At 42.4% G+C, this 69236-nt stretch overlaps 6 protein-coding genes across 9 annotated transcripts in view; 1 reads left to right on the forward strand and 5 right to left on the reverse strand.

The window, feature by feature from the left end:
- The first annotated feature begins 501 nt into the window (after positions 1 to 501).
- ep300a (EP300 lysine acetyltransferase a) lies at positions 502 to 25755 on the forward strand. Of its 4 annotated transcripts, none has more exons than XM_084568143.1 (31): positions 502 to 1196; positions 3289 to 3959; positions 5190 to 5369; positions 5582 to 5912; positions 6032 to 6151; positions 6369 to 6602; positions 6718 to 6823; positions 6963 to 7088; positions 8193 to 8310; positions 8423 to 8564; positions 8995 to 9066; positions 9368 to 9453; positions 9559 to 9711; positions 9998 to 10486; positions 11901 to 12309; positions 12489 to 12607; positions 12696 to 12759; positions 12939 to 13114; positions 14814 to 14902; positions 15939 to 16049; positions 16617 to 16673; positions 16762 to 16839; positions 16939 to 17006; positions 17427 to 17577; positions 17927 to 18073; positions 18191 to 18304; positions 18419 to 18584; positions 18808 to 18975; positions 19121 to 19282; positions 19762 to 20043; positions 20132 to 25755. In XM_084568143.1, exons 1-31 carry the CDS (start codon positions 1103 to 1105, stop codon positions 23399 to 23401), a joined length of 8553 nt encoding a protein of 2850 aa, XP_084424269.1. In that variant the 5' UTR covers positions 502 to 1102; the 3' UTR covers positions 23402 to 25755. The 4 variants fall into 4 exon arrangements, with proteins under 4 accessions (XP_084424269.1, XP_084424271.1, XP_084424270.1 ...); XM_084568145.1 differs by having other exon boundaries at positions 15969 to 16049; XM_084568144.1 differs by having other exon boundaries at positions 6032 to 6145.
- A 984-nt stretch (positions 25756 to 26739) lies between these two features.
- On the reverse strand, positions 26740 to 38781 carry cbx7b (chromobox homolog 7b). Its single transcript, XM_084567365.1, has 6 exons — positions 38393 to 38781; positions 35273 to 35316; positions 34845 to 34910; positions 33019 to 33085; positions 32556 to 32904; positions 26740 to 32114 (listed from the first exon to the last, which is right to left on the reverse strand). The coding sequence occupies exons 1-6, from the start codon at positions 38459 to 38461 to the stop codon at positions 31918 to 31920; spliced, it is 792 nt and encodes a 263-aa protein (XP_084423491.1). The 5' UTR covers positions 38462 to 38781; the 3' UTR covers positions 26740 to 31917.
- Positions 38782 to 42215: 3434 nt separating this feature from the next.
- Positions 42216 to 46979, reverse strand: josd1 (Josephin domain containing 1). Its single transcript, XM_084567479.1, has 6 exons — positions 46722 to 46979; positions 46013 to 46209; positions 45323 to 45914; positions 44670 to 44798; positions 43467 to 43661; positions 42216 to 42624 (listed from the first exon to the last, which is right to left on the reverse strand). Exons 3-6 carry the CDS (start codon positions 45682 to 45684, stop codon positions 42525 to 42527), a joined length of 786 nt encoding a protein of 261 aa, XP_084423605.1. The 5' UTR covers positions 45685 to 45914; positions 46013 to 46209; positions 46722 to 46979; the 3' UTR covers positions 42216 to 42524.
- Positions 46980 to 49297: 2318 nt separating this feature from the next.
- Positions 49298 to 55390, reverse strand: LOC311504665 (GTPase IMAP family member 1-like). The gene is made up of 8 exons (XM_084567885.1): positions 55331 to 55390; positions 55037 to 55140; positions 54258 to 54335; positions 52522 to 52572; positions 52300 to 52350; positions 52149 to 52199; positions 51854 to 51904; positions 49298 to 50552 (listed from the first exon to the last, which is right to left on the reverse strand). Exons 2-8 carry the CDS (start codon positions 55080 to 55082, stop codon positions 49798 to 49800), a joined length of 1083 nt encoding a protein of 360 aa, XP_084424011.1. The 5' UTR covers positions 55083 to 55140; positions 55331 to 55390; the 3' UTR covers positions 49298 to 49797.
- An 882-nt stretch (positions 55391 to 56272) lies between these two features.
- Positions 56273 to 61420, reverse strand: LOC311504664 (X-ray repair cross-complementing protein 5-like). Its single transcript, XM_084567884.1, has 12 exons — positions 61117 to 61420; positions 60891 to 61003; positions 60376 to 60517; positions 59855 to 60106; positions 59470 to 59656; positions 59127 to 59313; positions 58851 to 59019; positions 58338 to 58499; positions 58084 to 58213; positions 56923 to 57023; positions 56681 to 56788; positions 56273 to 56479 (listed from the first exon to the last, which is right to left on the reverse strand). Exons 1-12 carry the CDS (start codon positions 61184 to 61186, stop codon positions 56280 to 56282), a joined length of 1821 nt encoding a protein of 606 aa, XP_084424010.1. The 5' UTR covers positions 61187 to 61420; the 3' UTR covers positions 56273 to 56279.
- Positions 61421 to 63340: 1920 nt separating this feature from the next.
- xrcc6 (X-ray repair complementing defective repair in Chinese hamster cells 6) overlaps positions 63341 to 69236 on the reverse strand; it is an 8280-nt gene continuing 2384 nt past the window's right edge. Inside the window, exons 7-13 of the mRNA XM_084568148.1 lie at positions 69121 to 69236; positions 68852 to 69020; positions 68324 to 68485; positions 68070 to 68199; positions 65553 to 65653; positions 65333 to 65449; positions 63341 to 64880 (exon numbers count right to left, since the gene is read on the reverse strand). The exon at positions 69121 to 69236 is cut by the window's right edge and continues 71 nt beyond it. Of these exons, the coding sequence (XP_084424274.1) occupies positions 64681 to 64880; positions 65333 to 65449; positions 65553 to 65653; positions 68070 to 68199; positions 68324 to 68485; positions 68852 to 69020; positions 69121 to 69236 (995 nt within the window). The 3' untranslated portion in view covers positions 63341 to 64680. The remainder of the gene's footprint in view (positions 64881 to 65332; positions 65450 to 65552; positions 65654 to 68069; positions 68200 to 68323; positions 68486 to 68851; positions 69021 to 69120) is intronic.

Genomic DNA, 69236 nt, shown 5'->3' on the forward strand with positions numbered 1-69236 from the left:
TACTTGTGGTTCTTTTAGGAAACCCTGCCATATCTAGTGCAGCACATGCCAAGAGTCAGATTTAGAAGAAAATGTTTCTTAGAGGGTGTTTCTGTCCAGTAAAAATCAGACGACACTGGCCATGGAGCGAGCATGCAAAGTCACCACTCAGAGAAAAGTGTGCTGCGTGACTGAGGGTTTATAAATGTATGCATGTAGCTTTCCTAAGGAAGACACTACTGGATATTCAATCTAGTAAACGTTTGAGGAGTTTCACCAAGCCTTTCCACAGAAGTTTGACATACAGTTTTCAGTGTTTGTGAATCCACCCTGGTCTGCAGCACTTGAAGTTCCTGGAACTGTCCTGGAACTCTTTTTTTTAAAACTGACTAATGATTATAAACTGATAATAAAAAAAATAGATTGATTGCATTTAACATGATCTAGAGCTAATTCTTTGCAGTTGAAGCTCAGGGACAGAAGATGCAAGTTCAGTCAGGCTGCTGCATAAATTAGTCATAAATAACTTTTCTTTTTCCTGTTAGGGGCAACACGCATTATATCTCGTTCAACATTGTAGCTGCACTATTGTGTTATTATTATTATTATTATTATTTTTTAAATATGCGTTCCCTCATCCTCACCCGCTGCCACCAGCAGCACCACCGTCACTTCGCAGGCAAACGAGCCCTCTCTGCCCGACATTATCTTCATCCAGGCTCCGCTGGAAAGGAGGCTGAAATGACGGATGCAGCCATGGGAGACATACCCGGGGACAGTTTATTGACATCCGAAGAGGCACTTTAAGTTTAGAGGGAAGCCGATGCGTGTGTCTCCCTCTTTACTTTCACCGACCCCCTCCTCCTCCGCTGGCAGAAATTTATAAAGAACAAAAAATCCGACGAGGGAGGGAGGGGAGGAGGGGGGTTGATATACGCCGAGGCTGAAATCGAGAGGCGAACCCAGGGAAAGAGGAGTAATTTGTACACGGGACTTTCCCCCTCTTAGTCCCCCAAAAGGAGGGGGAAAAGTCGCAATATTGGACACGAAAAGGAATGAGCTTCTAAGGGCGTGAAAGCGTCTGCAAGTGTGGATACTTTATATATTTTTATTTCGAAAAAATATGGCCGAGAACGTTCTGGACCCTGGCCCGCCTTCAGCCAAGAGGCCTAAACTCTCCTCTCCGGCACTTTCCGCCTCCGCCAGCGATGGAAATGGTAAGTATTGCTTTAGGATAACATTTGTTACGGTGTTATTCGTTAAGTTTGTTGTTTTTCGGCGGCTTGGGTTTACTTGAAAGCGGACGCAGACGCGGGATTACTCTTCTGTTTTTGTCGTAGCTTGCTAATGTTAGCGTGCTAGTAATGTGTGTCGGACGTGAAGAAGGGCTCCCCAGCTAGCTAGCTCGCATGCTAACTTCCATTTTAGCCGGAGGTAGCCGTGTTAGCCATTCGGCTAAGGCTAGGCTAGCTAACTGAATGCGGGTCCACAACTGACGGTCCCGTGTCTAATGGCCACTTCTGCCGGGCTGATTATAAACATAATGCCATGCCAACTCATGTTAAAGTTTTTGGTGTGTCGCAATAATGTCAAATTGACATTCGTCTTCATGTACTCTTATTCTGTGTTTGAGTTTTTAAAGCTTGTAATGTCTAAACCAATCTTGCATTGCCCCATCATAACTCGGACCGTTTACTAACTAGTGTTAGCCACCGTTAATAATGATAGCGAAAGCAGAGGTTGTCGATGGTGGCACTGCTAGCCTTATGGAAGAGCTAAATTTAGGCCCACGGCTCCGACTGATTGTTAAGTTCAAATTGCCATTGTCTGTCGGTATGTTTTTTGTGGATGTCGTGCGGCAGCAGCTGGAATAGTGGCCTGATAGCAAAACTGTGGAGCATGGACAGCGCCATGCCCAGCCACTGCGAGACTAACCAGGGAGTCAAGTTGGCGACCAGATAGTGCTCGTAGCACGAAATAGTCACCCACATTTCATCCCCTTAATCATTTACTTAATTGTTTTACCTCGCACAGCTGCATGTGAGGCTGTCTACCCAGCTTTAGGTTGGCACTGACAGAAAGGGACTTGCAGGCTAAATCATTCAGATGTTGCACACATTTTCGTTGCATTGCACGATATATATTTGAGGGTCAGTGCAGGGCTGTCAAGAAAATCATCTGTACATGAGGATTCAACTAATGCGGGTGACTCCAGTTTGTTGTCAGATTTTTGTACATTAAAGATTAGGCATGCAACTGTCATTTAGTTGACACATCATTTGGTCAATACATCACCAGGAAATTGTGAAAAACACGTGTTATTTGTCCAACCAACAGCCCAGAACCTCAAAATATACACTCACTTGCCAGTTCATTAGCACATCATTGAACAGTCCTGCACTAAATCTTAGCCGCATGAAGTTTATTCAGCTTTTGTTTAAAACAACTGGTGCGCTGTTTATTCAACTGCATTTTTATTGTGGAGGCTGTGATTTGTAGTACAGTTGAATTGTATTGTGTTGTACCAACACATGTTTCTGTTATTTAGGCAATAGCATTTTAGTCAGAGTGCTCGGCTACATCAGGGGAACATGCTTTTTCAACATAAACCGAACATGATAACAGTCATGAAGCTACGATTTAGTGCATGTCTGTGTGTATTAAAATGCATTTGTTTTCCTAATGAACTGGCAAGCGACTGGCAATTTACACTAAGACCAAGAAATGCCACAACTGCGTACGTGTGTGATTTTTTTTTTTGTTGCATGTTTTCTTCAAACATGACATTAAACAATTATGCGAATTTAAATTTCTGTTACTGATTTACTCAAGAGCTATTTTCTCTGTCACCAAAAAACTATTCAGTAACTTGAAAAATAACTAGCACAACTAATTGACTTTTTGGGGTTGTGCACTTTCATGTTAATGTCCAATCCATCATGCATCTTTCTTGTGTAAACCTGTCTTGGCAACTTTATTGGTCTAGAATTCTCTCTGGGAGTAGACCATGCTGGCATGTGTTTTGCATAAAAGTTATTTGAAAAATCACCTCTAGTTTTGTGCTCGGTGCCTGATGAACTGTTAGTAATTTCTGATGGGAGAAAACTGGTCATACGTCTCTAAACAGCTTTTATCGCTTTTTAATGTCAAGCGTGCGATTGCATTTTTCACTCAATCATGCTGAAAAATAAAGGATTATACCAGCTTAACACAGCTGTGGCCCTTTTTGTCCCCCTCTCGCCGTCTCCCTGCTTTGTCTCCCATCTCGTTTTCTCCCCTCTCCTAAACTTTGTTTCTTCTTCATTTCAGATTTCGGCTCACTGTTCGACTTGGAGCATGATCTCCCAGATGAGCTCATCAGCTCCAGTGAACCAGGTCTGGTCAATGGTGGGGACCTTAACCAGTTGCACACCACTCTGGGAGGAGGACCTGCAGGGTTGGGTCCTGGAGGGGCAGGAGGACTAGGCCTTGGGCTAGGCCCTGGGGGTGTTGGCGGAGGCCAGGATGCAGTGGCCAAGCACAAGCAGCTGTCGGAGCTTTTACGTTCAGGGGGAACAACCTCGACTCAACAAGGGCACCAAGCAGCTATGGGAAGCCCTGGAGGGCCTGCTGCCATGGGGCAACACTTGGCAAACATGAAGGCATCACCTGGTCAGGGTCCTCAGCAAATGATGGGACAAGGACAGCAGCAGCACCTTTCCCCTCAGCAGCAGGCCAACATGATGCAGCAGCAACAGAATGCAGCAGCTGGAATGATGGGTAGCATGAACAGGGCCATGATGGGAGCGCAGCAGAAAGGCAGTAATGGACAGCAGCAGCCAGGCATGATTGGGAACCAGGTGATGAATGGCTCCCCGAGGATGGGCTTTGGTAATCAGGGGATGGCCGGCAGCAGCAACCTGTTGGCTGAGACCCTACAGCAGCAGGGAGCTGGGGGGCAGGCTGGGATGAGAGGCCAGCAACCTGCAGCAATGAACAAGGTAAGGACTTCATAAACTAAGGAAGTTTTTCTTTTATTTCAGAGATGGTTTTAACATTTCTAGTATTTAATTCCTTGTTGAAAAAGGTTGAATTTATGTAAAACAAGGCTATAAATGCATTATTATCTAAGCGTCACTGCTACACAGATCATTAAGTTTGAAAATAAAAAATATTTGGAGCATTTTAAGCTTAAACATAATTATCAAATGTATAATTATTTCTTAGTTGATGACAGCTGTTGTTTGCGCATGCTTAATATAGGTCTATCGGTTAAATGCAAATTTAAATTTAAATTGGCGGTTTCTTATACTTTGAACTTACAAGACTTAATTGCAGCCTTGAGTTTGATTCTCCACCGTAAAGAATTGCTTTGCACGACTATGTCTCTTAACAACTAAGAGTGATGCAAAGCACGCTTGTATGTAGTTGAAATGGCGGAAAACGACTCTGTTGGTGTGATTGACAGTCCCACAGGAGTGACAGTAAAAGGTTGCAGTGCTGGGCTGCCGCCGCTGCTGCTGCTGCTGACTGAACGTGGTGGAGACAATGATGTTTGATTTAGCCAGAGATCAAAAGCAGTGAGAGGCTTTCCAGGTTAGATATCAGTGAGGGGGAAAAAGGAAAAGAAAAATGCAATGGAGCTTATAAATGCAATGAAAGGAATAGGGAGAAGATAGAAGAGACTGTACTGATGAGGAATACATCAATGATTTTAAGTGTACAGGCCCCACAGCGTGCAGGGAAAAATGGGGAACTAATGATGTCAGTTTGCTGTTACACACAGCTACTGGCTACTGTAAACCACTGTTGGTACTTGCATATGTTTTAAAAGTTTTTCTAATGATTAAATCAGAACAATTTCTCTCTTCAGTAATAGGAGACGTAAATATTCCTTAGCAATATCAAGTGTTTGCAGTGAAAAACAGACCTAATTTAATATTCTCTAGTCTTTGATAAAATGTGCGGAAGTATCCACAAGTCCTCATCCTATAATAGCTTATAGCAATAATAAAGATTTGAGATCTTGGATGTCCTGGAAGATTATGTTGTAAGTCACCAAGTACGTGTAGAGCTCAGGTGGTCTCACTTTAAAATGTGGTTGACAGACAGCAAACTTGCTTCTTATATCCTACATCATATTTTGCTTCTCATATCCCTTCATCGTTCTTATGCGCTTCTATTTTTCTCTGTTTTTATTTCTGTCTTATTTTCATTTTTTTTTGTGTTAGATGGGGATGATGGGAAGCCCAGGGGGCCCATTTGGAGGTCCATATGGAGGTCAGGGGAATCAAGGTCTGGGAGGCGCAGGGCTGGGCCCTCAGCTCCAGAACAAAGGTCCCATGCCCAACAGCCTGGCCCAGTTCAGTGTGGACAAGAAGAGCCAGCCCATGCAGGGAATGGGTGCCATGGTAAGAATAAACTAAGAACATGCTTCTGGCCAACAGGTTGTATTTGAATTGTTTTCTAAATAGGGAAATTTAAATTTTTTTAAACTTAAACTATTACTTCTCACCATAACACCAGTTTTTCAAATTCCTACCCTAATCGGTGCTTTCAGACATGGAACACTTAGGTACACTAAAGTGATTCTCTTGTCTCATACATCCGACTTTTCTTCCAGGGCACCCAGCAGTCACAGACAGGTGTAGGTGGTCCCTCAGGTGGACCTGTTGGAGGAGGCCCAGGGATGGGGCCCAGCACTCCGGCAGGTCTGGTGGTGCCAGGGACCCAGGTTTCCGCTGCATCTGCTGCAGCCGGAGCACCACCCACAGCTGACCCTGAGAAGCGCAAGCTAATCCAGCAGCAACTGGTACTCCTGCTTCACGCACACAAGTGCCAGCGGCGGGAACAGGCCAACGGTGAAGTCCGGCAGTGCAATCTGCCCCACTGCCGCACTATGAAGAATGTCCTGAACCACATGACTCACTGCCAGGCCGGCAAGTCCTGTCAAGGTGAGTAAAAGGGACGCTTCATGCTCCTGATGTATTCTTGCATTTATCAAGGACGCTCATTTGAACTTTACTTTACTGGTTCCCAACTCCTGATCTTTTTGGTGTTTTTTTATCCTTAGTTGCTCACTGTGCATCATCAAGGCAGATCATCTCCCATTGGAAGAACTGCACGCGACATGACTGTCCTGTCTGCCTGCCACTGAAGAATGCTGGGGACAAGAGGAACCCGCAGTGTGAGTGTCTGTATCCAACCAAAAACAATATACCTACATATTTATTTTATTTACACTGTCTATCTTAATAATATTAGATTGTTTATGAGCATTATTAATTTGACTTACTTTGCATTGAGTTTTGTCTAAATATTACAGGTTTTTGTCAACATTAGATTTTTTTTATATTATGTCAAACATGGCAGATGTATGATTCTCATCTTCTTTTGCTATGTCCTTACAGCTCTACTTGGCGGGGCTGGTCCAGGACTGGGAAGCTCTCTTGGAGCAGTCGCTGGTAGCCAACCAAGTACTCCCAACCTCAACCCGCCGAGCCAGATTGACCCTAGTTCTATAGAAAGAGCCTATGCTGCTCTAGGCCTCACCTACCAGGGCAACCAGATCCAGGGTCAGACTGGCCAGCCCAGCATGCCCAACCAAGGCCTACAGGCTGGCATGAGACCTCTGAATCCAATGGGTAAGTTGAGTTTCCTCATTTTGTATTTTCAGTCGAAAGATATATTATATTCACTATGTTACTATCTGTATCCATGCACAATGAATATAGATATTCCCCATCTTTCCATGTGTAGGTGTGAATCCTATGGGAGTCAATGGAGGTGTGGGTGCTCCCTCTCAGAGCCAACAAGCCAGTCTGCTGCAGGATACCATGATGCACCTCAATGTGAACAGCCAAAGGTAAGAAGGAACACAAACACCACATGACGAAATCATTAATCTGAAGCACCTATCGCACCTAAGGGGTTTTACCATTTTGGTCAACTCCACAATAGACCAGGAGAAGCCATTGAAATTTTGTCTTCACTCTCTGTTGCAGTCTGCTGAACGATGCTAGTGGGGTGGGATCCATGCCCACAGCAGCCCCTCCCTCTGCTACAGGCATGAGGAAAAGCTGGCATGAGGACATTACACAGGACCTACGAAACCATTTGGTACACAAGCTGTAAGTATTAAAGAGGAACTCCCTGTTAAATATACATTTTAAACTTTTCTGACCCTATAAAAATGAAATAAAAACAATGATTGATCCAAATAGCACTTGTGCACAGTTGTTAAACTTCTAGTCGTTTGTTCAGCAACTTGGAGCATTTGCCGTAGGTGTGTTAATCTCTTCACATAATCCCAGACTGCACCCTAATGTAGGAGCCTCCTCTATACCTTTTTTAACAAAAAGTTTCTGTCAGAAGATTTCTTTTGCTGTAATCTGTGCAAACAAGACATTGATTCCCTCCTTGTGTCAGTAAACACAGTAGGTTGCCAATGGTGGCATAAGGGCTTAACAAGAGTTCTACTAGAAATCAGAGTTTCACAGATTGCTCAGACAGCGCACAGGACATTGCAAAATGTCAGTGTCTAAAATCAATGCCCAAGACAAAAAAAAGTCTTATTTGCCCTTTTGGCAGTTTGAATTTTGCTAAAGTTTGAAAAGGATGAATCTTGTGAGCACATGCTTTCATCTAATAATTCCATGGTAAATTTGTTTGGCTCGGATGGGATCCAGCATGTACTTAGCCACGACTACCGCAGTATAAGCAAAGTCCTGCGATGAAGCATGGAAGTGGGCGTGTGGTGATATGGGGCCGTATGAGTGTGAAAGGTGTTGAAGATGATCTGTACAGATGGCACCATGAATGGCTGTGGATAAATAAAAAAATACTAGCTGACAAAATTACTCCCTGTCAGAAAAGGAATATTCTAGGATGAAACATATCACCACTAGCCTGGAAACCAGCCTGACTTCCCTTGCCCACAACATTTTGGTGGTGGAAAATTGGTCTGGTGTCACTCCGTTGGGAACTGATTATGCTCTAGTAAAGATCTGTCTGGCCAATTGCGGGCTTTATGTGGTGATGAACAGAACCTTATGACCGTGTACTGGCACTTCTCATAGACCCACACAAACAATGGGAGAGATCACAGTAGCAGCACTACCAGTCCAGAGTCATACAGTAATGAAAAGAGGCTGTAATTTGCCTGAGTCAGGAGTAAACAAATAGAACATTTTCTCATACTTTTGCTTTTCTTCTGTGTTTGCTTACCCTCCCAGTGTCCAGGCCATCTTTCCAACTCCAGATCCCGCTGCTCTCAAGGACCGTCGAATGGAGAACTTGGTGGCCTATGCCCGAAAAGTTGAGGGAGACATGTATGAGTCGGCCAACAGTAGAGTAAGCTCATTTCTGCTCCCTGCCTTACTCAGAAACGTCTTACTCAGTTTTTCTGACTCAAGTCCCTAAAAGTCCTCTAATTTTTCTTATTCCCTTACCCTACTTTTGGCAGGCTGAGTACTATCACCTATTGGCAGAGAAGATCTATAAGATCCAAAAGGAACTGGAGGAGAAGAGGAGGACCCGGCTCCAGAAGCAGGGTCTGGGCCTTGGGCCTGCTGGCATGGGTCAGCCCCCCACTGGACTGCCTCCAAGTGAGTGAACATGCAGACACGGATGAGCTCATGTTACATTGAGCTGCATACATATATGTGAATGATAATTGGACAGGCATTGCTGTGTTTGAATTCAGATTTGTATTATTTGTATCTTATTTCACTGAGTCATTTTTCCCGCATTGTAGATTCCTCCATCCAAGCATGACACCATGTTGGGTTATTCTGTTAATTTTGCCATACAAGGTTTTCAAAATGTGTTCTCATGTTCCCAATAATCTATAACATAGGGCTTTTGAAAAAGGGGCGCATTTTCTCTTGTCTTTTGGTGCTGCATGAATCAAAATGCCACGGATCTTTCTTGATCCACTGACAAGAGATGAAACCGTCTGTCCAAACCTCTCTACATAGTTTTGGATGCACAGATGACGGTTTAACTTTCTTTATTTTTTTTCCTGCGTTTTTATAGACGGTCCCCTCCCTGATCCTTCAATGTTGCGACCGACAGGACCAAATCAAATCAACAGGATGCAAGGCCCAGGTAAAAATACAATCTGTCAGAGACCATTGTACAATATTTTCATTCATCAGTTTACAAAGGAACCATCAAAGCTGACGGATCATTTTTCTTGTATCACCCCAGATGTTGACTTGCATCAAAAACAATGTTTATGAGGCTGTTTTTCGGATGTTGACACATCATTATGTTAAATCGACAACACAGAAACCTCACTAGAGAACATTTAATAACACAATAGCAATCTTGTGTATATCTAATTTAACGATATAATGGTTACATATAAAATGTATTCGGTATTAAAAGTGCGTCTTTGTTTTGTCAGGTATGAATCAGTTCAATCAGATTGGGATGCAGTCTATGGGCCAGAGGTCCACGCCTCCTCTCCCTATGGGAACATCAGGCAACCAGGTCAGTAGGGAGCACTTGTTTCTGCCAAAATGTTCAGTGTCCAGTTCAGCTGTTAAGCACAAAGTGTTTTGAAGACCCTTGCAAAAGTCTGTTTTCTATCTTTAGATGGGAATGGTTGGCCCAAGGGTTGGGCAGCCCAATGTCAGCCAGCTACAGAACCAGTATCTGTCCCAGGGGCAGTTTCCTGGTTCAGGACCAGGAGTTGGAACAGCTCAGCCTGGTATGGCCCAGCCTGGAACACAAGGAGGCATGGCACAGGTAAGAATACCTGTTGATCTTATCATGTTAGTCAGCGATGTTTTAATTCGATATGCATGGCAAGTTTGATTTAAGGGGCTTCTAAGGACAGAAATTAGAGTTAGAATCTGTAGATTATTTCTTAAGATGCTGTCAAAAGTGATTGAAAGTTTTTTTTGGAGTTGCGCTTTTTCACAGCTGCTGTTTGTGAAAACCAATCAGTGTGTATTCAGAAAACACATCAGATTATTTTGTGCACCCTTCTGTCATACCTTTCTTCACACTGATCATCTTCTTGTATCCTCAGACGCAGATGGGAACTCCTCCCTCTCTTTCAGTTGGTAGTCCTCTATCGCAGCCAGGTTCAGTCAGTGGTCCCGGTGGAGTCTCTACAGTAGGGCCAATGGGTCCTCAGAGTGTGGGAGGTGGAGGTCCAAACTCAACTGTTGGAACCCCCGCTCCCTCTGTGACCCCATCCAACACAAACCAGCAACCCAACTCCATCTCACATTTGGGAGCCATGCGAGGCAGCTCGCCCTCCCCTGCTCACAGCCGATCTCCTACTCCCCATCAAACACCCCCCAGACTAACCGGATCCCAAACCCCACAACCACACACCCCTAATGCACCGCAGTTGGCGCCACCTCCAGCCCCTCAACAGAATCAGCTGGGCCAGGGCCCTGGCTCCAACAAGTCCCTGCAGCAACAACACGTCGGGCCAGCTGGTTCGACTACTCCATCTCATCCCGGACATGCCTCCAGCACAACGCCGCACAGTCAGCTGCCACGCACTCCGGTCAGTGTGATTTTAATAATGCTTATACCTATTGCATCGATCCCATAATAGTCATGGCTTTCTGGTTTATACAATACTGTGCAAAGGTTTTAGATGAAGTATAAAAATTGGCATCCATATATAAATCAAAATTTGTTGTTGCCACACTTTGTCTTTAAATCAACACAAATGTTCCTGGTAAATTTGTGTGAAGTTTTCCAAGGTTCGCGTCAGGTAGGTTATTTAACATCTTGCAGAATCTGCCACAGTTATTCTTTGGATTTAGTCTGTCTCACTGACTTCTGCGTCTTCCTGTAATCCCATACTGACTCGGTGATCATCAGTGTTCTGTGTGGGACATACGTCTGCTGAAGGACTCCTTCTTCCTCTTGTCAATGAAAACAGCTCTTTGCGACTCTGGGTGTATTTTTGAGGTCATTCTACAGAATAAATGTGGGGTCACTTATGTCTCCCTGAAGGTTTTGTGGGTTGGATAAGAATCTACCTGTACTACTCCTGGAGACTACGAGTTGTGGCAAGTTCCCCAATTCCATTTGCAGAAATAAGTCCCCAAACCTGCAAGGAACTGCTCTGTAGCACTTCAGCAGGAACAATGCTTTTTGTTAGGGTCAAAAGTCAAATCTGGACTCATCAATCCAAAGCACTGTTGCATTTCTTTACACAGCAGTTGGTGAGTTTCTTGGCTCGTTAGTAAACACATTAGAGGAATGGCTTTGTACCTGCAAGTCTTACTCCTCACTTAACATTAGACCTCTCAGGATTGTAGGTGGTGTGTTGGACAGTTCTGAGCTAATGGCACTGCTGGATATCATCCGACTTCCACACGGTGTCTGTTTACAAAGCCTTTCTGGTGCACTCAGTTTCCTTGTCTGGCCAGTGTGTTTACCTATCCTCAAACTTATTTGTTCTGTGTGTTTCTGCAGAAAAGCTTGCGCAACACATCTGAAAACAACTGTGTGGTGCTAAATGTCATAGCTGACTAATTAAGACCAGTTCCTTTGTTTAACATTGCTTTATCTGCCTTTATTACCAGATATTTTTCCCCTTCACAGTCTCAGAGCAGGCTGTGTGGTTGCTCTACAAATTGTGTGTTTATTTGTGTGAAGTGTGGAACTGAGTTGTCTCGCAAAGATTCATCTGGGGGCGCATTTTGATGGCTTGTGTCAATAGTCGTATGTAAAGTTGCCCATTTATGTCTAGGTGTACTGTACATTAATGGCACAGAAGGGCACTTTGATATTTCATTTTAATACACCGTTTCAAATATGAGACAAATGTTAAAGTAATTAATGAAACCCCTAGGATGTTAATGTCTTCACTTTATCTGGTCATTTAATTATGTATATTCTGTCGTATATCACTGTCATAGTTACTATTTCCTAGCACCTGAATTTGTATTTGTGTCCCTCTTTAGTTGTCCCAGAAGGGTTCGTTTGCAGCAGACGGTCAAGCCTTGACTCCGGCTTCGGTCAGCAGTCAGGACACTTCGTCCCAGCAGCCACAGTCAGACACCTCAGCCACCAACCTCGACCCCAAGATGGAGATCAAGCATCAGGATGAGGAGGAGGAAAGCGATGCTGGAAGCTGCTCAAAAGGGGGGAAGCTCGGCAACCTCAAAATGGAGGAAAAGCCAATAAAATCAGAACTCAAAAAGGAAGAGTGTTCAGGAGAGGGAGGTAAAGGAGTTCCCATGGATACATCGTCAACAACGCAGACATTGGGTGTGAAAACAGAAGACAGGAAACCAGAGGTGAAGAAGGAGGTGAAAGAGGAAGAGGAGTCTTCGGAGGCAGCGGTACCACAGGCCCCGTCGAAAAAGAAGAGTAAGATGAACTTAAGTTTTACCAGCTGTTAAGCAGTTTTAATTTTAAACATTTGATTCTGTATTGGTCTCCTTTTCTTATGAAATCCAAGGAGTTAGTTGAAACTGGTTGCTGGTTCAGTTTATCAGTTTTTACTCTTTCATCTCATTCTCTCTAATCTTTGTCATATTTTTTTGTAGTCTTCAAGCCAGAGGAGCTTCGTCAGGCTCTGATGCCCACACTTGAATCTCTGTACAGACAAGACCCAGAGTCTCTGCCTTTCAGGATGCCTGTTGACCCACAACTGCTCTGTATACCTGTATGTATTCCTCATGAGTTTGAGGGCTCTTTGGTTCTGTCATATGTAAACCGCACTCAACTCTGATACAAACATTGTGTTGTTTCAGGATTATTTTGACATTGTGAAGAACCCCATGGACTTATCCACTATCAAGCGAAAGCTAGACACTGGTAAGTATTTGCTGGTAGATAGTTTGAACTTGGTTCCGTTTTAAGTGGCTGGAATCGGTACATACGGCTACTGGCTGGTTATGTTTTCTTGCACTTTTATATTAGATACTCCAATAAGCCAACAGTTTTTAGTTCACAAAGTGTTTTTACTACGTCCTCACACAGTGTTTTGGTTGTAGGTCAGTACCAGGATCCCTGGCAGTACGTAGATGACATCTGGCTGATGTTCAACAATGCCTGGCTGTACAATCGCAAAACGTCGCGAGTCTACAAGTACTGCTCCAAGCTGGCCGAGGTTTTCGAGCAGGAGATTGACCCTGTGATGCAGAGTCTGGGCTACTGTTGTGGAAGGAAGGTGAGACAGCGTGCTGCAAAACTGCATGAATGGGGGAGTGGGCATCAAGTATTGATCTTAAATTGGTAATGGTATGTGACTGGTCAGAACTGCAGTACTCATAAGTTTAGGAGCATTTGGTGCTGGTATCATATTTGAGTCTTTTATGCTTAGAGTCTTTTTGTTTGTCTTGTCATTGTGTTTATGGACTGTAGTTATATTGTTATGGTTGAAATACTTTGTGAGTCACTACAATAATGGTTTAACAAAATCCCCAGTGCTACGGCCGCATGAACAGGCTAGTTGATGGGATACTATTCCATGTAACGGTTATGGACAAAGTATTAGAGTATCAGAATAAACATGGCTAATCGAATCCTGTCAAAGCATCACTTATTTTTGGATGAACTACAACTCCGTTTTACTAAGCTACACTGGCAGCTGAAGTTTAACTGCTGTAAACTTTAGTGCAGTTGGTTCCACATTGAGTAATAAAGCATCTACATTACCACTGCACATATGACTCACTGTTCCAAACACATGGCCCTCTGTCTGGAGGCAAATTTTCTTATATCAAAGCTGCAAGATGAGGACAGGCAGTCATTGGCTCATACAACAGTCCTGCTCTAAATCCTCCATCATGACTGTTATATTGTTCAGTTTATGTTGAAACAGCGCCAGTTAAACTTTAATGTGTTTTTGTTATTTAACCTAGACGACAGACTAAAATGGGGTTGTCAAAATAATAGAAACATGTGCAGGTACAACACAGTACAATTCAATAGTACTACAAACCACAGCCTCCAAAATAGAAACACAGTTTAATCTGCAGCTCTCTCTGTTAAGATTTAGGGAAGTGGCACGTAAATGTAAATCAAGAATCAATGATCAACTTTTGAGTAAATTTAATTGTAAACTATCTTTGCACATCAATTACCAAGAAGCAACGATGACTTGGAATCTTTTTAAATAAGTAGAGCTGAGCTCAGAAGTAAATTTAATCCCATCAGATTAGGAAACCATATAAATAATGGTACTTGGCAATAAGTAACCGTACCGATGAGCAGTATCCTGTATGATTTGTTCTACATTAGCTGCAACATCAAAAACTACTGTTCTTCATGTTACTGTTTGGCCCATGATTCTTACAAACGGGTGAATTGACCCATTTTACAAAACAGTTCATGACACATATGTTGAAGACATGTCTGACTGAGCTGCTGTGTCTGAATAATATGTTTGTGCAGAAATTAACTGTGCTCATTGACATCTGTAAATGGAAGTGGGGAAGTGGGGAAGTGGGTTCATAGCTAATTCTGGCCTTGGGCATACCTCTGCCATATCATATTTCAGTTCTTATTAGACTCTTCTATTTTTGGTTTTGAAGACAAATAACAAAATGGATTGGCCCTTATTAGGAAGGGTTGACTGCTGACAATGAGGCAAAGAGAAGTAAACTTTCTTTTTTATTATTATTATTATTATTATTATTGTTATTATTTTTTTAAACAAAACTAAGTTACATTACATGATACTACTGCAGTTAAACTCAAAGTCATGTTCATGTTTACGTTAAAGTTATGTTGCACCAGTAAAAGAGTAGTGGGACAGAGAGATCATTCTTATCGTGTGTGTGTGTGTGTGTGTAATGCTTGATGAGCAGTGTCGATGGTCAAAAGATTAATTTGTTTTATCCCGTTTCTTTTCTTCTGCCCATCAGCTGGAGTTCTCTCCTCAGACATTGTGCTGCTATGGAAAGCAGCTATGCACTATTCCCAGAGACGCTGTTTACTTCAGCTACCAGAACAGGTATGAAGGGAGGGAAGACTAGATTAATGCATAGGTCAGTAAAAGAGAAGAGATTCTTTAGGAACAGATGATTAAAAAGCTGTATTCAGAGAATTTGAGGTCGATAATGAGTGGTTCCTAGAAATGTTGATCCGATTTATTTTCTGAATACCTCCCTTTACTTTATGTTCCCCATTTTTATACCTCCGTGTGGTGACTAATGTACTGGCATTTTAACAGTCAGTCCTCTTATCACATTCTTGAAATTCTTCATTTCTGCTTTAAATAGCAGCGGAGCACAGAATCATTGATACAGTTATTGTGTCAGAAAAAGCTGAACAGACAGAGCACAGTCATAAAATCAGCTTTTGAACTCTGGACAGTAAACATTTCCTTTGAGGAAGAAGCAGCAGTAACGTTTACGTTTTGTCACTTTTGTCATTCTACCTGTCTTCAGTTTTATCTATACGCCCATGAAAACGTCACTGTGAATGTGAAAGGACCGACTTTAAAATGAACTGCTTGAATGAACAGCTGAGCAGTTGTCTGTGCTTACTTGTTCATATTTGTTCAGTGTTTGCATTACGTCCTGTGCTACAACTTCCTGCTCCAGTTCTCCCGTTAAGCTCCTGTTGATTCTGCTCCTTCTCTGTTAGCTGTGATGGTGGTTGTTGTTGCTCATCCTATCATGTCTAAATTGCTAATCTGTGCTTTGCCTCGCCTCTCTGCTGTGTGTTGTCCTGGATGTTTGTCTTGTCTTCCTTGTGTTCCTGGTCCGTATGACTTGTCTGTCCTCCCTTCCAATGGCTGTGATATCAACATTGGCTTGCTTTTGCCTTGACCAACCATGCACCTCCAAATCCATCCCCCATTTCCTCACCCTTCAAATTCATGGCTGGCTGTCACGATGACGACTTCCTGCTGTCCTGCGCTCCTACTTCCTGCACTTCCTGCTTGCTCCGCTTGTGGCACCCTGCCTTGCCCATGTCCTGTACCATTTGGTGACTGCCCTCCCATGCGCTGTCTGTGATTGACTGTGCTCTGGGGAACGGTGTAGTTCACCAAAATTTGGGCTTATTGCTGACAGGTACCACTACTGTGAGAAGTGTTTCAACGAGATCCAGGGAGAGACCGTTTCCCTGGGCGATGACCCCACCCAGCCACAGACGTGAGTATTTGATTATGAAAGGAAAAAGTTTTAAAATGTCAAGATGATCTGTTTTAAAAGACAGTCAATTTAAGGCAGTCGTTCCTTAAAATATTGGATTCATGCTTTGTGCACATCCACAACCACAGACTCCCACCCATATTTAACTATATAAATACTTAACAGCATCAGAAGTAAAAAGGAAATCAGAAATTAAGAGCACCTATTGCACCTAGTTCCACATTGTTATGATCTCTCTGGTCTTTACCATTCCAACACATTAACGTTTGAAACTTTTTTCAGATGGCAGCTTTAGTTGCTGCAATAAAAGTCCTGTCAATGTGGCAATAAATTAGGAGAAACTGAACTTCAATACAGTTCTGTAAAAATCTTGTAAACACTGTTTCCTTCACTCTATGAGGATAGTTCTGTCCATGCTTAGTATGTTCTCTCAATTCTGTTAATTAGTTTTTCTTTCTCAAGTAAAACTGTCTCAGACATCTTCATGCATAATAAACCCTTTTATTTACCGTGTCTTTGTCATATTGTTTTACATATTGTCATACTGTCACATTGTTTTAATTTCAGATCAATTAACAAGGAACAGTTTGAGAAGAAGAAGAATGACACACTGGACCCTGAGCTGTAAGTCAACTGCCAGCTTCAGAGAACCAAGCAGACAAATTTGTATCAAGGATTGTATTAGTATCCTCACCACTGTCCCTGTTTGCAGGCTTGTTGAATGTATGGACTGTGGCCGCAGGATGCATCAGATTTGTGTCTTGCACAATGACACAATCTGGCCATCAGGGTGAGTAGCTTTTTATATCCACTCGCTTTAATGGTGAGCGTTTTGTTGCCATACGCTAAATGTCTTTGAACCTCTTATTTTTCTCCCGCTGTACCACAGTTTTGTATGTGATGGCTGCTTAAAGAAGTCAAATAAGACGAGGAAAGAGAACAAGTACTGTGCCAAAAGTAAGTTGCAATGTTCCTCAGCCGGTTTATCACAGTGTTCTGTTTCATACATCTTTGCTCCTGTCATAAGATAATCCTTTAATTTATCCCACAGTGGGGTATTTTAAAAGCTCCATTTGTCCCATTTATATCAACCTGACCCACGCATTGTTTTCAAATTGTCACCATTTACCAACTTAAGACACTTGCAGACTAGCTTGTTCCATGTGTATAACTGCTTGGTCAAAGCATTACATAAAATCAGTAAGGGTTACATTCAGATTAGTCTCCCTCTGACGTGCTCGCGTCATAACTTGCTCTGCAGATTTTTAACACTATGTTAAAGTTACACCTACATACAGATTGGGAATAAAATAGAATTTAATTCTATAGTCATTTTTTCCTGGCTGCTGTTACAGTTGTTGACTAACTGTCACACAGGGTTGCCCCAGACGAAGTTGGGCTATTATCTGGAGACCAGGGTGAACGACTTCTTGAAGCGCCAGGCCCACCCGGAGTCCGGAGAGGTTTGCATTCGCGTCGTCCACGTTTCTGACAAAGTGGTGGAGGTCAAACCAGGCATGAAGTCCAGGTACACGAACGAGTCACAGTGTCTTACATTAACGCTCTACCCATTCAGAGTTGGCAGTACCTCTCTAGTTTGCTCATAAAAACACGTGTGTCAATTGGATAAAGGCATTTAGATCATTACGAATGTACGAGACCTCACACTTCTTCAAACCTGCATTATAACATTCAAAAACTAGCTTCTGTAGTGTTTTCTAACTGAATTTTAAAGACAACAAGAACACGCTACAATTCAGAATAAAATAAAATATTTCCAGTTGGACTGTTTCTGCCAGTCAACACGGATATTGTTTATACAGCAGTTTGAGTTATATGCGTCACAGTCCTAAGTGTGCTTGTGTCTTTGCCTCCAGATTTGTGGACAGCGGAGAGATGTCAGAGTCTTTTCCATACAGGACAAAAGCTCTTTTTGCATTTGAAGACATTGACGGAGCAGAGGTTTGCTTCTTTGGTATGCATGTTCAGGAGTACGGCTCCGACTGCCCTCAGCCCAACCAGAGGTAAGAATATCAACATATCAAGGACATCATTCTTACCAAGTTTGTTTTCTCCACCTGATGCTGATGTTCAGTTTCAGCTGTTGTGATAACTTAATCATACTCTTTTCACTCACCCAGGCGAGTATACATCTCCTATTTGGACAGTGTACACTTTTTTCGGCCCCGTGCTCTAAGAACAGCAGTTTACCATGAAATCCTCATTGGCTACTTGGAGTATGTCAAGAGGTTGGGGTGAGTGCTGCTGCAAATTTTGCTCTGCAGATTTGTAACACTATGTCAGAGTTACACCTACATTGTTTCCTTGTTGATGCTCCGTGCTCATTGTTTATGGTCTCATGTCCTCAGCTACACCACTGGCCACATCTGGGCCTGCCCACCCAGCGAAGGGGATGACTACATCTTCCACTGTCACCCCGTCGATCAGAAGATACCAAAGCCCAAGCGCCTTCAGGAGTGGTACAAGAAGATGTTGGACAAAGCGGTGACTGAGCGGATAGTACATGACTACAAGGTACAGAGGCAGTATGAGACTTTTTATTTTTACGTCTTGAAGAAAAGTAGTTTTTAAGATTTTTGAATTTGTGTCGTTCTTACACAGGCATACTTCTGTGTCCTCTAGGTTGTTTTATAACAAGAGTGGATATTAACGTCAATGTACAATCCTTGTAATTGGACTGAATTTTTGATTTGGATCATATGTGCAGTACATGAACTTTGTCTTTTTACCCCAAAAGGATATCTTCAAGCAGGCAACAGAGGATCGTTTGACCAGTGCCAAGGAATTGCCTTACTTTGAGGGTGACTTTTGGCCTAATGTGCTGGAGGAGAGCATCAAAGAGCTGGAGCAGGAGGAGGAGGAGAGGAAAAGGGAGGAGAACAGCACTTCCAATGAGAGTATTGATGTAAGAAGGAATTTCTCAATATGGTTCTTGAGTCTACATATATTTTGAGTGAGAGAGTGGTAAAAAGAAGTATACATGAGCTTGCTCATTGTGTTTTTTTTTTTTTTTTTTTTTTTTTGTTTTTACACATCCTTTCTTTGTGCAGGACACAAAAGGTGACAGCAAAAATGCAAAGAAGAAGAACAACAAAAAGACGAGTAAGAACAAGAGCAGCCTGAGCCGAGCCAATAAGAAGAAGCCAGGGATGCCCAACGTCTCTAATGACCTTTCACAGAAACTCTATGCTACTATGGAAAAACACAAAGAGGTACGAGAATATAATGATGTATTTAATCATCTCCATAATTATAAGGACCCGAGGGTTCATCAGTGGATGAATTAAAGGAGTGCTTTTAATGTGAAGGAGCAATGGAAAAATAGTTATACTGGAGTTGTGTTACGTGACTGTTAATGCAGAGTAAATTAAGGTCATCAGTAAACAGTGAAATACGTTTAATATGAGAAACTGGATTATAAGAGTAAATGTTGTCAGTTGTAAGTAGTACTAATTTCTGCTCTGAGGCTGTAGTGTAAGCACATGTTAACACAGTCTGGCTAAAGCAGACAAATCCCGTCTAATGGTTGATGCTTGCATCTAATCGCTCTTAAATAAATTCAGTGTGGAATTAGTTGCCTGATCCTACTACATTGATTTCTGGTGCTAGACCTGGAACAAAGTTGAATGCGTTTTAAAAGATGAAAGTATTTCACCTGTCCATCTGTTCTCTCCTCCCTTTCCTGTCCTAGGTGTTCTTTGTGATCCGGCTGATTGCAGGCCCCATGGCAAATGCCTTGCCTCCAATTTCAGACCCGGATCCCCTGATGTCGTGTGACCTCATGGATGGTCGTGATGCTTTCCTAACACTGGCCCGTGACAAACACCTTGAGTTCAGCTCACTGAGGAGGGCCATGTGGAGCTCCATGTGCATGTTGGTGGAGTTGCATAACCAAAGCCAGGACCGGTTCGTTTACACTTGCAATGAGTGCAAGCACCACGTGGAGACTCGCTTTCACTGTACTGTTTGTGAGGTAAGTTGGGAAAGGGAGGTTGTTTGTAGGGATACTCAACTTTTTCTAAAACCTGAAACTTATTTTATATTTATGCCATTTGTCACAGGATTACGATCTCTGCATCACGTGTTACAACACTAAGAACCATGAGCACAAGATGGAGAAGTTAGGCCTTGGCTTGGATGATGAAAGCAGCAACCAGGCTGCCGCAACCACTCAGAGCCCTGGAGACTCTCGCCGTCTGAGCATTCAGCGCTGCATCCAGTCCCTTGTCCATGCATGCCAGTGCCGAAATGCAAACTGCTCTCTGCCATCCTGCCAGAAGATGAAACGTGTTGTACAGCACACAAAAGGTTGCAAGAGAAAAACCAACGGCGGCTGTCCCATCTGCAAGCAGCTTATTGCGTTGTGTTGCTACCATGCTAAACACTGTCAGGAAAATAAGTGCCCAGTCCCGTTCTGCCTAAACATCAAGCACAAACTTCGCCAGCAGCAGCTTCAGCATAGGCTGCAACAAGCCCAAATGCTGAGAAGGAGAATGGCTAGCATGCAAAGAGTAGGGCAGCCACCTCCTGGAGGAGCACCTGGGGGCAATGGCTTGCCCTCTCCAGGGACCAACAATGGAGGAACTGCTCCTGGTACACCTACATCTGTTGGCACGCAGCCTCCTACCCCCCAGACACCCACCCAGGGGGGCATGCCGGCAACTCCTCAGCAGCAAGGAGTTGGAATGGGTGGAATGGGGGCTCTAGGCCAGCAACAACAGATTCAACAGCAAGGTGGTAATATTCCTCCTCAGCACCATTTGCATCCGTTTCAGACTGTGGGTGGCGGGGGGATGATGAATTCTCCTCAGCTCCAGCAGCAGCCTCCCAACGTCCAGCACCTCCAGCAACAGCAACATCCTGGTGGTTTGCCTCCATATAACCCCAGACCCCCTGGAGCTTCTCCTCTGCACCAGTCCCTGGGAAAACCTGGACTGGGTCCAGCGACCCCACCCCAGCAGCAGCAGCAACCCAACCAGGGTCAGGGGTCCATGCCTGTACAAGGCCAGCAGCAAGGGCCCCCTCTGGCTGCTGTAGAGACAGCCCTTAAAATTCAGCGCCTAGCAGAGACCCAGAGACAGATGGCCCAAGCCCAGGTTCAGGCCCAAGCGCAGATCCGTGGGTTGGGACCGGGTGGCATGATACCCCCACATCCTCACCACCCGAACAACCAGTCCCAGATGGGAATGTCCCACATTGGGGCCCAGGGCATGCCCCCCCAGGTGCAGGTTGTTGGAAGGACTATGTTAGATCAACAGCAACAAGGAATGCTAGCTGGGATGCAGCAAGGTGGTCCCCAGTCTCAGCTGCCCCCTCAAGTACAGCAGCAACTCCAGCAGGTTCAGCAGGGAGGTGGTGGACAGCTTCAGCCAACAAACCAGCAGTGGGGTGCTGCTGCAGGACCAACCATGAACCCACAGCAAAGGCCAGGCATGATGAGCCACATGGCACCACAACAGCAGCCAGGGGTTGGCCAACAACAGCAGCAAACGATGAATCAGCAACAGCCTCAGCCAGGAAACCGTGGGTTGATGCAGGTAATGGGAGTAGCTGGAGGGGCAGCAGGGGCAGCTGCTTCAATAGCAGGTGTAGCTGCATCAGGAAATCTACCCCAGGCAGCACTACATGACCTCCTACGAACACTGCGCTCTCCAAGTTCTCCCTTGCAACAACAACAAGTCCTGAACATCCTTCGTTCCAACCCAACACTTATGGCTGCTTTTATTCGACAAAGAGCAGCCAGGTATCAAGGAGGGCAGGGTGGTCCTGGAGGACCAGTAGGCCCTCCTCAAGGTGGGCCTGGAGGTGTGAGGTTTCAAGGGACTGCTGGAGGACTGCCTGGTGTAGGAGGGCCTGGAGCCAGCCAGCTTGCCAATATGGATGGACAACAGCAGGTTAATGTGAATCAGGCAGCTCAGCCAGGGATGAATATACCTCAGAGTGGAGCAGGCGGAGGGAATATGCCCACAATGGCTCAGCTACAGCAGTTACAACAGCAGCAACAACAACAGCAGCAGCAGCAACAACAACAACAGCGTCCAATGCTGCCTGGGAATCTACAGCAACAGCAGTTGGCTGCATTGCAGCAGCAACATCAACAACAACAACAACAACAGCAACAACAACAGGGAGCATTGCAAGGAGGACAACAAAGCAACATGGCCAATATGCCTCAACAATTCAGAGAGCTGTTGATGAGGAGACACCTGCAGCAGCAGCAACAGCAGCAGCAGCAACAACAGCAGCAGCAGCAGCAGCAAATGGGAAACCATGGGCAGTTCCAGCAGCCTCAAGGACTTCAGCAGCCGCAGCAAGGCCAGCAAGGCTTCATGCAGCCCGGCCAGGGTGGGCCAGGGATACCCCCCTCCTCTCAACCGCAGCCTGGGAGTGGAGGCATAGGGGTTCCCCAACAACAGCAGCAAGGAGGACCACAAGGTGGGCCAGGACAGCTAGGCCAGCAGCAAGGCTACCCTAACGCTATGTCACAAGTAGCCGCTGCGCTCCAGCAGAGGCTCCAGCATCAAATGCAGATACAACAGCAGCAGCAGCAGCAGCAGCAGCAACAGCAGCAGCAGCAGCAGCAGCAGCAAAATGCTATGGGTGGTCTTCAAGGACAAGATGTAGGGCCCGGTGGAGGTGCTGGAGGAACTTCGCTCCAACCTGGACAAGGTGGACCAGGACCAGGGCAGCAACCACAAGGTGGAGCAGGTGGTGGGCCCCAGATGCAGCAGACGTCCCAAGGCATGCTTCACCAGAACATCCACCAGAGACTCTTGCAGCAGCAGCACCTTGGAGGGGGGTCTCCAGCACATCATAGCAGTCCTATGAGTCCCCAACAGCAGATGGCCCAATCCCCCCATCCCCACCTTCAAGGACAAGGAGGACTTGGTCCCGCAGGATCGCTCAGCAGTCAGGTCAGATCACCACAGCCCTCACCGAGGCCACAGTCGCAGCCTCCGCACTCCAGCCCGTCCCCACGCATGCAGCCCTCCTCCCAACCTCAGCCCCAGCCCTCGCCTCATCGCATCTCCCCACAGACCCAGACTGGCTCACCCCACCCGGGCCATCTCGGTCAACATCATCCCGGTATGGCGCCGCCTCAACCTCCCCAACCCCAACAGCAAGCTCTGTCTCAGCAGCAGCAAGCAGGTAGTTCTGTAGACCCTAGTCAGTTCAGCTCAGACCAGAACTCTATCATGTCTCAACTGAGTGGGATGACGGGGATGCACGGTGGACAGGGGGGGCAGTCGGACATATTAGGTGGGAATAACAACAGCAACAGCACCAACAACCAGGAGCTGGGGACGAACATTAACCACAACCTTATGTAGCCTTGACTCTATACTGTCTTTCTGTCTTGATGCTCTGATCTGATGCCCCGGATGACAAACTGCCATGACAGGGGAGCGAGACGGGACTACAGCTTTGGGGTTTTAGAAGTTTTAATTTTTTATTTAAATATTTTTGTGACGTATAAATATTAACTGAAGCTTCCTTCCTATGGGAGATGCAACATCAATCTTAGAAGTCAATAAATGAATAAATTAAAACAATGGTAAGTTATTGCTGTTAATATATATCTATATATTTTTGCCAATTGTGTACAAAAGGTGGAAGGGGCAGTGTTTCAGGTTGAAGATATTTCTTCCTTAGGTATATGACACAATATTTTTGGGGACTGAGAATTTTGCCTTTTTATGAATATTTTTAAGATTTTAAATGTGGCTAAAAATTAAAGTCAGTTGACATGATGTACCTTTTTTATTGTTTTGTTTTCCTCCTCAAATACCCAGTCATGATTGTATCTATTTTGCAGAGTACGTTTATTTTATTTCTATATTATTGTGTTCCCAAAATGAATCGTAAGACAAGCATCAACATATCTTCCGTTACAGGAGTCTTCTTCTGGACAGTAAAATGTACATTTGACCGTGACTGCAGCAATTCACGTATATAGACTTTATTTAGTTTGATTATGTGGGGGGGGAGGGTGTGTTAATGCAGTTTGACTTTGACAGCTATCCTAGGCTTGTTTTTGTTTTGTTTTTGTTTTTTTGTCAGGGCTTACAGGTTTGAATTAAACCTTAACAGTGTTTTTCGGTTTCGGGTGACAGTGGCTTTGGTCGCATTTTTCCTGCAAGCCACATTTGCAGAATAGTTTTAAAAACAAAAAAAAAACAACCTTGCACCCGTGGGCCACCTCTCCGGCCTCCATCTTGATTTCTCCTGTGAATGTGTGCACTTTCCCTGCCCTGGCCCCCACCCCCCCACTCCACCACCTGCAAAATATGGAGGGATGAACTGTCAAAGCCTGATCGTGGAGCTGTTGGCGTATTTTACCCGTTTTGAGCTGGCTGATGTTTAAAAAAGGTTTTTGCGTGTACATATATTAAAGTGTTTATGAACTGTGACATGGAGAAAGAGTTGTATTGTTTTAGGGCTGCAGAGGTTTAAGAAAATCCTGCCTGTATCCTCAACCCTAACGGTTTCCCTTCCAGTACTTTTGTTCCTCATCCTCATGACTGCCTCTCAGCCGCAAGATTTAATTCAATGTTAGTACTGTACAAATTAAGAAATGATGGACTTAGATACTGTTTTTTTGTAATGAAAGTGAAAGCTGTAAAAAGGTGTACATACGTTAAAACCTTATGAGCAGAGAAGTTCTTTTCTGCCGCTTCTTTCCCCCCTTGTTTGATTGGATATTTGCTGTATGTGTTTAAAACTAAACTACAGAAGTGCTCCTGAGCTACTGTACAGTATTGAGATTTTTTCCAAAAACGTACAGTATGGGGTGTAGTCGGTCACAAGCACCAATGCGCCTTTTTCTGTGTATTTTTGACAAGGTTTTAGGGATGCGGGGGTTATCGCAACAAGTCGCACACCTGAACAATCTCAAAGCGCAGACGTGAAACCCACGCGACGAAGAGCCGGAGCAGGGATTGATCAGAGGTGTGATGTGAAAGAGTTCAAATTTGGTAATTAGCTTTTTATGGAGAGGACTGAAGACACAATATTCACATGCTCACTATTTTTCTCAAAAGGTTGGGCTTGCTGGGTATGGGGAGGGAACGCATCAGAACCAGGTGGCAATATATCTTGAGACTTATTTTATAAGAAAAAAAAAACAAGGAAAAACTGTCTTTTATATATAGATATATTATTTAATTTTATTTTTTTGGAAATAAAACTTGAAGCTACAGGAATTATTAGATAAAACATGTTTTGTTTTGTATTAAAGATGTTATGGTGATGCAAAAAGACACTGCAGACAGTCATTCAGTTTGCCTTGGGGAGGCCGTGGCGTATATTATATACCATCCTTTTGAAGAAATGTTTCTTGTACATGAATATAGTTGTAAACATACTGAATCACTGTACAAACTGATGGCAACTGAACAAATAGTTTTGTTTTTATCATTTTCTTTTCCTAAAAAGAGACTGGAGATAAGACTATTTAAATATTTGTTTAGTATTCAAATGGAATCTTTGACCACTTTTTTTTTTTTTTTTTTTTTTTTTTTTTTGTTCCTCTTGTTAACAATTTCGGTGCTTGCTGAGAGAAAGCAAAAATAACTGTTGCTCCATTTTCATTAGGTTCTTTTTTTTTTAAGTTATTTTGGTGGTCTGATTGTTTTTTGCCAATAAATTAATTGTACAATAAAGTATGTTTGTACCATTGGAAAAATACTGGAGCGTTGGCTCTCTTTGTCACACTCATGCCGTTTTCTGCATGTCAATAAATACAATTTAGAAAATATTTCACATTTTCTAAGTCATGAGATGGTTTTGAATTTGAGGTTGATGAACAAGGCAGCTAGGCTGATAGTAGTTTGATACAGATCAGTTGAAATATGTGAAAGATTGCAGACCTAGACTTCAGGCTAGTCGAAAACAATCTTGTACAACAGAGTGCTCTAAAAAGTGGATTTTTCAACATGTACCTGATCACAGTTGTTAAATAATATCAGAACTGTAGCTGTGTTTAACTGTGGTTCAATTACATGAGGGAGTATATAAAAGTCATCAAGATAAGGAGGAAGGTTTAATCTTGAAACCCGGCTAAAAACCTAAAGCTGCAGTAAAGAAATTTTGTCGCCCCCTTCTGGCAGACAGAGTAATTACAAAAACACGACGCATGTGTCGGCTACGGTCTCTCAGACCACGTTTGTGACATCTAATTTAAAATTGAACCGAGTGGTGAAGTGAGTAGGGCTGAGGGAACCCACCTGTCAGTCAAAGTGGCCACGCCCTAAATTATACATAACTCTGCACCTAAATACATTAGGTGTTATATATAATGTGAGTTATATATAAAATGCACTTCCCTTTTGTCATGAATGAGAGAAGTATCTGTAGAGACCAGAACGTGTTTATTTCTGCTGTAAAATTTGGACACTGTAACACAGAGGTCTGTGGGCATTGACTCGCCCAGCCTCAAGTGGCCAAATGAGGAACTGCATGAAACTGAATTTGCTGCTTGGTTACCATGGACACAAGGAGGGATATGACTGGTGCTGATTGGGTTAATACACATCCTACCAAGAAAAACTATTTTAGAATAAAGAATAAATCCCAGGCTAAACTTGAACTATTTTTATTTATTTCTTTATTTTATTTCTTTATTTTACTCCCACTACTAATGTGGATCCCTGAAAAGAAGGCTTCAACTACTATACATTTATCAGCCATGACGACTTTCTGACAGAGCTACAGATCTTTGGTTTCAGTCCAGAAGTCTCTCACATTTTGCCTGAAATTCACTCACGCAGTTGCTGACACCTTACAAACCTGTTACCCTCAGTCGCAAAACTGCATCTGGAAATAAGCAACGCTAAAAGTGATTAAACATGAGCAACGTTTATTTTTAGTATAACCATAGAAATTTTCTATACACAATGACACTTCATTGACTGTAGCAGCTAATGTGCAGGGTTACATCACGATAAAGTGCAAGGTTCTTTGCTCGGAGATGGACGGAAGCAGCACGAACGACCACATTAGGCGACATCAAATCCACGGTGCTCGTTTTTGTCGGTACATATCATGGCAACAGCTCAGTGGTTATCACAAACTGTATAAAAACGGTCCTGCTCAGTCATCTGTGTGACGGGTACACAGGTCTCATTAAAGAATAAATATACATTCAGGTCAATGTAGAAAAATAAGGACTAAAAAACACATTTCCCCTTTTCCCCCTCCTCCTGTTTAACGTCTCCTCGCATTTGAAGTTACCGTGAGTGGAGGACTGAGCATCCAGGCAAACAGAAACAAAGCAAACAGGGACGATAATGTTGTAAAGGACAGAGAGAGACATCAGCCCTAAACTAATAAAAATTATGCAACATCAGGCACTTCCATTCCCTGCAGCTTCATTGTCACACAGAGGCGGTTTGGGGATCACGAGACGCTGACCCATCATCCTCAGTGTGGTATAAACAACATGTGGACCAATAGGACGCCACTGTGGGAGATTCCATAGACGTGACACATCACATCAGCTTCTGTGTCCACTGGGCAGGAAGCCTGCACATTTAGACCGACGCACCAGGCAGCTACAGAGTTTGGCTTTTAAAGTTTGAAACTGGTGGTGGTGGTGTTTGTTTCAGTGTTTCTCCCTGACCACTGTTAAAAGTGTTTACTATGGGAAACTATTCACTTTTAATTATCTGTCAGTATTTTTGGCAATATATATATTTTTAAATAATTTAAAGGGTCATATTGTGGCTGAGTCACCTGTGACATGTGCTTCAGATTATTAGAATCTTTAGAAAATTCAACGTAGCAATGACACTCCTTGATGGCAACACAAAAACAGTTTAGGAGCAACTAAAAAAACATGAAAAACAGCACAAGGTGTTGACCTGGCGTCCAAATTCACTAGATCACAAACTGATCAAGCATCTGTAGGATGATCCACAGAGGCCCCCACTAACAACATCCTGTCGCCAGACACCACAGGACATCCTCAGAAGGCCCATGTCTATTCTCTGATGAGTCAAAACTGTTATGGAGGCACAAGTGAGACCTACATAACATTAGGAAGGTGGTCATAATGTTATGCCTGATCAGTGTATGACCCTGTTAAAAGGAACTGAATATTGGTGTGACAGATCATTGGTATTGGTAACTTCAGTCTGATATTTGCCTCTAAATCTCTGCTGGTTAGTCTGGGCCAAAGCGGCTCCTGGTGGACACACAAACTCATGTGATGTAAAAACAGATCAGCTCCACAAAACATCCTGTTATCAGGTCTCATCCAGTTTCTACATTTGGTGCAGGGTTCCTTTTGTCACTCGCATGGTCGGCTGTTTGAGATGAAGAGCTGCGTGGAGAGAGAAAACTACACTGTCTGTCTTTGCTGTGATCAAACTGTACTAGAGGAGAGAGAGGCATGCTGGCGGATCAGATCATCTCTCGGAGGATGTTGAAACGCGTACAAGACTAAGCTGCGTGTTGTACAGTAGTAACAGTCTACATGTTTACAGGATACAGGTACAGCACTGCATGTTAGTATGGGACTGACAGCTAGGTCCACCTCACTGTAGATTGGAGTATGTACAAAAATGTCTTGAGTCCAGTAGTGAACGGTTAGTTTGAGACAACTAACAAGTGGCTCTGTTTACATGCACAGAGGATTCTTGCTCTTCTTCACGTGGTACTAACTGGTACTAACCTCTACACTCAGACTGAGGTCAGGAGATCTTCTGACACACAGATATTTAATGCAAAGATTTTGTAGCCTTGTGTAGCCAGACTCTGTTCTTATTTGAGTCTGGTGAGTTCATGATGGGTTTGAACAGATACAGAGAATAAAAAGACTCCTGCACACAACTGGGATAGTCTTACAACCAATCAGAGCTTCTCAACAAATGCCCTAATTGCTCTTAACTGTTTGTCCTTTAAAGTTATTTTGCTGTGATTATCTTTGAGAACAGACCTGACAGTGGAATCTAAACAGCAGTCATTACGTTGTAAACAAAATCAACTCAACGGCTCTCAGATAGCGTGTATGACTAGGTTGAACAGAGCGACTCCAGACCGAAATCCCTCCACAGTGTCTGGAGGAGCTTCTGGCTGGCTTCCAGGCTAAAGAACTGGAGCATTTTTTATTTGTTTTGTGCTACATATCAGCCCCCCCAGCTAGTCTTTGTTCCTCTTGTGGAGTGGAGGGAATCAGAGCGCTAACCTTTACAACCAGGGAACGTGTGCGGCACAACGTTTGCCTACAGTTTACGGTCTCTCAGTCCCTTCTGTAAAGTCAAAACAACAGTATTCTGTGTTTGTCCTTCGTCTGCCTGCCCAACGCCTTCTTTTCCCGGCGTCAAGAATTCATAGAACCTTAATTAGGATTGTAACTCTTGTTTTTTCAGTCTTTGGCTCCACCACATCACTAGTTAATATCTCAATGGTTCCGCCACCTTTCACAAACAATCATTGCTACAGATGAGCCGTGCGAGAATGTGGCCACAGATGACAGATTAAAATAATTCTTAGAAACACAAACATTTAACTTGCACTGATTAGAGTAAACTCATTTCAACAGGCCTCGAATGTAACAGACGTTAACTTATAAACAAAAGTCCCGAACTAATACCAGTTTAAACTAATACCAACAAGATGACTAATGTGAGAGTGAGATTTCTGACTTAAACTTGCGACTTTGCGACTTTTGCCCTTTTTGAGGAAGATAATAATAAAAGTTAATTTACACTTTGCAACCTAACGTTTTCAAATGTTTGACAGTGGAAGACTCCAGGGCCTGACGCTAGCCTTCAGCTAGCCTCGGTCCAGCTAACTGGAAATGATTCTTGGTCAAAGTCTGCACATTATTCACATTTGGTCCCCGATGACTGCACTTCAACTGCAATCAGCTTGAATACTTGGGTGGCACCTTTTGTTCTAGAGCAAAGGCTAAAGCATACATTATTATTCCAATACAGTGCATGCGGAACATAATTACAGCGCATCAGTTTTTTTCCACATTTTGTTATGTTACAGCCTTAATCCAAAACGGATTAAATACATTTTTTTTCCCCTCAAAATTCAACACACAACACCCCATTTTTGCAAATTTATTAAAAATAAAAAACTAAGAAATCACACGTACATAAGTATTCACAAGTTTTGCTCAATACTTTGTTGATGCACCTTTGGCAGCAATTATAACCTCAAGCCTTTTTGAATATGATGCTACAAGCTTGGCACACCTATCTTTAGTCAGTCTTTGCAGCACCTCTCAGGTTGGCTGGGAAGTGTCAGTGCACAGCGATCTCTCCAGAATCCGATTCAAGTCTGGGCTCTGCTGGGCCACTCAAGGACTTCCACAGCGTTGTCCTGACGCCACTCCTTTGATATCTGGGCTGTGTGCTGGGCGTCGTCGTCCTGCTAAAAGATGCACCGTCGCCCCAGTCTGAGGCGAAGAGTGCTCCGGAGCAGGTTTTCAATCAGAATGTCTCTGCACATTGCTGCATTCATCTTTCCCTCTATCCTGACTAGTCTCCCAGTTCCTGCCGCTGAAAAACATCCCCACAGCATGATGCTGCCACCGCTGTGCTTCACTGTAGGGATGGTATTAGCCTGGCCGTGAGCGGTGCCTGGTTTCCTCCTAACATGACGCCTGGTATTCACGCTCAAGAGTTCAATCTTTTGTCTCATCAGACCAGAGAATTTTGTTTCTCATAGTCTGAGAGTCCTTCAGGTGCCTTTTGGCAAACTCCAGGTGGGCTGCCATGTGTCTTTTACTAAGGAGTGGCTTCTGTCCGGGCACTCTACCATACAGGCCTGATTGGCGGATTGCTGCAGAGACGGTTGTCCTTCTGGAAGGTTCTCCTCTCTCCATAGAGGAATGCTGGATCTCTGACAGAGTGACCATCGGGTTCTTGGTGACTAGGGCCCTTCTCCTCGGATCGCTCAGTTTAGACGGCCGGCCAGCTCTAGGAAGAATTCCTGGTGGTCCCGAACTACTTCCATTTACAGATGATGGAGACCACTGTGCTCGTTGGGACCTTTAAAGCAGCAGCAATCTTTCTGTACCCATCCCCAGATTTGTGCCTCAAGACAATTCTGTCTTAGAGGTCAACAGACAATTCCTTTGACTTCATGCTCTGACATGCCGCTGGCAACTGTGGGACCTTATATAGACAGGTGTGTGCCTTTCCAAATTCTGTCCAATCAACTGAATTTACCACAGGTAGACTCCAATTGAGCTGCTGTAGAAACATCTCAAGGATGATCAGTGGCAACAGGATGCACCTGAGCTTCATGGCAAAAGCTGTGAACACTTATGTACATGTGATTTTTAAGTTTTTTTATTTTTAATAAATTTGCAAAAGTCTCCAAAAAAAAAAATTCACGTTGTCATTATGTCATTGTGGGGTGTTGTGTGTAGAATTTTGAGGAAAACCATTAATTTAATCCATTTTGGAATAAGGCTGTAACATAACAAAATGTGGAAAAAGTGAAGCGTGCTGAAAACTTTGCGGATGCACTGTATGTGCCATTGTGATATACAATACTATTTTTAAGAAGAGACTGCATTCAGTTGTCCAAATATTTTCCATTTCTTGGCTGCCAGCAGAAGTCCAGTTATTGCACTTTATGCCCTTGAAATTCCACCTAACTCAGTCCCATTGTATGAAAACTGATCAGATCAACCAAAATAAGAAATTTTCTGGAGTTCAGCTTCATTTCAGGTGACTCTGTGCATGTAAACGTACCACTCACCAAGATGGGAGCAGCTGACAATGAACATCAGCTACCATTTAAAAACTATGATTAAATCAGTGCCTTCAGCTCCCTGTGATAGTGCCTTCACTTCCAACCCGCTCCCACCGTACTGCATTCAGACCTACAGGCCCCAGTCTCTGAAGAAGCCTTTGGCCACTCTTGACTCTCGGAAAGTCACTGTGAGGGAGTTGAGGGTGACGTCTGTGACCGTCACCTCTCCTGGACAGATGATGGGTCTCCAGAGGTTGTCCGGCTTCTCTGACGCCGCAACGTCGCCTGGTCCAATAGCAGAGCTCCAGTCGTCTGTACTCTCCTGTCCTGATTGAGGGAGTCATGAACATGATGAGAAAATGATAGAGGAGTTGCAGGCAAAGATAAAATGCATCAACCCTATCACTTGTGTGCTGTTATTGAGTTAACCTCCTTTGACTGAGCTGGATCTCTGCTCTGATACATGTTGGGCTTTAAGTGACCGATGGAACAGATGACTATCAGTGCTCCTATATTATTATTTTGGGGAGATTTGAGGCATCTTAAACTTTGTGTAGATGAAGTGAACAAGTTTACAGACATGCACACTGCTCTCTGTGAGGATGTACTGTACTTTCAAACTGAAACTCAAGCTGAGTCTTTAAGAAGAGGTGATGTTTCTGGTTGCATGCCCAGAACCACATGTGCCTTCTTGGAGGCTCACAAAGAGTCAAATAAAACTAGGTCATAGTGATTAGAGTCCGCTGACTGACCGACTGACACACATACCATTTAAAATGCCTTTGCTCTTCTTAGCAGTCTCCTTCCGCGCCTCATCTTGCTCCTCCTCCTCCACGTCTCTCCCCTCATCATCTTCTACATTGTCCTCCTCCTCCTCCTCCTCCTCCTCCTCCTCCTCCTCTTCCACTTCCTGCCCTTCCCAGTCCACTTCTGTAGGACTTGGAGGGTTTGAGTCAAGGCATCTGAACTGCGATCTCCCCTGTTCGCTTTTTTGATGAGCATACATCTGCTCCTCATCCTCGGGGAGCAGAGAGCGCGTCAGAGAGAGTCGCAGGCGAGGCGGAGGTTTCTCCGGAGTCTTGTGGGCACTGCGGAGATCCATTGTGTAGACTGTATTCTGAATCAAGACCGGACAGAAAAAGCACACTTGAAATGCTGAGCACTATTACTGAACAGGGGCCAACAGGGAAAACAGGAATTTGATCTTTTGCACTGAATTTTCTGACTTTACCTGTAGATCGAGTCTTTTGGTTTTAGGTCCTTTCCTCTTGTGACCCACAGCTCGGTCTCTCTGTTCTCTAGAAAAGGGTAGCAGCAAAATATCTTATAAATATTTATTAGCTAACCCTGTTGTGGTTTGGATATGATTCAGAATTCAATGCATGTTGGTTTGTTTCAAATGAAATTCATCTTCCCACTAGAATTATTTGTGCTTGTATGATTCTGCCAGCTAGTCAAGTTGCAGTTTGCATGTCTGAAGCAAAGACTTCACATTGAGACGCCACAGTGAAGTTGATCTTTGACCCGAAAATGTATTCACTTGATTATTTTATCCTGTTAGACATTTGAGTGGAAATCTGTCATAATTAGTGTATTGAGCTACGAGTTGTGTTTGCAAATGCTGCTCCGTTGTGTACAACTGGTTTGCACTAATATGTAAATTTATTCTAACTTTTTTTTTAAATATTGCACATATATCTTATACAGGCCATACCCCGTGTGTATTATCTGTACATACTTGTAATTTTGTTCAGTGGTTTTTTAGTTTTCATATGTATCTTGTCCTCCTTGTTGTGGCTCCCACCGTGGGTCTGAGAGAAACACAATTTCCATCCTCTGTCTGTCCTGTACAAATAGCAGAATTGATGGCTACAAATGCGTTTTGTGAGGCTATAAAGACATTGCCCTGTGAGGACAAAATCTCATAAGTTCATCCTTGAGTCCAAGTGAACATATGTGTGAAATCTAAAGTTATTCCCTTAAGGCATGTTTTATGAGGTTACAGTGACCCTGACCTTTGACCGCTAAAGTTTAATCAGTTCATCTGTGGCTTCAAGTTGGAAGAAATTCCATCAAGGCCTTCTTGAGATGTTGTGTTTACGAGAATAGGATCTTTCAATGGCTTTATTGTCCTAAATTTGAAGAAATTCCATTCAAACATTCCTGAAGTTTCAGATTCAAGAGTAGTGGCCAATAATTTGTGAAGTGGCAGCTTATCGCTGGTGCAGCGCAAAGGCAGTAAACAAAACGGAAACACAAATCATCAAATATTATAAATTTACTGGAACAAAGGGGCCAAGCCAAGCAATGTGGCGACAAGAAACAATATTGTGAGCTAGTTGTGTGAGCAATTAGCAACGCTAAGTGCATGGGCACCAAGTTTGAATCATTTCATAATCTGAATCGAAACAAATCAGGCAACGACCAATTGGAGCGACTGATACAGTTGAAAAGACAGCGTTCCGCAAACATTTATTGCAAGGAAACATCGTCCAAGACTTTGGTTCCTGCCATCAAATTCACCATGCTGATAGCGGCTAGTGGGGTTGTAGTGTCAGGTGAACCCAGATGGAACGGCGGCACTATCGGTATTTTCTTTTCCAAATAGAAAATGGTTACGGACAAGAAGAGCTAGAACGGTCCATTCACTTGAAGTGCTTTTATTGTTCTGCTCGTTTCACTCAGAAACATTTAGGGTGGGAAATAAACAAGAGGGTTACCTGAGCAACAGAAGCCTGGAATATCCACTAGCGACCAACTGTTAGCAATATAGAGATGGGTGACGAGCGAGTCACTTCATATCTGAACGGGGCTTTACGAATCTGTGTCAACGGGAGAAAAGGCAGCGATCCAAAAACCCAGCGAACACAAGCGAATTCCAGTTGGAGAGAGGTCGAGGATCTGGGTCTCGGTCTACAGAGTCATGATCGTTATATGATTAAAATATATTTAAAAATTAATATTCATTCTTCACATAATCGTGCCCCACTATCTATGTCTGGGCTTTCCTGGATTTAGTCATGGCTTTTCATCACCACATGTTGAGTGGGGCCTTACTTCTCTTCGTAGGTTTGTACCAAACGCCGGTCCAGAATGTGTTCCTCAGGTTCCCAGGTGCTGTACCTGTAGGAGGTTACATGAAGTATATAAAAGCGTTCAATTTTCTATGAACTCCATCTTTCATTTGCTTTTATAATCAGTCTGTCGATTAACATTGCGTGGTTTAACATTTCTTATCAACATGTTGGCTGAAAAAGGGCTCACACACTGACTCCATCTTCTTCAGTCAAAGTGGATGGTGTCATCTATAGAAAGTCAACCAGGTGTTACTTTTTAATTGCAAATTTTTGAAATGATTAAAAACAATACTGTATTTTAGCATTTTATTAAGTTTTAAATGTAATGTGTAGAACCTATCCATATGATTCAGACATCAGTATATATGTTGTCCATCCATTCCTCTGTAACTAAGTCTAGATACTCACTTTGGAGGCCATCCTTTCCACTTCAACAGATACTCCACATTACCCTGCGGAAACACAAAGGTTAAAGGTCTCATATTATAATCCTTTTTAACAAGTTAATGTTAGTCAAGCAGATCAACAGAATTAGTCTTTCAAGTTTCAGCTCAAAATACCTGACAGATAGATCATTCTGCTACGTCTACATAACCGTGGTTTTAGCTCTGTCCAAAACAGGCCGTTTCAGAGTCTGTAACTTTAAATGCAAATCAGCTGCTGTTTCCCATGCCCATTTTTGGAAGACGCCAATGCTTTCTTGCTGGTGCCATGGACAAAGCAGCCAAATTGAGGAAGGAGAACCAAAAGGGGCTAGCACATGTTTTAATCTAAGTAGGAAACAGAACATAAGACTCTACAGTGGTAACACTGACAATAAGAAATGGTTGATGACTTCTACTATGAAGCATAATGTATATTTAGGTGTAAAGTTAACACCAACTATAGTTTTCTCTTTTTCCAGCGAAACTGTTTGCCAGCTGGGGGAATTATTTATCTAATTTATGATGTCTTTTTTTTCTCTTTTCTCATATTTTGTTGATGTACACATTCAAAAACAATGAGAAGGGGATTTTTCATCATATATCCAATTTAAGAGCAACCATCCTTTCTTTGTCTCCTGTGAGCTCACAGTTTTATCTCTTGATCCCTGGTGGGCGTCTTGACACTCAGATTGGAAACCACTGACGTGCGCTTCAGAATCTACATCAGTCACCTCAAGCCAGATTTTGAAGACTGGAATGAATGTGCCTCTTTGAAGTAATTGAACTCACAATAAATTGGTTTTAATCTCAGTTATTAGGATGTAACTTAACAGTGAACCCTGCAGGATTGGCAGGATCTGAATCTTATTGTTGACAGAGGTCAGTGTCAGCATAAACCCCCTTAAATCTTCAAAGGCCCTGCAGTGAATCAACAAAACTCCATCATAACCCACCAGGGGCCCCCTTCTATCTATCCGATGATAGATTTCACTTCTTTGGTCTGGGGGGAGACATGTACGTCTTTGCAAGGGGCCCCCCAGAACCTAAGATTGCCATTGTCAAGGGTTCATGCATCTCTTGAGGGAGATGACACATTTGTTTGTTGCCCGTTCAGTCTTAACTGCACTCAGAAAAGGAGGGTAACAGCTCTCATCTCTGCAACGGTTTTCATCGGTTTTAATGATTTTGAAAACCACCTAAATATGTTTCCACAAACTGACCATCCGAAATTTTAAATATCAAACAAGTAGATTATATGAAAATAGAATAGTTTGAGGAGAAGTCTTGTTACTCTGGAAACGTAACTGAAAACGTGTTACCTGTTTTTTCTTATCTATCTATAGGTCTGTACCCTTGCCCTTGAATGACTAAGATGTTGCCATGCCGTTAGACAATGGCTATATTTATTTGTGCGTGTCTTCCATATACAGGATGACCAACCCTCTCAGAGTTAGTCATTCTTGGTGATATCATCTGATAATAACGTCCAAGCTCTCAAAGGTATTCTTAGCGGGTGAAGTCACCACTTTTTCTGACTTCATTTTATTCACCCAGTTTCCTATAAGAAAACAACTGTTAATAAATAAAGATGAATGCATAATTAACACTACTCTATGTAATTTCCACTACTTGCCATACACGTCACATTACTAACATTCTGGCATGCACAGTAGATATAGTGCACTCATAGGGTAGTTTGTGTTCTTACGTATTAATAAAGTATTTTAAATCTTCAATGCAAGGATCAGTCCTACTAAAGGCGCCACTGTGTGATCTGCTAACTACTAATCAAGCATTGCGTAACACTTAAGAGAAACTAAATGAGTCAATATGTTTGAGTTACGGTTAGAAAGATAAAAGTCTGCCGAGAACCACGTGTGGTTTTTAACACAGGATTTGCTGTCTAAAATTGGCCTGTGTACATTTTGTAAATATTCATAGTCTGTGACGACATTCTGTAGGCTTAATGTCAAATCATTTACACAAAGTGTAGAAAAAGTGAACGGAAGTTCAAAATGAGAGCGACACTCACTTCTCTCTGCCTTCTAACAAAACAGTCCTGCACTAAATTCCTCTTCACAACTTGCCTTAGCGTTAAGTTTACGTTGAAACAGCATCAGAAACGTGGTAATTAAACTGGATGATCATTGTGAGGGATGTAGCTTGTGGTGCTGTTAAACGGGATTGAATTAAACACAAACATGTTTTTGTTATTTAGCCTAGCCCACTGAATGAAATGGGGGTTTCAAAGTAATAGTAATAGAAACACGTGTCAGCACAACACAATACCATTAAGCGGTACTACAAACCGCGGCCTCCAAAATGAAAACACAGATGAATCAGGCAGCTCTCTCGGTTATTTTAAACAAATGCTGAAGGCTGGTATATTAGTATATATGTTCCTGAGAGTATGTTTGTGCTGCTGAAAAGATTAGACAGTTGAAAATCAATTCATTTTTAAGAAGAAAAAACATTTGCTAAACTCTGTAATCAAGCAATTTAAAATACATTAGTGATAGAAATAACTAATTCCTGCAAAGTGACAGTAAATACAGCAACCTTTTTTAATACAGGTACTTTTGTTTTACAGCTTTGTCAGTATCTGAGTCAACGTTCACCGCTTATCAATTGTTTTTAAGATGTGTTTACTACCAGTAGTAGTAAACTGCTCTGTGGGCCCGTAATTCCTAGCTTCGCCCCTGCACAATGTCAACACAATGTGGTAATTTAAACCCAGTCCCAATTAGCGAGCCAACAGGCCCCTGGCGAAGGTGTTTTGGCAGATATCGTGTCCTCCCGCAGCCCATTTAAGGCAAACACCTGACACGTTAAGCTGTAGTCCAGAGTCAAGAGTCTCCACGTTACGTTAAAGGGACATCCCCATTTCTACCCGCCCCCTTTCTACAGCCTGCAATTAGATAACCAGATTAGTAGCGCAGTTCTTATTTTTTAATCTCTCAAGCTTTCATTAGCATCCAAAGTAGCATCCTCGCTGCCCCCCAAATATGTTTCTCCTCCAAATTTCCGACAACGTCCCGCAGCGAAACGGGCTGATAAATTAGGACAACCTTTATTTATTTATTTATTTATTTTAAAGCCTTACCTTTCTAACTCTTTTCTTGACGACTGATTCCACAGCAAACACTTGCTCTCCTATCGCTGACAGCTCCATCTCTGCGCACGCCGCCGTCCGCTGGGCTTCAACTGTCAAAGTAAACGTCCTTCTCCTCCACAAAACTAAGCTAGCCTTAACTGGTTATGACAGCAGACCCTCGGTTCCCCGCTCTCCCACTCGTTTCTCCTTCCGCCGCCTTGTTTCCCCCCTAACACTTTAAGGGTCCATTTATCCGGAGCGACTTCCCTGTGCTAGATCTTTCTGTGCGTCCAGTGACTTTACAAAATCTGCGACACATCTGCACACCGCTTCGCGCGCGCCCGTCTTCCGGAGCGCGCTCCCTTACGGTGAGTCCGCGCGCGCCACCAGCTGCCCCATCATCCTCATTATTCAGTTTGATATAAAAACTATCATAGTACTCACTTCCCCTTTTTCACTTAAAGAAGCAGCACCAGTGTTGCAGCAGCTGCCTATAGCATCCTGTGATTTCTAAACTTTGGTTAAAGGGTCATGAGATAAATCTGTGGGGGTGGGGTGTGATTAAAGGGGTAGAGAAGAATTATTCTTTAGGTATTCCTAATATCTGGTAGCCTGGCATGGCTCAACTTCATTCTTGTTAGAATTTGAGTGTGGTAACACCTCTGTAGACAGCTGGATAATCCCACAACCAATCAGAGAAATAAATGATGCGGCATTTGCTTCTTGACAAATGTCTTAAAGGCTGTTAACAGTTTCTGGTTTCAAGTTTTCTTCTTCTGTCCATCACTGCATTAAGCCCGCCCCAAATAGATTTGATTGGCAGATCTTCACTGCGGTATAATCAGTTCTCAACGGAGTGACCCCAGACCAAAATTCCTCCTCTAAATTTTTGTAGGTGGAGGAACTTTGGGCTGGCTTCCAGACTAATTATCTGGTGCTTTAGCTGCTAATTGCTCTACACTCGCTAGCCAGTTAACTTTGGATGTTTGCAGGCATGATCAAAGTTTTCGTTGTAAAATATTTGATAATTTGACCTTTAGGCCACGAGTAGTTGTTCCAATAAAACCCTCTAATAAGTTTGGGGAGAAATTCAGTATTATTTAAGAGGGGTTATAAGCCAAAATTATTGGAAGTTTAAAATTTTAACTATGCTTAATAAGCGTTGATTTGATGATTTATGTAAACTCTTATTTTGAAAAGTAGCTAGAAACTGCAGTTGCCAAAGAAAGTCAATAGAGAAATAATGACAATATATACGGTAAAGTAGTACAACAGTTCAATATATAAACATCCCCATTGAGGCTGTGATGAGAGCCGTTCAAAAATAACCCTTAGAATAAGCAGTACAACCACAATCCAGCTTATACATAAAGTGCCATTATAAGCTTTTTATTTCTATGCAAAAAAATAAAAAAAATATACAATGACAATCAGAATTCCTTAGGTTGGATGGGCTGAATGCATTGTCATTGGCAAAAAAGCAAATGTGCGAGACAAGTCATGATGTGACTGGATTGAAAACTCTTTTACAACTTCTCAGATGTTTCAGTACGGGTTCACTTGGATATGACGTGACGCTGAAAGTCTACAGACTCGGGTGGGATAGAAATAAGACATGCACCACTTGAAATTATGTGACATCTATAAAATCACACACAATCTCAATCTTCTGTAATGTCCTTGGCGGAAAAAGTGAAATCACTATTACACTATTGGATGCTCTGTATATTGGATGAGCACCAGTTGTTTCTCCTCTAAATTTATCATAAATTGGCTGTAATCTCCTTAAATAGCATCAAACTCCATAGCCCCTCTTAATCATTCAGGATAAACACAGATATTTTTATTTTTTTTATGTAAACAAGTTAAGGCCGATATTGTCGCAAATGGACAATACATATGTAGATAAACAGTTTCAACCGTTAAGCTGATAATCTGAAAGCCACAACATCAGAATCTCTTATAAGGCTCATTTCACAATACTTGACCACATAACCACAACACACGTCTGGCTGGATATCTGATCAACAGCCAGCCTGTCAACTTTCACTCAACTCATCTTGATTATCGCTACTGGATTATTCTGCTCTCCATCGCTCTTCTTTCTGACCACTTTTCTTGACCCAACAAACCACCAAAATCCTCCTCATACTGAAACATGACACACCAGAGACCACTCCTGACCTTATTGTATATGATATGCTGTGTTTGGCAAGTTTAACAAAAGACATTATTTAGAAGAGTTGAAGCCCTAGCCCTGCGTCGGCTGAGCTCCTGTGCTACAGAGGCCTGCTGTGTTGGTGAGCCTTTGGAAGAGTGATGAAGCCAAAAGAAGGAATATAAACTACAACAACAATGGGTAACGCTGTCAAGCCTTGTGGTGAGATGTGTGTTTTGTCACGTGACCGAACCGTCATGTTAGAACTGTGTGAACTATTTGTGTGGGTGGAGAAATACAATTATTATTCATTTTTTCGTATTTATAACCATTTATAACCATTTTTGATGCACCTTTTTCCTTGTTCTGGAGTTACGATCAGATTAAAAAGGGCAGTTCCATTTATCTGAAGCGGGTTTGTATGATGTACTTTTCCATAATCAGCTTTTTACCTACAGTAGATGGTGACTGACAGTTATAATGAGCGCATGGGAAGATCGGGCACTAAAGGCAAGCCATGAACTGATGTGGACAGGGTTACTGGCAAAATACATTTTAGCAACCCAAAGCAATCTGCTTAAGTGTACTCTGTTACAATATCACCACTGCTTTTCCATTGATGTCAGTTTTTCTAAAGAGGATCAGAAGTCATTATATCAATCTAAGCCTCCACAGACATAAACAGTATGCCCTGCTGGTCTACCTCTGGCTTGATCGGTTGTTTTGATCAGTCTACATTGATATGTATTTTTGTTCAGAAATCTGACAAATTGCATTTAAATATTAATCACATGTATTTTGAATGATCATCTGAAACTTTCACATCAGTTAAGTGCTTGAACACCAGTAGTCGCTTAAGTCAGGAGACAGTGTTACGGTCAAAAGCTCCAAAACAAAAGAGAAAGATGACGTTAAGCTGTTTTTTTTTTTTCAGTTACTTTTTCCTTATCTATCTGTTACACAGGAAAAAAGTTTGTTAATGCTTTAGGAATTTACTTACTTTTCTAATTTTGTATATTGTGAAAGATTTGCTGCATCAACTCTGATCAATAATTGATTGATTGATTAAATCTTGACGCAGACAATAATTGTTAGTATTGCTATACTTCCTCAATGACAAGCAGACGTAATAACTTTATAATAACCATTTCAATATGAACGATTAAACAAAACCGGATGAATAATGTTGTAACTTCTTCCTTGGAAAGAAACTGAGGAAAATATCCACTAGAGGGAGTGCTTGGCCTGGGTGTTGCATTGCTTTGTTGCCATAGAAAAGTGTTGTGTCGGCACAGACTCTAGTGTAAAGGCTCAGTCTGTGCCGAAAGTGAATTGTTGAAATACAAATTTGGCAGCATGACAAATCACTGTTTTTGGCGTGAGATATGATAAAAAAGGACAGAGAGGAGCAGTGCGATGGAGTCACACTGAGGCAAGGAAGGGCACGCTTTGGTGAAAGTGAAGGACGGAGGACATAGACAGAGAGAAACTGACGGCACGGGGGGGGGGGGGGGGGGGGGACGGAAACACAAAGACACATCGGCGAACAGGGAGGATCACTGAAAGAGACTGGCGGATAAATACAGCATATTCCATAAAGCCTGAACTCCCATGACTTTGGGAAACATGAGAAGTAAAAAGGGAAAAAAACAAAAAACAAATCTGACACAAAAATATGTATCAATATGTATAAAAACACAATAATAGCAGAAATAGGGTAACATCTTATAAGTCTTAACTGTGTTGTGAGAAACTGCTGTGATTCTTTGATTCTCCCTGTAAAGTGTTTCCTTCATTGCTTTGTGTCTCATCAGATGAGTGTCCAGCAATGGCCGTGTAAACAAAACCCAAAAAAGTGGGGGAAAAATACATCTGCAAGTGTGCATCGATGTGACTGAGTGTACACAATGCTACTTCCTCTCCAGGTCATTCTTTGATTGGCCCAGTTTGCCCAGGTGGAGCTTTGATTGGCTGGTTAAACATTCACCCTTCAGACCTCCACGTTTGGTGTGCCTCTACTTCTTCTGAGACGACTAGGAGGAGTTCACAGTTCTTCCCTCGCAGCTGCTGGCGGAGGAACTTCCTGAGTTTGTGGTTGAAAATAAAGAGAGAGTTGCAGTTACGTTCAAAAACAAAAAAAACGAAACAAAAAAAAGATTCATAGAGAAGCAACTCGATTCAAAATGTGTTGACCACTTTAAAGCTGCATAATTGATTTTTAGCCACTGGGGGGCAGCAGAGTCGTGTTTCTGTATGTTCTGTATAGAGTTAAGACAATGTGCAGATTCTGGTGATAACTTTCTGCAGGTAGCAAAATCAAATCCCTGATTTTGATACATTGTTTTGATTGTTGACATAAAAATATTAGGTAGTGCAGTAATAAATATTTTCAGTGCAATAACCACAGCTATTAAATGATCATCATTAACAATCATCAATAAAACCATCATAAAATCATCTACCATCTACTATAAACCGCTGTCTTGGTCATTCTTCACATGCATTTCCACAAGCTACGTGCAATGCACGCAACGCAACGCATGCAAAATATGACTCTGCTCATATGCAAATGACACTTAAGACAGTTCTGTCTAATGTTTTGTTTCTGTGGGACATTCCTGTTTTGACTTTTATTCAGCAGACAGGAGCTACAACGTTATCTGGTTGCTTTATCAATCGGCCATTTCCAGGGATTCTGAATCGAGTTCAACCTGTTCTGCAGCTGCTTCAAAGTAAAGGCCTTCAGGTAATGAAAGAATTCAACATGTTTACTATGAGAAAGCAGAAGGTGGTTTTAACAGGTGTTGGGCGTCGGAGAGTTTTGTAACAGACTGAACACCAAATATGTAACCAAGTCAGCTGTAGTTCATAAATCTACAGAGTTGTCAGCTGTCATGTTGAGCACACACTCTCCGTCACTCTCACCTGAGCTCATCTGGATTGCCAATAGGTTGAGGGTTGCGTAGCTTGGAGTCCAAGTTGTAGTAGACTCCTCCCACCTCTCTGACACCTATCCAGTGCTGGCGTTTGAGCGGCAACCGTAGAGGCCCCCAGCGCAGATTGGACGGTACGTTCAGAATGAAGCCCTCCACGTTGGACAGCTCGATGCGTCCTACATCCCTGCAGGAAACAGTGACGCATTTATCTAAACCCTTTGTTTTCGGCTGCAAAAATCCTCAAACATTGATTATAAAATGGTTCAGCATTATCTCCAGCCGGCTATTGTATCATCATGCTGTACGTTGTTGTTGTGTAATTTATTTGTCTTTTTTCTTTTGTGAACATTTAATTTTACAAATTCTAATTGAATCGTATTTTGGAGAGCTGCAGCTGTAAATTCAAACTGCAAAATAGGTTTAAATGATTTTTATTTTTTTGGATGTCACTGTTTTCTCAACCTCAGGTATTACTAAGAAAGATAACTAAATGTAAAGTGTTTCGTTTTTCTTAATCACATGCAACAGGTTAGTTCTCCATTGTGCTGCATCAATCAGCAACAGAGCTGTGTTGCTGTTTTTGCCCAGATTAAAAGTAACTGTGATTTTGTTCCTGTTATTGCTCAAAACTGGAAAACAGGAATCCGTTTTATTGATAAAGCACGTCTGTGGCTGCTGCTGTTGTCAACAGTTATGTCGGACTCATAATGAGGGAAGCAGGAAAGCTGATAAAAGTGTCTGGCAGACTCTGTCAGCTGATGGGACTGCTGACCGGTCAAAGAGATTGTTCAAGACCCTCCTGATTAGGTGGTTGATTCGCAGCAGAAGACACAGGGAGTCTCTTACAGGATTTACCCAACGCGTAGACTATAGAATTTAAGTGGGCTCTCTGCAGAGTTGCTTGATAAACTTCCTGTCCCTATGTGTTGTTGCACAATATAAAATAGCAACAAGAAACAAACAACAAAAGATGTGGCGCAAAGAGAAATTCCTTCCTCTGTCTGACGTCCATATTGACGATTTTGTGAAACAACTAGGACAACAGTGCAAAACAATCATGAGATTAATTAAGGTACAGGGCTGATTCCAGCCTGTGTCGGCACGTCATACCCTCTTTTTTGCACCCATTACTTTCCATCTCTCTTCACTAATCACTGCCCCAAAAAAAAGAACAACAAAATAACCTTCATACCTTCTTTTATCCCACCAAACTGCCTCAAACCCTCGGGTCTGCAGGGCTGCCATAATGACATTTACATCGTAGTTCCCATTTCCCAGCATGCTCTTCTTGTGAGGTGTTACCATAGTACTGGGAGACAGCCTGCAACAAGTTGACAAGAGGGATCATCCACAGACTGTCTACAACATTTCATGTATACACGTTATATACAGCGATCAGGCATAACATTATGACCACCTTCCTAATATTGTGTAGGTCTCCCTTGTGCCTCCAAAACAGTTATGAGTCATCAGAGAGTGGACATGGGCCTTCTGAGGGTGTCCTGTGGTGTCTGGCAACAGGATGTTATTAGTGGGGGCCTTTGGGTCCTGTGGGTTGAGGGGAGGGGCCTTTTTTTTTTGTGTGTTTGTATGTCAGGCTGCATCCTGCTGGGGATGGCTGCTGCCATCAAGGAGTGTCATTGCTATGGGGTGGGGGTGTCTGGTCTGGTCTAGGTGGGTGCTACATGTCTTAATAACATCCACATGAATGCCAGGTCCAATAGTTTCCCAGCAGAACATTGTATTGTCACAAGATGGTCAATGTTATTAACTTCTCCTGTCAGTGGTTTTAATGTTGTGGCTGATTGACTGTATATAGTACAGGTATATTTTTTGATGTCTCACCTCTGGTATATCTCCTGCAGGGTGTCCCGGCTGAACGCTGTCCCATCCTGGAAGACATTGTTGAGCGCGTGCAAGGCGCACAGCTCCCTCCGCTGCTTCTCGTGATAAATTTCCGGCGCCGTCAGAGAAGGTTGGGTAGGAGCTGGCACGGTGAGGGAGGAAGAGGAAGACGAGAGATCCTGCTGCTGCTGCTGCTGAGCGTCCCTGAGATCCCTGCACCTCCTCTCCTCTGCGCCCACCACTTCCCCTCCTCCTCCTCCACCTTTCTGCTTGCTGACCTTCCAGGGCATGCAGCCCAGCTCCTGCAGGCCGCCTCGCCCCTTCCCCTTCCACTCCCCAGCTGGATACGGAGCACTTCCCATCGCTGAACGCTCACCTCCACCGCCGCCACCTCCTCCAGCTCCACCTCTACCTCCACAACTACTACTTCCAGGTCGCTACATCGACATCATGACAACCATTGCCATGGTGACCTCTCAGCCTCTTGGAGGAGAGGAGCTCGTGTGTCGTCGTGCACGGCCTGGAGGGAGGTGGGGGGGGGTGCAAGGTAAATGAGACCTGTGGCTGTTCAATGCAGCAACACCTGCTCTCTCTAAAAGACAGATGTGAAGAAAGGTCACCAAGAAGGAGGGGCTGGAAAGTGGAACTCGAGATGCAAAAATAGCAAACAAAGATACTCCAGATGCTCACAAATGAAAGATTGCTCCTCCAACAATGCCACAGCGGTGTCGTCAATCAAGCTGCCACTACTCTCTGTGTGCTTCCACGTCCTCCATCCTCTGCGTGCTTGTGTGCGTTGACAGTTCTTTCCATCACCAGAATGCTGACCGTGAAGCTGCCCTTCCACAGGGAACAGACGTAACAAGTGTTTGGTCAGAGAAGGATGCCTGGTAAGCACACGAAAGACAGAAAAAGAGAGTCTGTATTTCTCCACTTAAAATAACAAAAATGTTTACAAATTCCCATCAGAGCTTGGCAGAAACCCTTAATGGCATCTTGAAACTTCTTAAACGGCATTTACTAGCAACGCTGAAAATGTTTGATAGCTGGGATCACTTTCATATTAAGCTCTGCTCTCCTCTTGGTCAGCAGGACCTAAAAGAAGAAGGTAAACATTTCCAGACTGGATAGAGGAAGCAAGCTGTTCAGTAAGCTAGCTAAACATGACAACAGCCACACACACAAAACACACGTTAGAGGTCCAACACTCAAATAAGAAGAAAAAAAAAAACGCTGTTCAAGTCCGAAATCATACATATCCAGATGTAATTAATCCATGTTAGTAACAGATATCTGGTCTTGTGGCTGCTCTACGTGACTCCCGTCTCTACAGCAAACACAACCACAACGCCTCCTTTTTACGCCTTTATAACTTCATTTTCTCTCACCGACCACTCACCCGTCCGTTCCTGTCGGTGGTGTCACAGCTGGACTACCACAAACCGGTCTAAAAACTGAGTCTGCTCTGTCCTCTTTCCTCTAACAGCGTTGTAGTCCTTTGTCTTTGCCACTTTTTTCCTGTTGTGGCTCTCTGTAGCTCTTTCTCCGTCCGTGCAGACGCGGACATGCGCAGTGGCGGCCTCGCTGGCTCCATGTTGGTGTCAGCGCCTGCGTCAGAGGAGAGCGGAGCGGAGCGGCCCCTCCCCTGAGACTGCGAAACGCTGCTTCTTCTACTTTGTTCTCACCTGAACTTTGGCACAACTTTAAGGCAGCGCATTGCAGCCACGCCAGAAAAAAATATTTTGTTTGTCTTGGTACTGAATTTGTATTTATTTATTTATTTTCTATGTGCAGTTGAATAGTATACACTGCATGTAAAAATATGAATTACTCACCCTTTATAGCTTGTATAAATGGAATCATGGTCAATATAGTTTGCCTTTTTTTCTTTTATAAAACACAACGTTTTAATGTCATAGTTAAAAGTGATTTCTACAAAGCAAAAATAAAATAATACAAAAAAGTAATGCAACAATATTAGTGTAAAGTCTAAAGTGTCTCAAAGTGTACGGAAGCGTATTGCTGCCACACTTAAGAAAAAAAAAAGGCTCAATATTATGTAATTACGTGAAAGTTTAACAATATATTTTTCACGTTTTAACAAGATAAGTATCACGTTATTACATGAAATTATCATGTTATTTCAGGAAATTATCACGTTATTTCATGATAATGTTCACGTTATAACGTGAAAATATCATGTTATTTGAAGATATGATATTTTCACGTTTTTACATGAAATAACATGATATTTTCATGTTATAACATGAAAATATCAGTATCTTGAAATAACGTGATACTTTCATGTAATAACGTGATAAATATCTTGTAAAAACGTGAAAATATCATATCTTGAAATAACATATTTTTACGTTATAACGTGAACATTATCATGAAATAACGTGATAATTTCATGTAATAACGTGATACTTATCTTGTTAAAACGTGAAAAATATATATTGTTGTAACAAGAAACTTTCACGTGATTACGTAATAGTAAGCCTTTTTTGTGTGTGTGTGTGGCAGCAATATGCTTCCGTACAAAGTGTGTGGCTATTCCATAACTTACTAATCTTACAAGTGATTTTCCTCATGTATATTATGTATTTTATACAGTATTTCTGCTGGGAAACATCTGGACCTGGCATTCATTCATGTGGATGTTACTTAGACACGCACCACCCACCTAGACCAGACCAGGCACCCCCACCCTATATCAATGACACTCCTAGATGACAGCAGCCATCCCCAGCAGGATGCAGCCTGACATAGACACAGACACATAAAACGTCCCTCCCCTCAACCCATAGGACCCAAAGCCCCCCCACTAACAACATTGTGTTGCCAGACACCACAGGACACCCTCAGAAGGTCCATGTCCGTTCTCTGACGAGTCACAACTGTGAAACCTACACAGTATAAGAAAGGTGGTCATAATGTTACGCCTGAACAATGTATACTTGTATACTTACCTCTATTACACTCTTTATACCATATATTTTTTTTATCATTAAGTATTGTTTATACAAGTTATATTACCCCTTAAAAGCAAAATCAGATTAAGCATGATTCTATTTATGAAAGCAATAAAGCAGTAAATGAAATTAATAGTGGCCTTTTCAGGGTATTTAAACAGTAAATTTGCTTAGTGACTACCTCGTGACTATTTACCAGCAGGCATTTGTACTTGATAGTATTCATGCCTGACATTTCATCAGTAATAGCCATTCAGTGCGTTTCTCGTGCTGAGCTAAAATGGCCAGAGCGAGTAAGAGATACTGTGCACAAGGGACTCTCAGGAAACAATGGACTCACATGGTAGATGTGATGTGGGACCTATATGTGGGACACAAAAGCTGCTAGCAGGGCATACTTGACATAATGATGCCATTTCGATGGTCTGTGTGACAGTGAATCATCTCAGCCCATTGTTTGTTTAGCCATGCTGTAAGGGGATACAGAGTTTATCTCTTTTGGTTTCCATTCGGATCCGGAGCTACTCTTGAAGTGTCAGAATAGCAATTACCACCAGAGGCCGCAGGTGTCAACCAGGACTGTAACATTAAAGCCACATTTAGCAACAACAAACACAGCTTAACATGACACTTTACTGGAGCCTGAAGAGACGCCTCAGAGCTTCCACAGCTCTCTTGTTGATCACCAGTGATGACCCCAAAAGACGTGGGGAGTCAGTCTCTGAACAGCTGACCTTTGCTTGGTGCTCTCTGCTAGAGGATCCACTGGTGTTCTTGTAAACACGACAAAGGATATGTTAGGGAGGTCCATCCTCCACCAGTGAGCCTCAACTGGGATGGCTCAAGGAGACTTTAGGAGATTTTTCAATTACCAATGTTTATAGAATGGTTTCTTGAACGATTAGATCAGTCTGCTTCACTAGTGTAAGATGTATTTAGTCCATTTATGTCAGGCCATTAAGGCTAATCTATGTAAGAATTAGGAGATAAAAGTGTTCTTTATTTACAGTCACAAAACAATAGTGAAGCTTCATCAACCAGTTGCAGTTTTTAGTTGAACAGCACAGCTGAACTCCCAGTGTGACTTCAGTTTATCTTCTCTCACCAGCTTTAAAGTTTTATATTTCTTATAAATTATGAAAGATGTGGGAGGGCAAAGCACTGGAGCAGAGTAGGAAAACATGAGCCACAGCCTCTCACACACACACACAAAAAAAAAGCACGCTGGAGAAATACAATACATCAGAATGGGAAAATTACACCCTACATGTGTGAGACAGCGATATCAAACCAAAAGAATCTTCGGCATCTTGGAAACCCAAAGGCAGCCGGCTGCCGTAAAATCACCGGGACAATGGCAAACCAGCAGAGTGACAAAAATACCGCAGCAAAAGAATCAACCTTGCACTTAAAGTCAAAATTGCATGTTTAACACATGAATGACTTTTTTTTTTCACCTCCACAGCAACCCTTTCACACAAGACACACAGCTTCTCTTATTTACACGTGTCCCAGTTTTCTAGCCAGAGAGGAGGCCATGTCAGTGAGCAGCTCCTCCCTGACCCGCTCCTCCTTCCTCTGCAGCTCGTGGACAAAATGCCCCCTGTGCTCCTTCATCTCCATTGCACGCCCCACTAGATTCCTGCACATCACACTCTGTGCCTCCGGGGGCCGGTCTGGCCTGTTGTCCACCAGCTCAGGCCTCTGGCCGCACAGAGACACAGCCCTTCTCAGACTCCCTGCATCCACTTCTAGCAACTGATCTACAGTGTGCCGTCGACCCAGGCCGTCTGCATGAGTGAGCACTGGGATGATGTAGCCCTTGACTTCCCCTCCAAACAGTTCCAGGGTGGTTTGGATCGCCTCGGTGGCATCCTGGCCAGTCCCCTTGCTCGAACCTGGAGCCTGGATCACCAGTAGAAAGGCATGTGGTCCAGGACTGGCGAGCTGAAGACTCCTCAGAGCCTCCCTGGCCCTCTTGTTGTTTCCCAGTGATGTTCCCAGAAGATCTGGGGTGTCGATTACTGTAAGGTCGCTACCGTCCACAACTGTCATTCTCTTGGTGCTCTCCATTAGAGGACCCATGGGTGCCCTTGTCTCACTGTTGCCCAGCAAAGTATCTGCTAGGGAGGTCCGTCCTCCACCAGGGGGGCCCAGGAGGATCAGCCTCAGGCCTGGTTTCTTGAGGCTGCTGGTGCCTGAGAGTTCATTGATCAGGTTCAGTATGTTGTTGCTGGTAGGATCTGTCTGTGTCCCTACAGAGATAATAAATTTTCATTAGACATACATATTTTTTAATTTCTCAGATTTTTTTTAGATCATGTGAATATAGTTATTTAAAGAGATGCATCAATACCACTTTTTCTCCAAGTTCAAGCACTAGTATTTGGATAATTCCCAGTACTGAGTACTTAATAATAAAATTAAAGTTGTATCAGTATTTATTTTCTGATCAGAGGCTAGAGTTGGAGCAATAACACCTCTGTAGTGGTACTGATGTACATCCTAAATATTCCTAGTGCTACTACTGTGTAGTATGTGCTCTTCCAGCAGCCCAACACAGCTTGCTGGAGTCGCTCTACTGTAAGGGCTGGTTGACCTGCACTTGAGTGCCTTCCAAATAGGACTGGGCCTAGGTCAAATGTGTATAAACTATGTATAAAACTTTCCCAGAGCCTAAAAATCCATGTTAACAACCAGTGAACCAATGCATTCTATTAGACTATGCGGCATTGGTTATGCATTGTAACCCAAGATTCTCTGAGCACAGGTTTGATAGGTGTTGCCATAAAGTATACGGTATAGGGTGTTTGATAAATACAAGTACCAGTACATGAGCACAGTATCCAAAAACTGATATCTGTGCTTGAATAAAACTATTGTAAGATGTTTTTTGCATGGCTTAACCAAGTTTGTTGCAGATAACCAAACCAAGTCTAGCTAATGGAAGAGCACCTAAGACTAGAACCCATTTAGAAGAAGCTGTTAGATCCAAGTCTTGCCTATTGCCACTTCAACAATATGTTAATAATCACATAATGAGGTGTGAAATACTATTACTCCTAGTCCCATGGGCTACATATAGTATATGCTCAAACACACACAATAACTACTATAACTGTAACTAATGGACAACTATTCTATCTCCTCCACTATAACACATTACGACACAGAATACAAAAATATTCTCTAAGCAGAAGATATACAACTGTACAGTGGATGTATACTGTTATTGATATCTGCAAGGATAGCTGTAAGTACAAAAGATGCCTACGCTAGGTTAGGTCTAATAGCAGGCCAGATTGTTCCCAAGGTTTAACACAGTTACTCCATATTATTGTATACACACACAACTTCTCCTTTAATGTCAGAATATGTAATATGTCCTCAGTTTGACAGAAAACACACATAACAGTTAGTGGCAAACAGAAGCAGACCCAGAACAAAGCAAGACGTATTTCTGCTGAAGTTACTCCTGAAAGGATGCAAGTTTTTGGAGGTACAGTTAGACAAGAAGCAGCAGGAGATTTAGCAGATAAAACTACAGAGGACTGACCTGCGATGGCTCTGATGATAGCAGCCACCCACTTGAACCTGGAGGAGAACGCTGACGGAGGAGCACACAGACTTGTAATTATTATGACGATCTATCGCTAAAATAGTCCCACTCCCTTCAGACTTTAGATTGCTCTCACGCGTCTGCTTGAATCACTGAGTCACTTCCTCTGAGTACGCACGCTAACCCACTCAGATTGTAAACTTTATCCCATTTGTTTACCTTTATTTAAAAAGTAAAATTGCGACACGGTGAAGAGTAAGCAACAGCCAACAGAGATGCAGGCTGCACTCACCGACAATAAACTGCCAAATCCGAGACAGCCAGTGGAACAGGCTCTGGATTCCTACCACACAGGACACAAGGAGAAGAGTTAGCAGATGTCTTTTTGGTATCATGTTTAGAGTTTATGTGCCTTATTTAGAAATGATGAATGTGTTTCGTACCACGGAGGGTTCCCACTAGACGGCTAACCCAGCTCCAGAGAGCTGACAGACCTGATAAGAAGCAACAGCACACACTATTACTTCCATTATACACAAAAAAGCCATAATCATTGTCCTTATTTAATCTGCTGGATCTTCCTGATGCCAACAGTGCTGTATGCTCTCAGATAACACCTGACTTCGGTACACTGACCTTTGACAAACCACCATAAATAAACTCACCAGTTAAAGAGCAGAAGAGACGAATCGGCCATCGGATCAGAGCTGGGAGAGCTGTAGGGAAATCAGATCACATCACAGACTGTCACATTAACTTGATTTAAAATGATTTCTGATGGGGTATAATATAAATATATATTCACACAACAACAGGACCATGTGGTTGAGTTTTTAATGTAGCTTAGTCAGACCCTACACTGGGTCATTTGAACAATGTAGATGTGAAAACTCGTCATTCAATAAAAAAGCAAATGATAATTTACCCACAAGTTGAATTTTTAATATGGAGATACTTTCTGTTAATTATCCAACTTGTTCCTCCAGCATAACTAATCTGCAGGTCTAACAGGTTCTTTTTGTGGTTCTTGGTGTGTGCATATACACTGATCAAGCGTAACATTATGACCACCTTCCTAATATTGTGTAGGTCTCCCTTGTGCCTCCAAAACAGCTGTGACTCATCAGAGAATGGACATGGGCCTTCTGAGGGTGTCCTAAGCTGTGGTGTCTGGCAACAGGATGTTGTTAGTGGAACGTTGTTGAGGATCAGCCCACAGATACTTGATCAGTTTGGGATCTAGTGAATTTGGAGGCCAGGTCAACACCTTGTGCTGTTTTTCAAGTTTTTTGAGTTGTTCCTAAACCATTGTGTGTGTGCCTGTGATGCCATCAAGGGGTGTCATTGCTATGGGGTGGGGGTCCCTGGTCTGGTCTAGGTGGGTGCTACATGTCTAAGCAACATCCACACGAATGAATGCCAGGTCCAAAAGTTTCCCAGCAGAACACTGTAATACAAAATTTCATATGTTTTATTATAGTTTTATAGCTTCAATTTAGTTTCGCAAGAGTTTGGTCTCAGTTTGTTTGGTTTGAAGTGTTTTTGCTTGTTTCTGTTCACTTTTTTAATGGACTCATCTTAGTTAAATTGTTTCATTTTCGGATTTAGTTTCATTATTATAATATGGGGGATATTTGTCACAGGAAAAATTGAATAAGCACTGAGTAGGTGTTAAAATACAACTGCAACACTTCGTGAGGGCAGCTGACTCTCGCACACTGTCTGCATCATTTACCTCCTTAAGCTTGTTGTGTCGGTCAATTTGTCGGGCAAATTGACAACAACTAAAGCTCAAGTTTCGTAAGCACACAACATCATCTCAGTTAGTTTCAGTTTTTAACACATAGTTTTCATTTCTAGTTAAGATTAAATTAACAATAACAACCTTGTTTCACACAGCTTATTATTCCTCTGTCCTATAGATCACCCTTGCTGAAACTGCTATAAATATCCACACAGTGATGGTGAGAACTTCTAGTGCTGGACATGTGATAATATGCGACTGAAAATGGTCACCAACAAATGCAGCACTTCCTCCCGTTTGAGTAACATTTACTAAAAAAATACAGCCTAGCTGATTTGAAAGGGGCTAATAAATTGCATGGTATATAAATGATATTTGTTGAAAACATAATATTACAGCAGCTTTATCTTTAAATAAGCGTCTTTGATGAGTAAATGATGTGCACTACAGATTCTTTTGTAATACCATTTTAATTTAGATGTGCCGTCTGTCCTCATCAAGTCTACTTCCAGCTGAACAAGATTCAGTCTGTTTTACAACTTTTGTATTTTCTACTTCTCAGACTACCTCAGTAAAAGACGCATCATCAAACAGTACGTATTATTTGATAAATGTTTTTTCAGTTGTTTTGTGTGAATGTGTTGCAGAGTAACTGACTCTGTGAGAATCTGTAGAGAAGATACCCCACCACGGTAAAAGCTCCCATCTGGACATTGTTGCTGTTCATCCACCAGCCTATACACAGACAGAGACAGAGACAGAGACAGAGAGAGAGAGAGGGGGGGGGGGGGGGACATGACATTAGTATTGCAGCGCTGCTCACAACTAATCATGGGTTTTACCTTTCACCCGAATTTGAAGTGCAGAATGAAATTACAACATAACACTGGGTTCAGTGTGTAAATGTGAAGCCTGATGTCACAAACTCTCACTCCAGGATTACGCTGACGCAGGAAACTTTATGAAGCAAACCACATGGATCATTATTTTTTGTCATTTTTCTTTTTACAAATTGTCAAGAGAAGTAATGAGTATTTAGCCTTTAATGCCTTTATTTTGATATTAATGGAGAGAGACAGGAAGTGATGGGGTGAGAGGGAGGGATGACATGTAGCAAAGGGTGCAGGTTGCAATAGAAGCGGCTGCAGTGAGAACTATAGCCTCAGTTCATGTGGTGCCCTCTAAACCTTTATTTATTTTGGAAAAAGTCTAAAGGATTATTAGCTGGTAGTTGCTTACGGCATACTGCACAGCCTACACTCAGCGCTTTAAAAATTAAGCCGTGGCTGGGTGCATGTTACAGCGTGAGCTTAAAACACACCACTAAGTCAGAGCTAACATCTCACAAAGTCCCTATTTAAGTTGTATTGTTGAATAATGGAAACTTAAACCATCTTTCTCGTCTTGAAAAGTACTGTTGACGAGGTTTGTCTTACCTGTAACAGCATCCTCCGAGCTGTCCTTATCACACTGGCACTCCATTTCTGTCCAGTTAGTAGCGCTTTAGCCGGCGTCAAGGCAGTAAGACCTGGCAACACTCCTTGAGCAAAGGATTTTCAGTATAAAAGCACTAAATGTCCTCAATAAATATTCGCAATGTTAACGTCAATAGAGAAACAGAAGCAGGAAGGATCTAATCATTCAGTTGTACCGTCACATTACATGGTCAAACTATAAGACAACATAAACCAAAACGCGAAAACTGATAAGAAATTGTTAAGAGCCATTACCTGACGTGAATAAACCTCCTTCAGGAATGCCATCTACTTTCACTCTGTCAAAACCTTAAGCAACTCGCATGTAGTCAGTTGTGCCTGATCCCTTCCTCCTGCTGCTGTACAGAAGCATTTGCCTGCACAGGCCTGCCCTTCACAAGAACACAGCTTGTATTATTGAGCCGTGTGGCAAAAACAATGCAGGGAGCAGGTCAAAGTATGCATATAATGCTGAGGTCTTACTTTGGAAGGACACACCTTTTTACTTGCGACAGGAAGAACTGGAAATGTTGCCTAAGATGCACAGTGTATCAACTCATGCAGTAATGTCAATGGAATTTGGTGCAGTGCTATAAAAAGTTTTATTCATCCAAATGCAACATTATCAACAAGTGTTATCAGCAGTATACAGAATACAGGGAATTCCCAACCAACTGGTTTCAATGTTGTAAGCCACCATCAGCAACAGGAGAGTTATTCCTCACAAGAAAATTACAATATACAGATTTTTACATCCGAACCTCTAAAAGTGGGACTGAGACACTAATGTCTGATGATAGACCTGGCCTTTTGTAAATCTTATCAAGCCCAACAGGATAAGATTTTGTTTACTTTTTAGTTTCAGACTGAACACAGTGTCTAGTCCATCCCAAAATGAACTCCTAGTGTCGCGGATTCGCAATGCACCGTTTCCGCTCAGACTGCAGCCGAAATAACGCATGTAATACTCCAATGTCGGTTTGTGCACATTCAAAAAATTCCTCGGAACCTTTTGCAAGCACTAGTTTCTCGTAGGACCAGGCGGAGTGGTAAGCAAAAACACAAATAATTAATTTCTTTATATAATTGAAAAAACAATTCAGGCGTTAAGGGGTTAAAGGCCACAGACTGTGTAGATGCTTTCCTAACAAAATGTACCGAGACTTGCTTCAACTGGCAGGAGAGCGAGTCTGATACCGAGTCCTCATGGGCCCAGTCGGGCTGTCAGAGCATCTATCAGCTCCTGCTTCTTGGTCCCAGTGGTCCGAACTCCAAACTGCTTACAGGCCTCCTTCAGGACGGGCACGGTCAGTTTTACCAGAGTGCCGTTCTGCACGTGGGCCTTCAGCTCATCTTCTGTCACCTCCACTTTGGGTTTCTTCTCGGCTCCACCTCCACTTTCGGCTGCAAGTTCAGTCATGAAGTCAAAAGAATAACCAGACTTTTAACGTACATTAGCACAAAATGACGGCGTTTCAGTTATTTAACTTCATCAGTAACACAATCAAACCCCTTGACTTAATGAGGCAGCACTATCGAACCATACGGTACCACCACCAGGGAAAAACAACTTTGCTGAGTTCCAGAGATGACTGGAGTTCTGACCTGTTTTGCGTTTGGGTGCTGGTTTGCTATCTGGATTGTAGTTGGCAGGATAGACTAGATCTTTAAACTCTTCGATCAGGCGGTGATCAATCTCCTCAAGCTTTGGCTCTGAATCAGACAAAAAGAAAAAAACAGGTGAAAAACACTGAGGTGAAAACACAAACAATGGCTGTAGCAGCCACAAAAAAAAAAAAAAAAAAAAACACAAACAAAAACAGGATCTCTTTTTTTCTTCATCTTACGGATTAGGTCCACCGTTTCTTCTGGAGCCGTCATATCCAAAGCCAAGGCCTCTAGGTTCCTGTAATGCTGCTGGATGACTGGGTTCTCAAAAGCGTCGCTCCTGTGTTGCGTTACAAAGAATGAAAACATGACAGAGATCTGACTTGTTCAGATTTTGACACCTCCTTGTGTCCATATCCATATTCCAAATTCAAAGATGCTACAACGTTTAGTCACAGAGTTGCACAGGGTTCTGTGCTAGGATCAATATTTTTCACATTATACATGCTTTTTTTATGAAATATAATTAGGAAACACTGAATGAATTTCCACTGCTATGCAGATGACAGCCAACTATATTCAGCTAGCTGAGAAATCAGATGAATGAAATCATTTGATCCAACTCCAAACATGCCTTGAAGACATAAAGACTTGGATACTTTATACTTTGTACTAAACCCAGACAAAACAGAATTCACTGATTTTGGCCCCTACATGATAAGACTGACTAGCTTTACTCTCAAATGCAGGCTTACAGACTCCTGTAGTTCAAAAAAGTAGAATGGGAGGTAGAAGCTTCAGCTCGCTGTTCTACTTTTAACTTACTTTTCCATTTTGATGAAGCTTACAAGTCAGGCTGGCACAGGTGACCTTGAACCATTCCTAATAATGCTGCTATATGTCTAGGCTATTGGTGGATTTCCCATGACTGCCGTTTGCTCATTCACTATCCTTACATTTTTGTGCTACAATATGGCAAGTCATAAGCTCTGTATCCCTCTCTCTTCCCTATCTCCCCTAACCTTTTTCTGTCTCTATACTATATAGGTTTCTGTGTGACGTACAACAAATCAAAGTTGAGTTGACCTCAACCTTTTTGAGCGCTCGTGGGAAAATGTCAGCCAGTCACAAGTTCTACTTACATTCTCTCCCTGAAAATTTGCATTCTGTTCAGTCTGAAAAATGGAAGTAAAAACTATTATTGCTGCCCCACGTACTATTTAGGCATTTGTAACTTACGTTCTTTAATAGATGACGACACAATAACATCAAAGAAGACAAAACTATTTCCGATTCGTTATGAGACCATGGCGGGCCGCCATAGTATTAACACTGTATGGGGAACACTGCTGTATCATAGGGTTATAAAATATAATATTCCAGTTTCTCTTTAAACCGACCTATATTTGAAGCGGAGCTTTGACACGATCTCCTTCATTTTATCAACCTGTATTTGTGAAGCAGACGGGTGGCGGGGAGGATCCAGAGTCCGCAGGTCATCAGCGTACGGAAGGTAGATTACATTGAAACCTGATAAAGCCAAGAGAAATAGGATATCAATGTAAACTGACACGGTTTATTTAAACCTAGATAAAGCAGTACTAGAAGCAAAGTTAAAAATCTGGGATTCTTTATAACCCCAGCATGGACTTACCTGGTGGTGTGATCTGTAGTTTGCCCTCACTGACCTCTTCTTTTTGAGGAAGCAAAGCAACAAAACGTGGGGGGTAGTTTCGGCGGGAGATGCAACGGCACAGTGCGAACACGTTTCTCTCGCTACACTTATTCAACAAGGCAGAGAACAGGCATGCACTACCTATGGAGGAAAAAACACACAGGACATATTTGTCTCAGTATATAATTCCTCTTGATTATAACTGCATCAGAAAAACGGCTTTAAATGTATTAAACCATTAATAGTTTAAAATGTATTAGGTGTAAGTACTTCTGAGATATTCTGCCATTTAAGAGAAGGCACACTTTTTTTCAGGACATATTATTCATTAGTCTCAGTCATGACTGATTTCCATTTCCATACTGTGCAATGTAACAAAATGTTTTCTATGTTTTACTTCCATTAAAAGCAATTTGAAACTCATAGTATTTGGAAAAATCCACCGTCATTACTGTGGTTGCAAATCTGACACAGCGAGACACACAGATGTACCTTTGACCTCATTCTCTTCAGGATAGAGAAAGACGGCAGGACGGATGTGGTGATGGAGTTTCAGCTTCTCCATCGGTTTGAATCCAATCAGAAACAGTCCAGGGTCATCAAACTTCTTGATGGCGTCCACTTCATCCCTTTCCATCACGATCTGTTTCTTTCCATACACCTAGAACACACACAATGTTTTTCAGTTTCAATTTCAAAGTGATTTAACTAAAACACGTGAAAAATAAGAAAACAAAACAGGCATTCTATTAACTCTGCTGTTTTTACCTTGGCTTTCTTTATCTCACTAGACAGCAGCAGACTGCCAGTCTGGGTGTGAAAGGTACGTGTTTTGCTGTGAACTGGTTCATTCGTTTCCCTGTAAAGTTTGACTGGAGCTGGTTTCCGAGCTGCCACGGCAGTCGCATAAATTCCCACCGCTACATTTAAGCCTTCACCAAGACACAGATTTAACCTTAAGATAACAGAAAGGGAAGAATGGTGTGAAGAAAAGGCAGAGAAGACAGCTAAGTGCAAACCACAGAGGAATAAATAAGAGGAAAAGGAACAAACTATATAAGAAGGAGAAGAAGCTAGAATAACCTAGAACAACACCATCACTTATCTCTACCTGGCCATAGCTCTCTTCTTCTGTTCTTTAGCGCGGACCCGTTTCTGGAGGTCATCCAGTTTGTCACAAGGCTCCATCTGCAGCCCCAAATCACTGTCATCCTCTGGTGGACTAACAATGTCACGAAAGAAGAGCGAGACATCAAAGCCCTCTGGTTTCATCAGGTGCATTAAATCAATAACGACACCTAAGAGAAGAGGGATAAGTCAAGAGAGTCCCCATGTGTGCTTAATAAATCATGATTTAAACTGTGATCTCAGAGAGGTCAGAAATACAAAATGTTGACTGCTTTGATGAGCATAAATATGTCCATGATTGAGATGCTGACTGCAAAATAGTTTAACAGGTTTCCATGAAAGAAGAGCAGTCTTTAGCCCAGACCCACCAGTCTCCTTAAGATCACCAGCCTTGGTGCGAGCCTGACGGTCCTTCACACTGTCGCCCCCGTGTGGATTATCCCTGCAGGTGAAAATCATCAGCTGCTTCTGTGCAAGGCGAAGCTTTATGTCGCTGAAGAGATTGGCGCAGCACCACAGGGCATCACCTAATGACGTCTCCCCACTGCCCATGGTCTTTGCAGCCAGCTGGGCACCTTTTTCTCCCCGCAGAGCGTCAACGTCCCGGACTCGCTTTGCACCTGTGCAAAATAGAAAAAACAGACAGGGTTGTAAGAAAGATCTATTTAGCGATTTAAATAATAAAAAATATGTATCTCTTTACCCAAAACACAACTGATACAAAAAACAAAAACAAAATAAAACTGTTGGCTAGTATCAACTGCAGCTTCACACTATTACTTTTAAGTTCCTGTACGTTTTTGTTACAAATTGTGTACGCTAAGAAATCACAAAACTGTATATGTTTTGTGTGAGTTATAAAACCTCTGCACACCAGCCAGCACCTTACCGGGTTCATCAAGCTCGTGGTACACATAGACATGTTTAAATGAGTTCCTGGGGTTTTTGCTCTGCTCCGTGCCATAGAAAACCAGAGCCGACAGGTCCCTGTCATCCCTGATGATCTTATCAGTGTACACAGTGCGCACAACCTATGAAAACAACTCTCAATGTCATGAAGGAGGGCATGTCTGAGAAGAAACCTAAGGTAAATCTATAAACATGACTCCTAGTAGGGATTCTTTACTTTTCTCATATGATTTACATACAAATATATCAAGTCAAAATATCTATTTTCTAGTATATCACTATCACATTATGATTTTTGTAATCAAAGCAATTTATGTTTAAAAGTGCTTCTTCCTGACTATGTTGTCTCAGTTTCTTGTGAATATTTTAAATAATTAAAACATATTTCTCGCTACAAAAACAATGGAGATGGTGCAGAAATAGCCTACTATAAATCAAAAATTTCAATAAAACAATGTAAAATTAAATAACAATAAGCAAGATTACCAGCCTTACCTGCATGGTCATGTCAAAGTTAGAGGGTTGTCCGTCTTCCCCTTTGATGAACATTTCTTTGGAGGCGTCAACCAAGAACACCAGGCTGTCTCTTCCAGTGACTCTGTAATCTCCTGACAAAGACGGGGACCTGGTTTGTTTTGGTGGTTCAGACAGTGTCTTACATTTGGTATAACACACTATTGCCCGCTGCGATAAAGAGTATAATGAAGATGTTTCATGTCACCTCCAGATTGCTCCCCTTCCTCCTGCTCCTCCTCCTCCTCCTCATTCCAGTAGGCGTTCCACTCAGCCATCAGTGCTGCATTTGTTTACAGGACAACATGATTGTATAGTTAAATTCTGTGATACCACAAGAAACAGACTGGATTCAAACATTATTTTGGCAGAAGAAATCTTCGTGTGCATAGAAAACTTATCAACTTGCCACCTCTCTGCTCGGTCTTGAGTTACAGTGCTCCTTCAAAACTTGAGGAAATACGCACTAACACAAATAAGTGTGGTACTAATTTAATCGAAGAATGTGTGTTGTACAGCAAAGAGCTTAACTCAAACGTTAATTAATACATTATTAATGTTTAATTACCTGAGGTGTCCTCTACAGCGAGCAACATGACGTTAGCTAGTTTAGCATGTAATCATGCATGTAATCAACCGCTATGTGGTTCGTTGTTATTTAGAGGTAGCTCGATAAACCACTTTATCTTTATAATGATACTAACTATATACTAGACCTAAAACTAAAAACTCTCATACAGTTGTCACTGTAGCATAGTCACCTACCGCGCTCTGCTACTTTCTTTCCACAAATCCCGACCCCTCCCTCCTTCTCCTCCTCGTCCTGCTCCTCATTCCGGTAGTAGGCGTTCCACTCAGCCATCAGTGCTGCCTTTGGTTACAGTACAACATGATTGTATAGTTAAATTCTGTAATAGCATACCACAGGAAACAGACTGGATTCAAACATTATTTTGGCAGAAGAAATCTTCGTGCGCAAATAAAACTTGGCAACTTGACACCTCTCTGCTTGTTCTTGGGTCACAGAGTGCTCTTTCAAAACTTCAGAAAATACGCACTTACACAAATAAGTGTGGTGCTAATTTAATCGAAGAATGCGTGTTGTACAGTACGGAAGAGTATTGCTGCCACACTGTAGAAAAAAAAAAGGCTCAATATTATGTAATTACATGAAAGTTTCTTGTTATAACATGATATTTTTCACGTTTTAACAAGATAAGTATCACGTTATTTCATGAAATTATCACGTTATTACATGAAATTATCACGTTATTTCATGATAATGATATTTTCATGTTATAACGTGAAAATATGTTATTTCAAGATATATTTTCACGTTATAACGTGAAAATATCATTATCATGAAATAACGTGATAATTTCATGAAATAACATGATAATTTCATGTAATAACGTGATACTTATCATGTTAAAACGTGAAAAATATCATGTTATAACAAGAAACTTTCATGTAATTACATAATATTGAGCCTTTTTTTTTCTACAGTGTGGCAGCAATACGCTTCCGTAGTACAGCAAAGAGCTTAACTCGAAAAGAGCACCAAACGTCAATTAATACATTATTATTATATTTTTTTGTGATCAATTCTTTATTGTAATAAAGACAAAATACAGCAGTCAAACATAGAATTTTCAGTTTTCAACACCCACCCCCCATGAACAAACAGAACCCCCCCCCGTCTCTCTCAAAAAAAATAAAATAAAATAAAATAAATAAAAAATAAAAAATAGACAGAAAATTCCGCACTCACCTAAGACACACTTTTTCGGGCCTATCGTGTTGCACTCTGTCCTTCACCAGTCTGTGAGCCACCTCCCACTCCCGAAGAGTTTTAACGCTGGCTCCATGTATTCGGGCAACAGAACACTCCATCAAAACTATATCGAGAAAGGTGTTGGCCCACTGCTGCCAGGTCAAGGAATGTGGTGGTTGCCATCTTAGAGCCAACCTTTTTTTGGCAGCAGTGACACCCTTCCCACAGAACACGTCTCTGTTGCAGGGTCAGATCTAGAGGGGAGTCGTCATTGAGTAGGAGCAACAATGGCGAGAGTGGGACCCTAACTCCAAGTATGTTGCTTAAAGTATGACAAACTTTTTCCCTGAATTCGGCCACCCCTGGGCATTCCCAGTACATATGGATAAAGGATCCCAGGACACCTAATGAACATAAATCACAATTGGGAGATGGAATGATTTTCATAGAATGTCGCTTTCTAGGTGTGAGATACATCCTATGGACACATTTGAAGTGGATTAGCATATGGTATGGATTCTTAGATGTGTCCCTCAAGTTTTTCCATATTTTGTCCCAACAAATGTCTTCATTTACTACAGAAAGATCCCTATGCCATGTAGCTTCCACTGGCAGTGACTTGTGAGGGTCAGAAATGAATTTGTAAAGTTTAGAGACCACTCCCCGCGTTGATCCAGTTGAAAATAATAATTTATGAAGAGGATGTGTAGGGAGCACTGAGCCCCATGGAACACCATAAGCCCGCATAGCCGATCTTAACTGAAGGTAGAATCAATTAATACATTATTAATGTTTAATTAACTGAGGTTTCCACTACATGCTAGTTTAGCATGTAATCAGCCACTATTCGGTTCGTTGTTATTTAGAGGCAGCTTGAATAACCACTTTATCTTTACAATGATACTATATACATGAGACCTAAAACTAAAAACACACATATGGTCACTGGAGCATACGGTCACCTACTGCGCTGCTCTGCTACTTTCTTTCTACAAGTCCACGGGTCCAGCGAAGTAAGAGCAGGTGTTCTTGAGTGTCGGTGAGGAAGTCCTCAGAAGGCAAAAAAGTATCCTGAGTGAAGCGCTCCTCATCGTGACAACATAGTGCAGAGTGCGGCAACGTTTCCAATGAGTGACATCCACGCTTGGTAAAAGAACTGCTTTAAGTGTTCATTAAAACAAGCTTAAAAACACACAAGCACAGACAAACGGTGAGCGCAGGGTCATCGGCTGGCCGCCCCCTTTTAATTCTTTGGTTAGCTGCTGAGCGGGCCATACAAGCCAGCAGCATTTGGTTAGCTTATATTTCACAAAGTCTGAATTATCCTCTGCTGCTCTGTGGGCCATACAAGCCAGCAGCATTTACTTCATGTAGATTGTAGGTTAATCGTCATATCTCATGACCGTAGGTTTGTTAGTTGTTCCTCTGTTGGACAGGGAATCTAAATGTGTTTTGCCTGGGATCTTGGCACAAGGGATTGTAACATTTAATCCTGTGTATTAACGAATGCTTGCGTCGGGAAGAACTGGAAATGTTGCCTAAGATGCACAGTGTATCAACTCATGCAGTAATGTCAATGGAATTTGGTGCAGTGCTATAAAAAGTTTTATTCATCCAAATGCAACATTATCAACAAGTGTCATCAGCAGTATTTTCTAAGATACAGGGTATTCCCAACCATTCAGACTGGTTTCAGTGTTGTAAGACAAAATCAGCTACATGAGAGTTATTCCTCACAAGAAAATTACAATATAAAGATTTTTACATCCAAACCTCTAAAAGTGAGACTGAGACACTAATGTCTGATGTTAACCCTGGCCTTTAGTAAATCTTATCAAGCCCAACAGGATAAGATTTTGTTTACTTTTTTGTTTCAGACTGAACACGGTGTCTAGTCCACGGCAAAATTAAAAGCCACAGACTGTGTAGATACTTTTTTAAACAAAATGTACCGAGACTTGCTTCAAGTGGCAGGAGAGCGAGTCTGATACCGAGTCCTCATGGGCCCAGTCGGGCTGTCAGAGCATCTATCAGCTCCTGCTTCTTGGTCCCAGTGGTCCGAACTCCAAACTGCTTACAGGCCTCCTTCAGGACGGGCACGGTCAGCTTTACCAGAGTGCCGTTCTGCACGTGGGCCTTCAGCTCATCTTCTGTCACCTCCACTTTGGGTTTCTTCTGGGCTCCACCTCCACTTTCGGCTGCAAGTTCAGTCATGGAGTCAAAAGAATAACCAGACTTTTAACGTACATTAGCACAAAATGACTGCATTTCACTTATCGTCACACTGTTAAAACAATCGCCTAAGTCATTTTTTGTCAAAATAGTTTTTTTTGCATAAATTATTTCCTCATGACGCCGGCCACCTATGGTAAAATTTCCTACATCCTCAGTTGATCAGATCATGTGATTTTACCCCTTTAAGATAGTGGCCTATGCCAAATGTGTGCCTTAAGCGGATTTGCATTTTTGTGTTTCCTGAAAAACTTGAAAAAATGAGTTAGGCGATTATTTTAACAGGGTGACGTTATTTAACTTCATCAGTAACACAATCAAACCCCTTGACTTAATGAGGCAGCACTATTGAACCATACGGTACCACCACCAGGAAAAAACAACTTCGTTGAGTTCCAGAGATGACTGGAGTTCTGACCTGTTTTGCGTTTGGGTGCTGGTTTGCTCTCTGGATTGTAGTTGGCAGGATAGACTAGATCTTTAAACTCTTCGACCAGTGGACCCAGGCGGTGATCCATCTGCTCGACCTTTGGCTCTGAATCAGACAAAAAGAAAAAACAGGTGAAAAACAATGAGGTGAAAACACAAACAATGGTTGTAGCAGCCACAAAAAAATATTTTTTTTTTCTTCATCTTACGGATTAGGTCCTCCATTTCTTCTGGAGCCGTCATATCCAAAGCCAAGGCCTCTAGGTTCCTGTAATGCTGCTGGATGACTGGGTTCTCAAAAGCGTCGCTCCTGTGTTGTGTTAGAGAATGAAAACATGACAGAGATCTGACTTGTTCAGATTTTGACACCTCCTTGTGTCCATTTCCATATTGCAAATTCAAAGATGCTACAAGTTTCAGTAGTTTTAGTAGTTTTCTAGGATCAATATTTTTCACATTGGACATGCTTTCCTTATGAAATATTATTAGGAAACAATACATGAATTTTAACGGCTATGCAGATGACAGTCAACTATATTCAGCCATGAAGTTAGATGAGAAAAATCATTCGATCCAACTCCAAACATGCCTTGCAGACATAAAGACTTGGATGACTTTATACTTTGTACTAAACCCAGACAAAACAGAATTCACTGATTTTGGCCCCTACATGATAAGACTGACTATGTAATGACATAGTTTTTCCGAATGGGATTACCTTGGTCTCCAGCAAGATCATTGACTGGATTTAGCTTTGCTCTCAAATGCAGGCTTACAGACTCCTGTAGTTTAAAAAGTAGTATTTTTATTTTTTTTGCTGCGCCAGTTGAAGCCAGCAGCTGCTTGCAACAGCTCTTACTAGATCTCTCTTTTTTTCGAATTTAATTAACTTTTCACTTCTCTTTTGTGGAGATTACTTTTGTATATAGTTTTTCAGAGAGCATTGTACTTTTTTTTTGTTTTGTTTTTTATTGGGAGTCTCGCCATAGCCAAATATTTTTAACAACAGCCAGACCGGCCGGCGTTACTATGCAGGAAGTGGCCGGCGTAACTATGCAAGAAGCGGCCAGCGTGCGCATTGTTAACAGGAGGGAGCGGCTGATCGCCCTGCGTGGCGCTGTGGTGTTCCCTCGGGACAGACATGAGATCCTCACGGAGATGCTTCGTGGGACCCGCCGTGGACGCCGAGCAGGAAAACAACATCGACAAAAGAAGAGACGCTGTTCTCCCCTCCGTTACCATGGGCAACGTGAGATCGCCGCCATATAAGACGTTCGAACTGGCCGCACTCTGCAGGCTGTGGTGGCGTCGGCCATCCTGTGTGGAGTGGTCTGCTGGAGCAGTGGCATAGCAGAGAGGGAAAGGAAGAAGCTGGATAAGATCATCAGGAAGTCCAGCTCTGTCCTGGGCTGCCCCTTGGACTCGGTGGGGGAGGTCGGTGACAGTAGAGTTCCGCCTGAACTGTCCTCCATGCTGGACGATGGGTCCCGCCCCCCTCCATGGTGACCTGACAGGACTGAGGAGCAGCTTCAGTGACAGACTGCTTCACCCTCCATGTGTGAAGGAAAGATGCAGAGGGTCTTTCCTTCCTGCTGCTGTTAGGCTCCATGGCGAGCACTCCTAATATGTGCAATATTATTACACCTTATGGTGTAATAACACCAGTCTGTGCAATATGTCTATCATCTGTTCTGTCTCTGTCATTTCTGCATGCTGTTGCAAACTGCAATTTCCCCATTGTGGGACAAATAAAGGTTTTCTTCTTATTATTATTATTATTATTGAAGCTTCAGTTATCAGGCCCTTCTCCTGTGGAGAATTTGATAAAGCTTATAAGTGAGGCTGGCAGAGGTGACCTTGAACCATCCCTTAATAATGCTGCTATATGCCTAGGCTATTGGTGGATTTCCCATGACTACTGTTTGCTCCGTCACTATCCATGCATTTTTGTGTTACAGTATGGCAAGTCATAAGTCATAAACTCTGTATCCCTCTCTCAAGTTTCCCTAACCTTGTTCTGTCTCTATACCTGGTTGGTCTTAAACAGCTGGGTCCTGCTCAAGGTTTCTTCCTGTTAAAAGGGAGTTTTTCCCTTGCCACCGTCACTACAGTGCTTCAGGGGTTTCAAGCTCCATGGTCTGTAAAGCGTCTTAAGAATATTTGGATTGCTATTGATACTACATAAATAAGATGAAACGGAATTGAAAATGCTATATATTTGCTCTTTTCTTTTTATCCTTATGGTGTGTTCAGACAACCAATAAATAACAGTATCTTGCTACAAGTCATCTCAATGGAGGCCAGTAATACTACAAACTGATGCCTGACCCAGGTATCCTTGAAATTTGAATTTGTGTTCTGTTTGGTCTGAATGGAAGTAAAAACTATTACTGCAGCCCCACGTACTATAGAATACAATGTGGCAGAGGGTGGCAGCTATTGTGGGACTACCAGGTAACGTACATTCTTTAACAGATGACGACACAATAACATCAAAGAAGACCACTTCAACAGAGACTCTGGTGACAATGTCGCTGGGCATGCTTGGCATGTTTTCAGGAGCAATCGGAAAAACAACGCAAACACAATGTTGTGTGAGACCTGCAAAACTATTTCCAATTCGTAATGAGACCATGGCGGGCCGCCACAGTATTAACACTGTATGGGGAACACTGCTGTAGCATGGGGTTATAAAATATAACATTCCAGATTCTCTTTAAACCGACCTATATTTGAAGCGGAGCTTTGAGACGATCTCCTTCATTTTATCAACCTGTATTTGTGAAGCAGACGGGTGGCGGGGAGGATCCAGAGTCCGCAGGTCATCAGCGTACGGAAGGTAGATTACATTGAAACCTGATAAAGCCAAGAGAAATAGGATATCAATGTAAACTGACACGGTTTATTTAAACAAAGATAAAGCAGTACCAAAAGCAAAGTTAAAAATCTGGGATTCTTTATAACCCCAGCATGGACTTACCTGGTGGTGTGATCTGTAGTTTGCCCTCACTGACCTCTTCTTTTTGAGGAAGCAAAGCAACAAAACGTGGGGGGTAGTTTCGGCGGGAGATGCAACGGCACAGAGCGAACACGTTTCTCTCGCTACACTTATTCAACAAGGCAGAGAACAGGCATGCACTACCTATGGAGGAAAAAACACACAGGACATATTTGTTTCAGAGCATTAGGTATAGAATTCCTCTTGATTATAACTGCATAAGAAAAAAGGCTTTAAATGTATTAAACCATTAATAGTTTAAAATGTATTAGGTGTAAGTACTGGTTTTCTGCCATTTAAGAGAAGGCACACTTTTTTTCAGGACACATTATTCATTAGTCTCAGTCTTGACTGATTACTGACTGGTTTCCATTTCCATACTGTACAATGTAACATAATGTTTCCTATGTTTTACTTCCATTAAAAGCAATATGAAACTCATAGTATTTGGAAAAATCCACTGTCAGTACTGTGGCTGCAAATCTGACACAGCCAGACACACAGATGTACCTTTGACCTCATTCTCTTCAGGATAGAGAAAGACGGCAGGACGGATGTGGTGATGGAGTTTCAGCTTCTCCATCGGTTTGAATCCAATCAGAAACAATCCAGGGTCATCAAACTTCTTGATGGCGTCCACTTCATCCCTTTCCATCACGATCTGTTTCTTTCCATACACCTAGAACACGTTTTTCAGTTTCAGCTTCAAAGTGATTTAACTAAAACACATGAAAAACAACAAAACAAAAAAGGCATTCTATTAAGTCTGCTGCTTTTACCTGGGCTTTCTTTATCTCACTAGGCAGCAGCAGACTGCCAGTCTGGGTGTGAAAGGTACGTGTTTTGCTGTGAACTGGTTCATTCGTTTCCCTGTAAAGTTTGACTGGAGCTGGTT

Source organism: Chelon labrosus, assembly GCF_963514085.1.
Source record: "Chelon labrosus genome assembly, chromosome: 19".
NCBI classification, from domain to species: Eukaryota; Metazoa; Chordata; class Actinopteri; order Mugiliformes; family Mugilidae; genus Chelon; species Chelon labrosus.

Excerpts from the sequence above, each read along its gene's own strand:
- LOC311504665 (XM_084567885.1), bottom strand. The coding sequence starts at position 55,082 with ATGGAGTGCCAGTGTGATAAGGACAGCTCGGAGGATGCTGTTACAG. Across the intron at positions 52,200-52,299 it reads TCTAGTGGGAACCCTCCGTG|GAATCCAGAGCCTGTTCCAC; the intron begins GTACGAAACACA and ends CCTGTGTGGTAG. Across the intron at positions 50,553-51,853 it reads TATCATCAGAGCCATCGCAG|GGACACAGACAGATCCTACC; the intron begins GTCAGTCCTCTG and ends TTATCTCTGTAG.
- LOC311504664 (XM_084567884.1), bottom strand. The coding sequence starts at position 61,186 with ATGGCTGAGTGGAACGCCTACTGGAATGAGGAGGAGGAGGAGGAGCAG. Across the intron at positions 61,004-61,116 it reads GGAAGGGGAGCAATCTGGAG|GAGATTACAGAGTCACTGGA; the intron begins GTGACATGAAAC and ends CGTCTTTGTCAG. Across the intron at positions 57,024-58,083 it reads AAGCTCCGCTTCAAATATAG|GAGCGACGCTTTTGAGAACC; the intron begins GTCGGTTTAAAG and ends AACGCAACACAG.
- cbx7b (XM_084567365.1), bottom strand. The coding sequence starts at position 38,461 with ATGGAGCTGTCAGCGATAGGAGAGCAAGTGTTTGCTGTGGAATCAGTC. Across the intron at positions 34,911-35,272 it reads TGGAAAGGATGGCCTCCAAA|GTACAGCACCTGGGAACCTG; the intron begins GTGAGTATCTAG and ends AACCTCCTACAG. Across the intron at positions 32,115-32,555 it reads GAGCAAAGGCATTTTAAATG|GACAGGAGAGTACAGACGAC; the intron begins GTATGTGTGTCA and ends TCCCTCAATCAG.
- ep300a (XM_084568143.1), top strand. The coding sequence starts at position 1,103 with ATGGCCGAGAACGTTCTGGACCCTGGCCCGCCTTCAGCCAAGAGGCCT. Across the intron at positions 6,824-6,962 it reads CTCAATGTGAACAGCCAAAG|TCTGCTGAACGATGCTAGTG; the intron begins GTAAGAAGGAAC and ends TCTCTGTTGCAG. Across the intron at positions 17,578-17,926 it reads AAACCAGGCATGAAGTCCAG|ATTTGTGGACAGCGGAGAGA; the intron begins GTACACGAACGA and ends CTTTGCCTCCAG.
- josd1 (XM_084567479.1), bottom strand. The coding sequence starts at position 45,684 with ATGGGAAGTGCTCCGTATCCAGCTGGGGAGTGGAAGGGGAAGGGGCGA. Across the intron at positions 43,662-44,669 it reads GTTTGGTGGGATAAAAGAAG|GGATGTAGGACGCATCGAGC; the intron begins GTATGAAGGTTA and ends TGTTTCCTGCAG. Across the intron at positions 42,625-43,466 it reads GGCAATCCAGATGAGCTCAG|GAAGTTCCTCCGCCAGCAGC; the intron begins GTGAGAGTGACG and ends CCACAAACTCAG.